At 43.5% G+C, this 72,089-nt stretch overlaps 3 protein-coding genes across 5 annotated transcripts in view; 2 read left to right on the forward strand and 1 right to left on the reverse strand.

Annotated features, from left to right (window-relative positions):
• Positions 1–7,483: 7,483 nt before the first annotated feature.
• Positions 7,484–24,028, reverse strand: hmgb3a (high mobility group box 3a). 2 transcript variants are annotated; one of them, XM_063186656.1, is made up of 6 exons: positions 23,935–24,028; positions 21,192–21,432; positions 18,914–19,050; positions 18,009–18,050; positions 12,451–12,625; positions 7,484–9,962 (listed from the first exon to the last, which is right to left on the reverse strand). In XM_063186656.1, the coding sequence occupies exons 2-6, from the start codon at positions 21,339–21,341 to the stop codon at positions 9,681–9,683; spliced, it is 786 nt and encodes a 261-aa protein (XP_063042726.1). In that variant the 5' UTR covers positions 21,342–21,432; positions 23,935–24,028; the 3' UTR covers positions 7,484–9,680. The 2 variants fall into 2 exon arrangements, with proteins under 2 accessions (XP_063042726.1, XP_063042727.1); XM_063186657.1 differs by lacking the exon at positions 18,009–18,050.
• Positions 24,029–24,212: 184 nt separating this feature from the next.
• Positions 24,213–48,903, forward strand: LOC134437908 (histone H4 transcription factor-like). Its single transcript, XM_063187478.1, has 10 exons — positions 24,213–24,667; positions 24,798–24,967; positions 26,229–26,467; positions 28,668–28,779; positions 34,912–35,067; positions 37,331–37,408; positions 37,615–37,735; positions 39,291–39,429; positions 42,931–43,046; positions 48,271–48,903. Exons 2-10 carry the CDS (start codon positions 24,802–24,804, stop codon positions 48,752–48,754), a joined length of 1,611 nt encoding a protein of 536 aa, XP_063043548.1. The 5' UTR covers positions 24,213–24,667; positions 24,798–24,801; the 3' UTR covers positions 48,755–48,903.
• Positions 48,904–55,291: 6,388 nt separating this feature from the next.
• cd99l2 (CD99 molecule-like 2) overlaps positions 55,292–72,089 on the forward strand; it is a 42,361-nt gene continuing 25,563 nt past the window's right edge. The window contains exons 1-4 of one of the 2 annotated variants that reach the window (XM_063186669.1): positions 55,292–55,799; positions 66,945–67,013; positions 71,317–71,367; positions 71,814–71,915. In XM_063186669.1, the coding sequence (XP_063042739.1) occupies positions 55,745–55,799; positions 66,945–67,013; positions 71,317–71,367; positions 71,814–71,915 (277 nt within the window). In that variant the 5' untranslated portion in view covers positions 55,292–55,744. The remainder of the gene's footprint in view (positions 55,800–66,944; positions 67,014–71,316; positions 71,368–71,813; positions 71,916–72,089) is intronic. The other variant, XM_063186670.1, reaches the window with a different exon arrangement.

Genomic DNA, 72,089 nt, shown 5'->3' on the forward strand with positions numbered 1-72,089 from the left:
GGGGGTGGCGTATACAGACTGAATTTATCATTGTTGATCATATATCGATTTTCACCATAGTCAAATTTTTACTTAACTGAAAAAAAACTGTGTCCTCAATGGTAGCTACGGCCATGCAGTTACCTGTGGTTACTCTGGTATTGAAATGTCCCAATCCATCATGATGCTGACAAACAACTGACAGGCTGTGTTTTTTATGTAACAACTAGAGCAAATTTTGTAGCAATACTTTCCAGCAGATGGTATGGTGAGTATAGTGGGGAAAACATAGCCATAATGGCACACAGCCTACGTGTGGATGCTTTGAATAAACTGCCCCCCCAAGTTGCTGTGATATCGCCTCACTCAGCAACTAGTGACGCTGTGGTAACAGCCAGATGAATTCGGTTGGAATTTGTTTACTCGGTGCAATGTGTCCATTGACCTGGACCCAATTACACTGTATGTGGAGAGGGGTAAACAAACCTATCAGATTACCTTGTCCCAGGCCCAGCAAAAGCGGCCAGTGGCCCTGCATAGGCCTAACCTGACTATAATCAACTGTATCGCATGCTATATCGTCACGTGGCCACGAATCGCCGATCTATAATCTATAACATTCGTCGTGGCGTCACGATAAAGCCCCGTTTTTCGTGGTTGGGCCACACTTCCGCTGCCAATTCATTTGAATTGGCTGTCCGACTCGTGGTTGATTTACGATTGATGGCCCAATTCCGACAGAAAACTGATTAGGGAAAGATTATTAGTGAAGGGATAGGCCCTACATTAGCATGTATGCCCCATCACACTGTGAAGTAAAACAAATGAAGTTGGACAGTGTGTTTTCCAACTACACTCCGCTTCTTCCTCATCACTAGTGTCCAAGAAATCACTGGTGCATTCAATGGTGGCTTGACAGGTCCATCAATCATAAATCAACCATGAGTCGGACAGCCCATTCACATGCATTGGCCGCGGAAGTGTGACCCAACCACGAAAAACGGGGCTTTATCGTGGCGGCACCACTACCATTATAGATTAATTTATTTGTGTGGAAACACGACGCATCTCGTGCGATAGGGCTCTTACAATATGGATGGTTAGGGAGGGTTAGTAATGATGTTATTAAGAGAAACTGTCACAGAAAAGGAGAGGGTCCTGTTCACATGCTTCTTCTTGGAGGAGTACCATCACAAATATGTGATTAGAATTTTGCACAAAATTTTGAGTTCTCAGTATGATGTCATAAGGACTTTTCCATACTTTTATCTAGATATGTACAGGATCCAAGATCCGGTTCCGGATCTGGCAGGATAATAGGGTTTTTCACAGGATCCGGATCCGGTTCCAGGATCCAGGATCCGGTAGCCGAGGCTTTTCAGTCAAAATAGTTTGAGCCAACGTGATAAAAAGGGCCCACGTTTGTGAGTAGGCTATGTGTTTCAACCCTTTCGTAGGATCCGGTATCTGGTTCCGGATCTGGCAGGATCTTAAGCAGTGGATCCGGTATCCGGCAGGATCCTAAAAATCAGGATCCGGTGCATCTCTACTTTTAACATAGACTTTTATGAGAGCTGTAAAATGTTCGAGTACAATTCTAGAAGAACTGCGGGAAAGTCCTTACTCCTCAAAGGGTTAACTGCAGTTGCATAAGTTATGCTTTCCAACGTGTCTGCTCTGGTTTTATTCATGTTCCGTGTTCCTTGCCCGTTTGACCGCACCAGGTTAAACAAAAGTGATTTGACACCACGGTCACCAAGTGCTCGTATCCAGCCATAGCCCAATTTGCGCGAAAGAGATTAATATCGGCCAGGCACGTACGCAGCATTCACAATGAAGGATGGAAATTACTCCTTTGTTGTGGACAAGACAAATTGTGGACATCTCAATTCGGAGGGAAAATGTTGCCTTCTGTACGCACACAAGTCAAACAACAAAGTGGACCGCTTTAGAAAAAAAACACATCTTCTTGTAGGAGCCCTATACTTGCCGTAATGTAGATGACTGTCATGAAGTGTTAATTATATATTTATGTAGGCCTACTACATTTAAAAAAAAGTAGGCCTATTGGTTATGCCAGACTAGGCATACATTTTCCCTCCTATGACCATGCGAGCAGACGCGCAATGAGAACATGGCGTTTCCTACATTAGTCCCCCCCCCCCTCACCTACAACTTTGTACATGCATAGTAAAGTGCTGGGACTGATTGCTAGGTTACTTTTTTATTGTATTTTTTATTGAAGTTTGTCGACGTCAGTGAAGTCAGCGCAACATGGATTGGTTCAAAGTGTTCAAAGTTGCGGGAAATCGCGGTGATTGATTGGTTAAAGTTGCGCTCTCGCGCAGAATTCGCGGGAATTCATTGAAGTTGAGAAAAACGCCGCAATCGGAACATCGCGATTTCCTGGAGGGACTGCATAACAGACTGAACAGTCAGTCAGGCAGTCAGGCAGGCAGCCCTGTGGTCTCTGAGGGACCCCAGTCAGTCACTCAGTCTTGTCAGGGCCACTGACAGCTTTGGCTGGGCCCAGTACAGACGTGTGTGTGTGTGTGTGTGTGTGTGTGTGTGTGTGTGTGTGTGTGTGTGTGTGTGTGTGTGTGTGTGTGTGTGTGTGTGTGTGTGTGTGTGTGTGTGTGTGTGTGTGTGTGTGTGTGTGTGTCCAGAGAAAAGTCATCTGAAAAGGCCTCTCACCCAATACATACAATACAAGTAATTCACAATTCTGGGCCCTCTCAATCCCTGGGCCTGAGACAACTGACCACTTTGCTCTTGTCGGTCGGCTTCCCTGAGTGCTGTCATGTGGTGTGCTGGATTCCTAGTCAGGGCCACTGACATTGTTGGCTTGGCCCAGAAAAAAAAGTCACCTGAAAGGGCCCCTCACCAAAATACATGCAATATAAGGAGGACCCAGTTATGGGCCCCCTCGATCCATGGGCCCAGTACAACTGGCCACTTTATCACCCCCTGTCATCTTCCCTGCTCATGGATATGATCCGCTCCCAGTGATTTTGTTTAGTTATTACGTTAGTCCCAGTAAGACGCCATTATATAGCCTGCTTTCAGTTCAGGCCCCCTCGTCAACAACACATTTAAAATTTGGGGTATTAAACTTTTAAAAAATCTGGTACAGTACAGCTGGTATAGTATATGGTAATGATATGATCACATTATAAATAACATGTTTTGTGACCGAGATTTGGGTGGTCATGTGAGTGATCATTTGGCATTATTCCTTGAACACAGACCCTCAAAAAGTAGGAGATATTCCCCTTGATTGGATACACCCCGAATTCAAGCCTAACCCTAACCCTAACCCTAACCCTGACTCTGACCTTGACCTTGACCCTGACCCTGACTCTGCCTCTTCCTTTCAAGCGACAGGTCACCATTGTTCTGAAACATTTCACTCCGATAGGATCCCGCATTCACATCCACACTCTATAATATAACTAGCCTATTAATCTCAACTCCTTAGTTAAAACACCCTCCTAAATCCTCTTTATCATTGAACCAATGAGATTAGAGAAGTCAGACGGACCAGGCATCCTACAGAAGAAGGGGAAGTGAGAATAAAGACGCCTGGCCAAAGAGGATCAAGATAATCTAATCTAATCTAGAGGCCCGTTCAGACTTCTCAGGTGTAATTCAATTAAGGGCTTCCACTTTGTCCAGACTTGCGAAGATCGCTTGGCGTGATTGTAGAAATCCATACCATGATACGTCGTGGACAGGGTCAGTACTAGACATGTTCAAATAGCGAGGTCAAATACTACGTGCTCTACTGCATACTGTACACTTAGAATGCTTTAAATACTTCAGTCAAACTCTTACATTTTTTCACTTCACTGCCTTGAGAATAAATGGGGGTGTGGTATACAGACTGAATTTATCATTGTTGATCAAATATCGATTTTCATCATAGATAAATAGACAACAATAAGGCCGCCAACAGGGTCAGTTGTCTAGGTCCCCGGGAAAAGTGGGGTCCCTAATTGGGTCCCCATTACAGTGTACAGTGTATTAGGTGGGGTCTTCTGGTGACTTTGTCCCGGGCCCAGCCAAAGCTGTCAGCGGCCCTGTTTGCCATGATTGTAGAAATAGATACCATGTACTAGTTAGATGCCAATATTGCCTAACAATATGCACATGTGCTTGTTTCCCTGCTGTCAATAACAATGGTATCTGCCAGGGAAACAGTGATCCATGAAAATTACACTGGAGAAGAATCAATACCTCCAATTTCTCTGAGAGAAATTATTGTAATAAGAGACCTTTGGGTGAAAATAATCCCATTGTGTTCTGATTGCTGTTGTAGCCTCTTACTGCAGCTGGGCCCGTCGATGGGCCTATATGCACTCTTAGCTCAAAACAACAAAAGGGCCGGATTAACACACAGGCTAGATATAGGCTAGCTGCAGCCTAGGGGTCCCCCAATTGACCAAAACTCAAACATTACAGAATTGTGATGACATAATTGACAAATGAAAGCACAATACTGAGTACAGTTTTAAATCTGGTCAATACTACAGCTGCCAGACATGTTATTCATAATTGCTACCTTGTAATTATGACAATGTTTATGTAATTTGGTCAAGAATTTTGCCTTCCAGCAGGGCCCGAAGGAACCTGTAGCCTAGGGGCCCCGGGCCATCTTAATCCGGCCCTGCTCAACTACAACATGGCTATGACAAAGCAGCGAGTCTCAAGTCATAAATTAAGTCTTGTCCATTACTATTTTGGTGACAATAAGGTTATAACAGAGGCTCTGCGCTAAGGGGTTAATAAGTCTCTGCTGGTTTCTCGTATTTTGATTAACAGCTTTTTTGCATGTAATGACTTGTTGAGAGAATATGAATACATGTACAGTACATGATGACCTATGGTTATTCAGAAACATAGAAGAAGTTACTTGATACTGAAGATTGTAAAAAAAAGAGCAGCCATGGCCAAATGCTTAGAGCACGGGCGTGAAGACCAGCAGGTTTGAATCCCACTAGAGCATGACACGGGAGTGGATTTTCACTCCCCTCCCATCCCGGTCCCAGAAAAAAAAATCCCATCCCGTCCCATCGCGGACAGGAGTAAAAGAAACAAATCCCATCCCGTCCACTCCTGAAAAGAATGTCTCCCAATCCTGCCCACTCCCACTCAAAATCAACCCCAATCCCGTTTTGTCAAAAAAAACGAGGCTTTTTTTGTTTATTTTTTAAAGAAAAAATAAGCGCCATTCTCGCTCACGTTCATTTTTATTCCCGCTCCTGCCCGCTCCCATTCATCTTTATTCCCGCTACTGCCCGCTCCCGTTCATCTTTAAAATTTTGACTCGCATCCCGTGGGAATCCCGCAGGACCCACGGGAATTCCTGAAAAATGTCATCCTCTTAATCCCACCCCTACCTCTCCCTACACATGGCTGAAGTGCCCTTCAGGCATCTTACCCCATATTGCTGTGAGGACTGTAACCAATACCCTGCAAAAACTTTATGTATATTACTTTGGATGAAAGTGTCAGCTATGTAAAATGTAAATGCAACATAATACAAAATGGCCTAATGTGTTATCTGGACTCCTAGATATGTTAGTAACCCTCAGGAATTTAACCTGGAATAAGCGCTAAAGCTTATACATCTAAACACCTGAACAAAACTTGTACTATGGCTTCCCTTAAGCAAACCAAACTCAACAGGGACCTTTCTTGGACTCTAAGAAAAAGAAATAGTTCATGAGATGACTTTTAGAATGACAATATTATGTTTTCTAATTCTCTTGAGAAGACGTGGCCCCTGTTGTAAAAATGGCCTAGTGTATTATCTGTAGTCCTAGATGGGTTAGCTACTATGGCTTCCACCAAGCAAACCCACAGGCAGGGCTTTGAACCATTATTTTTTCCCAAACGTTACGTTCCGAACAGAAACGGAATAATAACGTTTCCGGTTATGGATTCCACCAATAAATTGACGTTCCCGAACCGGTTAGAACAAAAAAATATTGTTCCCGGAACGGTTAATTTCGTTCCTGTCAGCTGATTAATCTCCATAGGCCTAACTGACGTTAATTAACCAAGAAAGACGGAAGTGCAAATGAGTCAGCCTACATTCCAAACTGTTTATTCAAGCGGATGAAAAGAATATCCTCCAGAATTTTGTCATTCAGGGACGACCTAAGCGGAGAAGCGGAGAATAAACCTCAATGGCTAAAATGCGCGCTCCACGCTGACTTGGGTCACAGGGAGCGCTATAATGGACATTGTGAGTTTGTGCATATTTGAAGCAGCCATGGATGCCCAATAACGTCTAGCATTCTCGCTGCGCTTTACACACGCTTCTCTGCAATGTCTTACAATGATGCATTGGAAACTGCCCTTTTGTATGACAGAGGTTTCTCTTATTTAAGATGAGGAGTGGAGACTTTGTAATCCACAGTTCTCTCTCCATTCAGTCAGAGAATGTCTGATGTCACACAGGACGTGAACCTCAGCCGTCATGGTAACGTGCGCAGGAAAATAGTTACTTTTTTTAAATTTGAGGAACGGTATTAACCGTTATTAACCGGTTACCATTATTTTTAAATAAGTGTTCCCGTTCCAGAACATAAAAATTAATAACGTTTCCGGTTTCGTTTCTGTTCACTGTAAAATACAAAAAGTTCCTGGTTTTCGTTTTCGTTCCTTGAACCGGTTCAAAGCTCTGACCACAGGGGCCTTTCGTGGACTGTCAGAAGAGGAATGAGTACATGAGGTGACTTTTGGAATGACAATATTATGTTTTCGAATTCCCTTAAGACAGGGGTGGGTAACCTACGTATGTGTCAAGGGCCATTAACGGCCCTTAAGGCCGATTTTAGCTGGCCCTGATGCAAGTTTAATGTTATTCAGTTTCACATGAAATATGAGATGTTTTGTAAAGGAACCATAGAAATAACATTTGCAATATAATTAAGTTTTTTTCCCCGGGGATCTAGTGAGGGTGGGGGCTGTTGTAAAGGTGGCCGCCTTCAATATTGGCCTAAAGTGCAGGAGGAAATCCTGGTTCATGTTCATAGTACGGCTCTTGGAGGACTTTATACAATTTTGAGTGGCTCTCATATGAAAATGGGGGCTCGTCCGGGATGAATGTGATTTTAATTAATCACGCCTCCCCCCCCACCGAATTCGGTTACCTACCCCTGCCTTAGGACATGGCCCCTGTTGTTAATTTGCTGTAGTCGTGCTGTATTACTAAAGGCCCTGTGAAATGTCATAGTAGTGCTGTACTATGAGGGCTAAATCTTTTCACAGACTATTACAGCGTTCCACTGGACAGTGTGCATTAAGAGGCTACATTGATATAATGATGCCAAATAATTTTATGTTTGGTGTCTTTATTGCGGGTCTCCATGACTCTTCATTAATAAAAGACAAAAACACATTTGCAATTTATCGATAAAAGTCTCGTCGCAGTTCCATCTGGCCTGTGAGGCAGACAAGAGGGCGCAGCATGGAAAAATAAAATTGCACAGCTATATAAAACTTTATGTGTCGCTTTAATAACAAACATAGCATCCTAAAACATATAAAAGAAAAAATCTTTGATACATAAGTACAGATTTATCATCAACAGTCGCACTCTCTCTGTGTTTGTCCATGAAACATGAGGAATACACAACAGTTAACATTAAAAATGCACTTTGCAAAAAACCCAAAATAAACAAAAAATCGTTTAATATATCAAAGAAAGAGAGAAATCACTACACCTTTCCCTTTTTCTTTCTTTTACATGGACACAACAAAAAAAACCCTGGTCACTTTAAGTGCTTATGGGCACCACTGAAGTGATATCTGGGGAGAGTTTAGAGATCCATATCTCCCCTATGCAACGATGCAACAAAAACAGAAACCGTGGGCTATATGTAGATGAAGACTTAACAGACTTGAGGTGGTGTGTGAAGAAGCATGAGCATCCACCATCCACACCAAACATGTACAGTTTTCAACATATCAAACAAAAAAAATACACAAGAAAATAACTAGCCTATATCAAGCATATACAGTTACACACTTAACCTTAGGCATCCGTTTGCCAAGGATAATAATAATAATAAAAACAAGAATATGTTTATTAAATGCTGCAATGCTACCATTTCGTTTAATGTAGGCTATCTCGTTATACACCAGCTGAAAATACAGAGAGATCGGCAATACATAGGACCGTGACGAAAAGTTGTGTAACACACTCTCACACACAAACACAGCACACGGCACACACAACACAACCATACACACACATCCACTCTCTCTATCTCTCTCTCTCACACACACATCCACACAGGGATAGGGGCCACTCGGTCCACTCGGTTCCATCAGTGGTTCTACACTTTACAGAGCGGAGGCAAGCTGGTGCCATGTTCTCTGATGTTCTCACGCATCATCATCATCATCATCATCATCATCACTCTGTGACGTGGCATTTCAGACTGTACCAGAGCACTATATTCCTTCATAGGTAGGGCCTCTCAAAGTCACACTGCTGCCTCTCTCACTCTCTCCCTCGCAGTAAGTGGGAGGGCCAAAGTGGTTAGTCGCCCTGGGCCCAAGGCCGGGTGGGTGGTCAAATCCACCTCGCTGAATCGTTTGAAAACACACTGTTGGGATTAGCACTGACTGACAAACAGTATACATAGGTTTCCCGTTTACAAACATTCACTCTGCGAGGAGGGCCAAGATACTAATCAGCCAACCACGTGAGCTCATTTTTTGAATGACAGCAGTTTCCAACAATCAGAGGTTGAAGGGTGTGCAGTCGGGGGTCTTTACAAACGGGAAACCCATGTATATTGCGGTCCACTACAGGTTGTTAGTTACCTCCCCTACAGGCTAACATTAGCTCTGCCCCTGCCCTGCTTACGCTGCCTTGCACGCACTCGCCTGCTTCTTACTCGCACGCATACACATAAACACACACATCCCACAAACACACACACACACACACACACACACACACTGAAACTGAGAACTCACATTCATTCCATTGGAAAGTTAAAGGCTCCTTGACTTGGTTGTCTACTGGTGGTAGGCCCTGCAACTGAGTGCAGCACATTTTGAAATGCAGAGCAAAACTCACAGTAAACACGTTACGTACGTATACCAGACGTTTTTTTCTGTTTTTTTGTTTGTTTTTCTTTCCTTTCTCTTTCTACCATGACCTCGGCCGGTATATTCGAAGAACATGGATAAGTGGTAAAACTGGCTAAAGTTAACCTTGTGGTAAACCTTCTGATAAGATAGCCTGCGGGTGTCATTTATATGTAAGTAAATGAGGACCCCAGGTAGGTGCGGGCTCTTTCATTAGATGCCTCTATCAGATGTCTTGCATTACCACCACCACCGCCTCAAGGTTAGCTTAGCCGGGTTTACACCTCAGCTAGTGTCTTGGAACACTCCTCTGTTTGACCTGGTGATGCTGAAGGAGGTTGGTTTGGGAGGAGTAGGAGGAGTAGTAGGAGGAGGAGAAGGAGGAGAAGGAGGAGGCCCTATCGAAGAGGACAACCCAGTGTTTTCCTTATCCCTACTGCACTTCAACAGTAAAAAAGAAATTCAATAATAGTCATATTGACGATAATAATAATGATGGTAATCATAATAGTTATAGGCTAAACACATGGTGGGTGTGTGTTTGTGTTTGTGTCGGGTGTTGGGGAGGAGGAGAGGGGGAGGTCATCAGTCTATTCGTCATCCTCCTCGTCATCATCATCGTCGTCGTCGTCATCGTCGTCGTCTTCTTCATCCTCGCCCTCCATCTTGGGGGGCTTGGTGCCGCCCATATCCATGCCCGTTCCCATGGCTCCGCCCATGTGGTGGCCTCCCATGGCACCGCCCATGTGGTGCCCGCCCATGCCGCCGCCTCCGTGCCCGCCTCCCATGCCGTTGCCCACGGCGACCATGCTGTGCATCCCGTGCATGCTGCCGCCGCCCACCTTGCCCCTGGACCTGTACTCCGCGATGTCCTGGGGGGTGAAGAAAGTCAAATGTTATTAACTGTTGTTTTTTTTTATTTGTTGTTCAAAGATTACTCTGTTTCTAGGTCTATTTTGTTTGTCTATCTAATGGGGTCCTCAAGTCCTTTTAGCTGCCTGTCCGGCACTTTGGTCAGCTATCTTGTTGTGTTTTAAAGTGCTCTATAAATAAACTTTGACTTGACTTGACTAGCAATACGTCTGCACAGTAAAAATGCAGTGTTAATTCAACACTAAGAGAGTCGGTGTAACACCTTCTAGAGTGTGAAGAGAGAGATATGGGAAAGAGCTGCCCTGGGTCTCAAACGAGTTGTTAGCGCAGGTGCTGTTCAAATAAAGGCAGAGAGACCATGGACACTCCTGGACACTTCATGGCCACTTTGTCTTGGCTTCTATGTGCCACTTACCTAAGACACATGTGAACACTGTGGACACTTCACACTTTATATATGTGTGTGTGTGTGTGTGTGTGTGTGTGTGTGTGTGTGTGTGTGTGTGTGTGTGTGTGTGTGTGTGTGTGAGAGAGTGATGCCTTGGCAAAATGTATGTAACAGTGAGCTATATATGATTATTTTATGTGTAAATATGTGTGTTATGTCTTGTGGGCAATGTCTTTATTTATGTGTGTATAATGCTACTTGACACCTTAATTTCCCCCTGGGATCAATAAATGATACTCTACTCTACTCTACTCTGCTCTGCTCTGCTCTGCTCTGCTCTACTCTACTCTACTCTACTCTACTCTACTCTCTACTCTAAAAGGAGGGTCCTGAAGGAATGCTGTAGTTTTTAGTCTTTTCTATTTTTTTTTTTTTTTTACAATTTTGGTCAGCGTGTGTTTGGTTCTCGCGAAATAAAATAAAACCAAAGTATGCAAACTGACTCAACTGTCCAGTTGAGATTGTTCCTTTCGTTTAGGGACAAAGGTGACTCTAGTGTGCATTGGGAAATAGATTAAAAGGCACACAAGACTACAAAAACCTTGTAGTGGCCTGTGGAACGTTCCCAGCTAGAAATATGCCGTCTCGTTGGCAAGCTACCAGTGTTGCCAGATTGGGCGGGTGCCCGCCCAATTGGGCTACTTGGGATGAGCGTCGGCGGGCAAACACGGGAAAAATTGGCCATTTGGTGGTTTTTTAAGCCGTTTTGGGTCCATCGAAGTGAATGTAATTTGTTGAATTTGGGCGGAATTTGTAGAATTTTGGCGGTTTTTGAGAACCTTTTGGGCGGGATTTGGTCAGACACATCTGGCAACACTGCAAGCTACAGCAGTTCTCTGCTCCAGGGTTACGATGGTTGGCAGCAGAGCTTAAGAACGCAGAAGAACACATGCTGGGCTTACAACGTAAGCAGAAGTCTGTGAAGTAGAACTACTCTTATTGATGTAATTATAACATTAGAACATGATCTCCCATAGTTTATACACGAGTTATTCCTCTGGTCTGTACCTAACGCGGTAGATAGCCTGTGAGAGTCCTTTATTATTCCAGTGGTATCTTACTGTGACTCCCATTACCGCCCGCTGTAGTTGAAGAGGTGACAAGTTTGCGTCCTAGAGGGGGACGGACTGTGCAGAAAGACCTCCGTCACACTAGTAATACTCCACACAAAATGACTCAGTTTTAATCTACAAAATCTTCCATGGCCTGGCCCCTCCTCCTCTACAGACATTTATCATAAAAAAACATAAACAGGGCTACCAGAGTCAGTTCCAGGGGTGATTGCTCTGTCCCATTTAGAAAGAGCGCTTTTAGTCAGGCTGAGCTTGTCACACCTGGAACACAATTCCCAGTAAAATTAGAGAACTGCCAACATTAAACTCTTTTAGTTAACAGTTAAAATTATAGCTACTGGATTATCAATCCTGTCAACATAATCTTAAATAGATAGTACTGGCAGCTGTTAAACTTATTTGGGTATTGTATTTTGTAATTGCATTTTGTATTATATATAATGTGTGTGTATTTTTTTACAACTGTGTGCAATAACTGTGTATTTTTAGTTTTGTTTTAACTTTGTTTTTTGAAGGAACATCAAACCTGTCAAGGGACAAAAGACAGAAATTAGCCTCTTGGCTACAATCTTGTATATTTAGCATTTTTGTTTAAATGCTGGCAATATATGCTGTCCCTTTCTTAAATAAATAAAATTGTAAACTTTCAGGATCAAAAAATGAGAATAAATTCTCTGACTAAGGCACTCCAAATTAAAATGTCTTTATTGATATGACAGGTCCTACATGGACATATTAATTTGACATGGACATAAATTTCAATATGTCCATGTAGGACCTGTCATATCAATAAAGACATTTTAATTTGGAGTGCCTTAGTCAGAGAATTTATTCTCATTTTTTGATCCTGGAAGTACTATACCTTGGACTAAAGAGCACCCAAACCCAAGAAGCCAACAAACTATCTGGATAAGAGCACGCCATACTCCACAAACTGAAACGTGTAAACTTGTAAACTCCGCTCACCTTCTGGTACTTGTCCTTCAGCTTGTTGGCCTTCTGTAGGTAGGGCTGCTTAGTGGCGTCTGGCAGCTGGTTCCACATCTCCCCGAGCTTCTTGGCCACGTCCCCGATGCCAAAGCTGGGGTACTGGGCCTTGATCTTGGGCCGGTGGTCAGAGCAGAAGATGAAGAAACCTGACCTGCAGGACAGGAGAGGAGAGGGATTAAAAGAAGTCCAGGAAGTCAGTTGAGGCGTATCGATAGGCTACTCATTGTCAGCCACTATTAACTCTGATTGGACACCAGAGGTGTCAATCTTAACATTACAGGGAATCGGCTCGGTGGGCAGGGACGTTGCAAGATATTTGGGGTGGGGGGCCCTAAACAAGGAGGGACTTGGAGCCCTCTTCCTTAATACTGGAGAGGGGGTCCTTCAAAAGAGATTTTGATATAATAACAATATAGTTGCACTATACTCTAGTTGGGGGGGGATTTTCTAGTTTGCTTGCCTGGTTGTGACAGGTTTGCGTGTGCCACTATTAACATTACACTTAATTGCAAGCTGCAAAGGGAAGGTCAACAGTCAGTCCACACATGTTGATATTTTCATCTATTATTGATTCTGATTGGATACCAGAGGTTTCAATCTTAAATTCATTTACGCATAAGCCCGACCTGCAACAGGGAGAACATAGTCCAGGAAGTCAGTCGATCCTTGTTGATTGGATACACTCTATCAGTCTTTATTAGCCCCGATCTCACTGCAGGGCTGTGCCGCACCGCGCTCCCGTGGTGCTAACAGTTTTCGGGAGCGTGTCTATGTTCCCACAGCCCATTGGTCCCACAGCCCATTGGTCCCACATCACTAAGACTTTTAACATTATTTTTTAGGCCCATTGGTCCCACAGCCCATTGGTCCCACAGCTTATACCTACTGGCCCATGTTGCCACATTTCTAATAATTTATTCAAAATTAGGCCCTATGTCCCATGCCAGGGAGAAAGGCATTATCTCTTAGTTTACTTAGAAATGTAGGAACATGGAGTTGTGGAAAATAGGGCCTATATTTGAATCATTTCTTTAAAATGTGGGAACATGGAGCAGCAAGAATAAGCTGTGGGACCAATGGGCTGTGGGAACATAGAGCTGACCCCCAGTTTTCTCACCTACAAGGGCTAGGTGCGAAAGTGGGCTGGTGGCCCAGGTTTTGGGGCTATGGGCCAGGATTCCTGACCCAAGCAAATTGATGGGCCAGGTAGGGCCAGAGGGTCAGAGGGCCAGAGGCGGGGTGTAGGTCAGGGCGTGATCTTATTTTTCAAAGCGAAATAATGCCGAAATACTGCGGAGACGCAGGTTCTGCTTTTTGGTCTGCAGAAACGAATCAATTATAAACTTCGATTGACGCAGATGGCGAAACTCGGATACAGCTAACGCCATGACAGATCAGGGAGAAGATCGTCTAAACCAGTGTTTCTCAACTGGTGGGACGCGACCCAAAAGTGGGTCGCGGAGGGGTCATGGGTGGGTCACGGAGCCTTGGTGTAAAAAAAAAATTAATTCAAAAAAAAAAAAAAGGCAACTTTTCCTGCAACAATTTACAACTTTTATTTTCATAGGCTAGTGAACTCTGTCATCTGTCGTCATAGATACAATCTGAATGTTTATGCGAGATAGATAGCGTGCAACCAATCATTCGAGTCTTGGTTACATTTTGAGAATTGCATTGAATTGACTTAAACGCAAAAAAATTGGGTCGCGACCGAATGAGAGTAGAAAATGGTGGGTCCCAAGACTGTTCCAGTTGAGAACCACTGTTTTAAACTGTGCGCTGACAACATATCACTTTATAAACTGTGTTAACTGTGTTTACATTCCTGTTGTTGAATGAACTCTGCATGGTGTGTTGTGTCTATTGAAGCTATCTGCTTACCTTTTTGCTATGGCCGTGCACATTGTTTTTAATAGCTGACATCGTTTTATTTGTTATCGTTTCATACTTTCTCCTATTGCTGCTGGTTTGCTTTTATGAATAGAATAGAGTGACGTAAGCAGCCCATTTTGACTATGTGGCCTAACCCTAAACCTATTCCTAAACCTAACCTCAATGACGTTATGCTGCCACAAGGGGGTGCCTTTGAGGACATAGTCAAAATGTGACGTGGAAGGAATGTACAAGACGTCAAAAATTGCAGTCTGGTCAAAGGTGCTCAGATATTGACTAATTGGGGTGAGACTGTGTAGGAAGTTCAGGGAGCCTCCCTTATTTTTCTCCCTGGTGCCCGCAGGTCGGATGAAATCGCCTATCCCTGATTCATTTAACAATGCCAGCGAGAGCGTGCCAGCAAGATGATAACTTGTGCATCATGGAATGATTCGATTCGATTACGCAGGTAGGCTATGAGAGAGAGAAGGAGAGGCTGTTCTTTACTTAACATTTAATTGCAAGCTGCAATGGGAAAGGAAACAGTTATATTCTGCATGCTGATGGTCTACTTGTTTTCAACCCTGATTGTATATGAGTTGTACATTATTTTTTACTTTACATTAGAACTAGCTGACACTTTCATCTAAATTGACATATGGTTATTCAGGTACATGGTATTGGTTCTAGTCCCTGGAGCGATGTGGAGGTCAGGTGCTTTGCTCAGAGGCCCAGGTAGCTATGGAAGAGGCCAAGGGGTTCCCAAGCTTCCCGGCTGGTTAGGGTGGGATTCGAACCCGCAACCCTCTGATTCAAAAAACAACTCCCTGATCATTAGGCCGTCTGAGGCATGGAAATGAATATCCTTCCGTTTGTTCAGTTGTGTATAACTGAACTCTTTTGGCTAACACGGGTGACAAGAGAACCTTGTCAAACATCTTGCTTCCAGGGGCAACAATGTGGCTCGGTGGGCTGGTGTACCGTGCCTTTACCCAATACTTCACCAGGCCCTGTAACCAACACCCTATACTTAAAATAACGTCGCTTTGGATAAAAAAGCATCAGCTAGATGTAATGTAATAACGTAGAAAGCTTTTGTACCTACTCTCGCTAAAGATCGGATCGACACCTCTTGCTCTATTCTCACGGCCAGGTAACATCTTTGGCGCAATACAATCACACTTAACAAGCTATTGACCATTAGGTCTCCTGGGAGCCATGATGCTAATGGACTCAAATCGTCATTGCACATGAAGACCACTAGAAGGGGTGGACACATGCAGACTGATCCCATAAAAAGGTGTGCTATTTTACACTGGTGAGTTCTGCATGTTGTGGTGGGCAGCCGTGGCCTAGCGGTTAGAGAGTTGGCGGTTAGAGAGTTGGTCTTTCAATCTAGGGGTTGCAGGTTCGAATCCCCCCTGACCTCTCCCTAAATCTCCATCCATGGCTGAAGTGCCCTTCAGCAAGGCACCTAACCCCACATTGCTCCAGGGACCAATACCCTGACAAATAATAGTTGTAAGTCGCTTTGAATAAATGTAAGTGTCAGCTAAGTGCAATGTAATGTAATGTGCTGATGCATTTTGTTTTGTTTTTTTGGTTTGTTTTGCCATGAGTTACGCAGCGGTATTAGAATAGTGACAAATCTTGGGCACACTAAATATTTTTTTCACCGCAGTTACCAAAAATATCTGTTGCTGTAAGAAAGTCTCCAGGCCAAAACCATCCCCAAACATTTATTTTGTACCTTTGGTTTCTCAATAACATCAAAACAATGCAAAGATGGCTACAATTGGCTTGTTATTCACATTATGCTTTTTGGACCCCTTGTGAAAATCATGTTTCAGTGTGGAAAAATTATGGTTAGGGTATCGTTTTATGAAGATGAAATGACCAAACGGGTCAAATTTGACCTGAGGGATATGTGAGGGTTAACGCATTGTGATGATGCCATGTTGGCAGATGGGACGCTATGGAATGTTTTGCACCTTCAGTTTCAGTTTGCCACCAACATCAAAACAATGTGAGGACAGCTAAAATGGACTTGTTATTTAGCAGATTCTTGTGATTCCATTACAATAACAATGCAGTGTTAATTTAACACATAGAGAATACTCTGTGATCATATTCACTCTATAAGATATTAACCCATTTTAGCCTAAGCCCTTTTTGGGGAAAAGGTGCCCTCTGCCTATTAAAACCTAAATATCTCAGTCGCCGAAGCACATAAAAGCATGAAATATGATGCATTTAAAAGCCAGGACCCTCATTTTGCATTAGAATGTGTTCATGCAGTTTTAACATACCCACATTTTTAATAAAACAGCTCAAATATCAAGAATCTGAATGCAGCGTATATGTCGCTCCAGGATAAAATGGGTTAAATTGACTCTATAGGTGTTGAATTAAACACTATACTAAATTGACTGTGACTTTGGTAGTTGGGGTCCTTCTTGTTTCCGCTGCTGCCCTGATTGAAGTGCAACTCAACAACTACAACTGAACTCTTTAGGACAGTCCAGCAGAAAGCAACGATTCTGTGTCATACAATTGTTCTAAAATGAGTGTATTATTTAACTCTTGCTGTGTTCCATTACTCGCCCTCTGTACTGTGTACCTTGTTTGAGTGCAGTGAAGTACCCTTTCCACCCTCCGCAATTCATGAGGCGAGTACATTCCGATTCCCGTTCTGTCTGATACACTTAACGGAAATGACAGTTGGTCGCGTGACATCCGAGTTTACCAACCGCCAATATGCAATTCAACACGGAAGGCACTGTTCCTTATGCTAACACTTTTTAAAGTTACCCCTGCCTCTAATACACATGGCGATTGTCTTTGGAATCAAAACTATGCTGTTATCACGGAGATTCAACCGTTTGACAGATCTGACACTCAACTACGTCACAAACATGGCGGCCGTTGAGTGCGAAAAGTGTACAGTAACACCACACTTCGAAAAATGGCCGTTTTGGGGGCGTTATCCGGGTAATTTACAGTACACTTTACCGTCGCGATTAGAAATGGAACACCCTGCGTACCCAAACACAGTGCGGAAAGGGCGGACAGTACGAGTATTGGAACACAGCATCATTCATTCAGAGCCTCTGTTATACCACTACTGTCACCAAAATGGGAATGACCATGTCGTAGCCCCAGAATGCACTACACTACTATGACATAACGAAGGGCCTTTAGTAACACACGACGACTTAGTCATTGCCATTCTGGTAACATCAATTTTACACTGTGTCTCAAAGGGGTATGCCACTATTTTGGGGCTTAATACAGTTAAAAAAGTTGGCTGGGGTTTGTAAAGGTGGTAAAGTGTCTTATTTTTCATGTTAAGCGTTGTCTTGCTTTAAGACAAGTTAAAAGAGGGAGTATGTAGCTAAGCTAGTGAAAGTCAATGGATCACTGTAGCATGTGGTATGCTACACGGATCTATTGACTTTCACTAGCTTAGCGACATGCTCCCTCTTTTAACTTGTCTTAAAGCAAGACAACGGCTTACATGAATTTACCACCTTTATGAACCCTGGCCAACGATTTTAACTGTAGTAAGCCCCAAAATAGTGGCATCCCCCTTTAATGGGTTAATCGTTAATGTCAACGTAATGCTGTTATGGTGTATGTTGGCAGGTGGGAGGTTAACGTACAGCGGTTTCCTGGGTTCGTTGGGGTCCCTCATCCGGCCCCTCCTGATCGGGTTGTAGCAGAGGTGTCAAAAGTAAAAGTAAAAGTAAACAAAAAGACACACAGTTTCCTTCCAAACACAAGTAACTTATCTGAGTAACCAGTAGACCTGTGAACTTTGTCTTACAATCAGCTAACACTGCACTGGTTTGGGTCAAATTTGTGGTGGGTCCTTGTTAGGTTTTTAATGTTTTTCAGTAACAACACTCTATCTAGCTCATTAGGTACAATGGAGTAAATGGTGTAACAGCTGTGTAATGCCATGAGCTACTGTTGTAATTACACCACAAATGTACTTTTACTTCCACTTTTGACACCTCTGGGTTGTAAGTGCAACTTAACAACTACAACTGAACTCTTAGGACAGTGCAGCAGAAGACAAGGATTCTGTTTCACACAAATGGTCTAAATGTAGTGTATTGTTTAGTACAGGGGTGTCAAACTCAACTTGACTGAAGGCCATTATCAAAATTTGGAATGAAGTTGTTGGCCAAACTCAATAGAATAATTCATAACATTGACTAAAATTGTGCATGCATGCACTTAATACTCATAGTTAAATTTCACACACACTCTTTCCCATCATATACATGTAGGAAGTTAAAATGTGCCTGCACATGTGTGCTCCGTATGAGTGTGAGCTGTTTCATTGGCCTGGGCCCACTGATATTCCTGCAACACACCATACTTCATGTTCAGGTGTTACGCTATGCATATGGGGGCCAACTACGATGTACATTTGAAATGATCTTGCAGGCCAAATAAAATAACTCCGTGGGCCACATTCGGCCCCCCCGGGCCTGAGTTTGACATCCCTGGTTTAACATGTTCTGGTGATGGCATGTTGCCAGGTGGGAGGTTAACGTACGGTGGCCTCTTGGGGGCGTTGGGGTCCTTCTTCTTGCCCCTCCTGCCCGGGTTGTAGTGCATCATCTCCTGGTCGTAGCGGACCTTGTCCTGACGCGCCAGGCCCTCAAACTTGCCCTTCTCCTGCTCCGACATCATCTGCAAAGGCAACGCAAAGGACAACAATGGATACATACGCCTTCAAATCATCCGCTTAAACCCCCCTCCCCATATTTGGGCTTGCATGCTCACCCACTGGGACCCCGGTTCCAGTCCGGCCGGGGTCATTTCCCGATCCTACCCCTGTCTCTCTGTTCCATTCACTTCCTGTCACCATCTTCGACTGTCCAATCAAATAAAGGCATAAAATCGCCTAAAATTATGTATACATGTTGGTAGTAGTGGCCCTTGGCCTAACTATGGGTCAGCGCTATGGCTCAGCGGTTCGAGCGCTCTCCTTTAGATCAGAGGGTTGCAGGGTCAAATCCTAACCTTATAAGCACCCTCATCCATGACTGAATTGCCCTTGAGCAAGGCACCAAACCCCACATTGCTCCAGCCAGGGCCTGCAACCAATATCCTGAACCTAAAAAACTGTAAGTCACCTTGGATACAAGTGTCAGGTATGTGTAATGTAATGTAATGTAATGTAATGTAATGTAACTCAGACTTCCACTGAATGCGTCCTGCTCCTGGTCCGTCATATCTCAGTTGCGACAGGGTCTGGTGTGAACCAGGCAAAGCACATTCTGGGGTGCATTTCTCAAGATAAGTTGTTATACTGTTAGCAACTTCGGTAGTTGCCAAAGGGAAAATGAATTGAAAACAGCAAAGTAGGCTAACTAATGTAGTAAGCATCTTTGGTTTTGAGAAATGCGCCCCTGGCTTGTAGCAAACCTTTTACCGCTGTGCTAGAGCATATGTTCTCACAGAAAAATGTCCAGACATCTTTATTTTAATAAGCTTACATTAAGCCCAGATGAAATTTAGTCTAGCCCTGCAAAATTGAATACCTAGATAAAAAAAACCCTGAAAAGTAAAGCTTTTAAAGGCCTTAGAACATGTATACTGTTATATTGTTTTATCAATATAGTACTATAAAAATTACAACACAATTAATACATCTCTGTACTAAAAGACAGAAAGACTGATGAATCCATTATAATCGTGAGAATGAAAAAAAATAATTATACTCCACGTAGTGTGTGTGACCATGCAGTAATGGGTAAGCGGTTAGGGCGACAGACTTGTAGCCTAAAGGTTGCCGGTTCGACCCCCGACCCGCCAGATTAGTGGGGAGAGTAATTAACCAGAACATGGGTTTACAGGGATTTACTCACAGATCTGCAGGTATAATCTAAAGATACCAAAATATTGTGGTGTCTCACCATTGCATGTTAATAAGATACAACCAGTTTAAATGCAAATCAGCATATGGGAATAAATAATTTTCAATATAATCAACTGCATCATGCTGACATAAGCCACCATACATTTTGAAAATAAACAAATAAAATTTCATACTCTACCATTAATGTAAACAAATCGAGCCACCAGAAAAGCAATGGGTGGACTGTATTTACAACTGACTAGTTGTAAATATTCTCAATTCACTAAGGGTAGCTACTTGGAAATATAAAAATAAACAGGGAAACCTACTTTTGCTTTGTTTGCTGATGTGATAGCCACACCAAACAGTCAGGCTGCTACAAAGTAGACTTTTAGTATAATATTGTCTATACTATAGTATACTATAGTATACTGTATATTGTTTGTATAATGTCCTTTAATGTAATTATAAAAGCTGTACATATTATTATTTCACTAGAAAGGGCCTACGGGGACTGTTGTGTTGCCCTCCACTGCCTTCATCTATACAGAGACAAAACAAAACAGCACGTGTTGGGGGCGATATGTGCCATACACAAGGGATTCAGGGGTTCTGGGATTCGGGAATCTGGGTTCGATTCTGGTCCGCGGTTGTTTCCCGATCCGGTCTGTCTCACTGTCCTATCTGAAAGGTGTAAGGTGTAATAGTGCCCGGAAAAACCCCCACAAAAAAAACATACATAGAAAAAAAAACAACTAACGAAACAACACGTTCTGAAGTTATACAGGTACTGTAAGCCAGGATGCTGGGAAATAATAGGGACTCGTGTACAGGGCAGATTTTATCTATCAGTCAAACGAAAATTTCACCAGCATTTGGCCGGTTGGCTGGTGTTCATTTAAGAGCCCTGAATGGCGCCACCCTTGTTAACGTGGATGATAATAAGGTATTGCAGGTTTGTGTGTCGCACCTTCCATCTGGCAGAGCACTTCTTGGAGAACTCGGTGAAGTTGACGGGCACCTCCGGGGTCTTCTTCTTGTGCTCCTCGTGGCAGGTCTGCACGAAGTAGGCGTACGCCGACATCTTGCCCTTGGGCTTCCTGGGGTCCCCTTTAGCCATGTTGAACAGGACGCGGGGGCGAGGGGTGGGGTATCGAGCGGAGGCCGTTGAGGGATTCACCTTGACCTTCTGTGTTTTTCCTATTAAGAGTCTGCAAGGGAGATGGAGGGAGGGAGAGATGGTGGGGGGCGGGGGGGTGCAGGGTTGGGTGGATGGGTTGAAATGCATTTAATTACTCAGAAGAGAAGGAAAAAGGCAGAGGCACTCTGAGAATTGACACAAGTCTAAAAAAAAAGCCTTTATTTTGACATGGAAAACCATTTTTAGAAGCATAGGCCTGCACATTGCAACCATGTAGCCTAGGCCTTCATGAAGGCATCGAGCAGATGAGCAGCTCAATAACATCATCTGTAGTCTCCTGACTGATTGAAGCCCTTTGTGTCTTCCATTAATTACTGGTCTTTTTTATTTAATTATATTGCATGGTTTTTCACATTGTTTTTTTTTTTTCAATGTCCACAAAACAACACAGGCCGTTTTTTTTTTTTTTTTAAATAAAGCGGTGCATTTTAAAACAGACATTTGTATTTAAATTGGTTTTTCGGAGAAGGTGATGCTATTCATTACCAAACCAAATCTGGTGCGGGGCAAAGGAGCCTCCCTATTAGACGTGGGGATGTGCTCGGATTATTAATGAGCTAGATCTGTCATTGCTTTTTAAAATTCAGCCTTAAATTCCTCTGGGGGTTGGATAATCAACTGCCACGGCCTAAATTGCTTTTTATCAATCACAGATGGAGAACTGAATGTAAAATTGCAATTAACAAAATAAAGATGAAAAACGTTCAAATTGATCAAATTAATGAAACAGAGCTTTTTGCACTATATATGTTTGATTCTATGCGTAAAAATTCATTTTATATGTTTATTAGCCTTTGCGCACTTAATGTGCCCAAATGCCTAATAAAATTAAAATTCCCCTAGACGATGCCATTTTCCTTCGTCGCCAACGCCCTGTTGTGCATTGATGTTGTTTTTTTCCTATTATTTTATGTATTTTTATGTCTGAACTTTAATTCACTCTATTCCACTCCAATAGCCTACATCCATGTAGTCTTACCAGCTGTAAAGCCTATGTGAGCGATGGTTTATTATGATGCTATTGCGCACTGAGTTCGCTGTAGGAAATCAGAAAGGTCATCAACGCGATTTATTCATCTTCCATTTTGTGAAAAGCGTCCTCATGAGAGAAACTGCTGTTTATTTTCCTCCATCTTGCATTCCTTGCTAGTACTTATCTCGAAAACGCATTACTTTCGCGAAATAAAGCTCCACGCGCTTTGCGTTCGCTCCCAGTACAAGCATAGTAGGGTATTGGTACTGGCAGTGTAGGCTTGAGTACGAAAGGTTTGCTGTTCTTTGCAATAGCCTACCTCCCATTCATTAAAATGGCTTCTGTGGGACGAGCGAGGGGAAGGCTTTTTAGCCTAACAAAGCCGAACACACCCCCTCCGTTTTCGAAGACGATTCCGTCAAAATATTAGCTCCAACAAAAGGAAAAACGCCATCGTTAGATAGAGCGAAGATCGTTCTACATAATCCTAGAATATTTTTCATAATGTCATGCGTAACTTCGGGGTATTTAACTATTTTCCAAAGTTGGGAGCTATCCCCATAGCTATGGCTTGGTGCAATGCCGTTTGTAACAAAGGCTATGCGCCAGCCATTTCTACTGCGAGTCAGTCTATCGAAACTGTCAAGTTCAGAAAAGGCACGAAACCGCCTAAATGCATTTTTTCTTTAAAACATACAGTTAGAGATAGTCATTTCAAGAGAAAACCGAACAAAACGCCAGCATTTTAGCGGCTGAGAATTAGTTTTTTCTTCAAATTGTCTCCCGTCCCTTCTGCGTGTACGAACAGCTCCTTGTCAATGGTTTAAAGCGCCAGCCATTTTAATGCATGAGCATTGGACGAGTGTATACAAAGTGTAAAAACGTATTTCTGCCAATGGCAGTGGTATGTTTTCACACGAAATAGACGGAGAGCGAGAAATGCGATGGAAACCGAATGTTTTCTGTCCTTGTAGCGTCTTATTTGGCGAGATGCCATCGAAATGGATTCCTATGAGAAGGACAGGCTTATTCGTAGACAGGACAGAGCCAGCCATATTCATAGTGGTTACACACAGCGATGCGCGTGAAGAATAGCCACAACCTGAAAATACAGTTTAATAACTTTTCACCGCTTTTATGCAAGAAAAAACAAAGAGTATTTCCCACAACGTATAAACAATCAATTTCTGCGGTCATTTCCACAGAAGAGTTAGCGAATTACGTGATTTATCTAATTTTAGACCGATGTCTTTGCAACCTCGCTTCTTTTCAAATAATCACTGAAAATATTCTGGAAAAACATTGGGCAATTATTTGATGATGCGTCTAAGCAAAATATGCTTATACATGCCTAAAATGATTTGCAGAAAAGCAGAGAGAATAAAATAAACACAAGAAAAACAACAAGAATCATATAAGTTAAGCATTCACCACGAAATGTTTTGCAACACATACTTTATATTAATAACTGTAATTCAATGCAATGATGAACATAAACATGCTATGCATAAACATCAGTGCTCGGACACTTGGCCATACCTGTGTTGTTGATCTGTCTGAAGTGGTGTAGTCTCGCCTTTCTCCTGTCTTCCCTTCTCTCGCCTCTCTAAATCCTATGAGCACAGCCTCGCGCTAGTTCAATACGAGACTGGTCTGATTGGCTAGCGGCCGCGCCGTTTCAAAACAGCCTCCATAAGTGCGCATTGGGCAGCCCTTTACGCACGTACTGCTTCTCGAACATGCGATAGGTCGACACGGGGGCCTTGTCATGCCCGCCCCGCTGAAAAACTCCCGGAAAAGTTTACTACTACTACAACTCGAAGCTCTCGAGGGCACGAGGGCTCCTACACTTTTCCATGCTCACACAGTCCGCTGTTAAAATTCGCGTTTAGATCTGCTTTTGGTGGCATTGTTATGTTCATTTATTTCTGCTGCTTTGGGTATTATCTGAGATCAGATTATTTGCTGGTTGTCGGGTTGTCGAGGAGGAGGAAAGGACAGAGCTGGGTGCAAGACGCGCACAGTAGTACGTGGCAAACCCATGCGTAATGCTAAACAAAATACTTCAAACTGGACTCAATTTTAGGTGAAAACTCTACCAGTACAGGGATGACCTGGTAAGGTATGTGGAATATAATGAAATCTAAGTCATAGTTCCATCAACCGACAGTGAGAGGCAGCAATGCGCTGAAAAGCTCTCCTATCAGCAGGAGAAGAGGAAAGGCGCGCGCTGCCTCGACACCTCAGTGTACCAGTCTTCTTCCGGCTGTCAGTGAGTATTTATTGTGTATGTGTGTGGCTGACAATTTATTTCACGTCTGTGCTAGGAAGGAATGCATTTGTTTGCGAGCCTGCCTGCGCCGCTGTGTGACTTGTCTCCTCCTGTGCGTTCTTTTGTTCAGTTCAATGGCAATGCCTGTTGCCAAACGCGCCCGCAGACAAGACGTGACCCTGGAACTCAGATGCGAGTGGGGTGCCTGTCAAGAGACCTTTTGTAACATGCGTGACTTTTGTATTCACGTCGAGGAGCACCATCAAGAGTTGACACGCTTTACCACTACCGGGGAATTTGGTAAGTACCCTACGCCTAACGGCATGCGTATATGTGGCTAAAAAGTGTAAGCAGTGGGTATGTTTACCCGAGTACATTCTCATTAATTCAGGTTATGTTATCCAAACAGTTCATTTGTGAAAGCCCTACTGGGAAACTCCAACTCCTATTGTCATTTTGACACAGCACTCCACAGCACACACGTGTTCACTGCACACTGCACACAACGAAATTGCATTTATGCCTCACCCGTGCAAGGGGGCAGCCCCCAATGGCGCCCCAAGGGTGCAGTGCGGCAGGATGATACCATGCTCAGGGTACCTCAGTCATGGAGGAGGAGGATGGGGGAGAGCACTGGTTAATTACTCCCCCCACCAACCTGGTAGGTTGGGAGTCGAACCGGCAACCTTTGGGCTACAGGGTACTTACCAAATTCCCCTGTAGCGGTAAAGCATAGCAAAATACAATTTATTGTCTTTTAATAGTATGTGCAACGATGTGTCTGTTTTTTCTGTATTTATATGTATGTAGTATGCTACTGGACACCTTAATTTCCATCAGGTTTGATAACTGATACTCTACTCTCTACTCTAGCTAAGTGTAATGTAAGTAATGTAATGAAATGAAGGCTCTGCAATGAGGAACCAAATATCAGGTTCAGAAATGAAGCTCAAGGGGTACAGTTTCTTATAACTAATCACTTTGAAGAACAGAGAGTTATCAATCAATCAATCAATCAATCAATCAATATTATTTATATAACACATTATACAAAACTGTCATTCAATGTGCGAGAAAGAAGAATTAAATAAGAGCACTATATTGTATTCAGTAGTAGTATGTGTTATTGTGTTCAGTAGTAGATGACTAACTATCACCAAAGGCTGATGAAAATAAAACCATAATGACTAAATTTGGTTATTAAAGGTTATTAAAGGTTATTAAACAAGGTTGTAGGGATAGAGTTCATTACTGACCATTTAATTTACTGAGGGCTGCTCATCACTGACAGGACAGGGTGTTTGAATGTATGTGTTAAAATGTGTATGTTTTTGTTTTCCTATTTATTTATTGTTTTTTTGTTTCCTTTAGGTTTTGTATTTCATTTTCTACTCTTTTTATTTATACTATCTATTCATTGACTGATGGAGACTGGGACCGCAAACTGAATTGCCCTTCATGGGACTAATAAAGTAATCTGAATCTGAATCTGAATCTGAATAAATGCCATTTCACCCTGTCTGGATTTTACCCTAGTGTTAATCTCTGGTCTCATGTTTAGAAGCCGAGGACCGGCTGTCGTGCCAGTGGCGTGACTGTGGCATCATGGCTGACAGCGGCGAGGAGCTGAAGCGGCATGCCTTGTTCCACTGCCACCACACCAAGCTGAAGCAGTGGGGGGAGGCGGCTCTGAAGACCCAGCCCGACCTCGGGGCCTGTATTGTGGGCAGCCACAACCGCAACATCCTGCCCCCTACTCCCGGCCACGGCCACCTCACCTGCCTTTGGGAGCACTGTGGGGTGAGAGTCTTACTTACTTACAAGTACATGCTTTTATTATTATAGAAAAGCTGCACTTGCCAAACTGCAAGGGACCACAATGGAAATAAGTCTTGGGACTTTTTTTGTGTAAATCCCTGTCTATTTATTCCTTTTAATGTATAGTTACTGTTTCTATACAATGGTTTTACATCTAATAGACTAAAAAAACAATTACATTGCTCTACATTGGAAGATGGTCCATATCACCACTGTTAATCAGATGCAGACTAAATGGTAGCAGGCCTATTCAGATGGCGGCCCTAGGGCCAGATGCGGCCCTTGGACAGGAAGGTTCTGGCCTGCCACGAGGTCAGAAAAAAATGAAAACGAATATGTGTGCTATCTGTGGCTGTGCATAATTTGCGATCACTGACACTTCGTGTTTGGGCTATCTCTCCTATTCATTGACAAAAACAGTCTCATAAATGAACCATCACAAGGCTTCTAAGAAATAGACAGGCAAGTATCCAGACTGTTCTGTCTGGAAAGCTATCCGCTTGTTTCGCACCCTAACCTTGGACTCCATGCTGCTTGCAGTGATGCAGGTTCTGAGTACGTTTTAATATGCGACCTTGCCTCCTCCACTTGCCTCCTCCACTTGCTTCTCGTCATGATGACATCACTGACAACAGCATTATGTTTCAATATCTTGCAAAAGCTCAATTGTAAAGTCTTTTTCTCATTTGCAATTGGGATGGTGAATGAAAAACAGTCCCTCAAAAGTTGTTGTGGCGAGGCTGACCGCTGGGAAACTTTATCGTTTTGTCCACGGAGGAGGGGCCAGGAGGTGGGACGAGGAGACAAGCACAAGTGGAGGAGGCAAGATAACATATTGGGATGCACCCTGTATATTCGGCCCCTTCACTGGGAATAATTTGAAAAACTGTCCCTCAGTGACTTTTAATTGAATACCCCTGCCTTACGCCCTTTCATGGCGATGGAATCACCAACGATCCCATTCACTATTTGCTGAAATCGCTTATCTCTACCATAAAAGCACTGCTGTGGCATTACAGATTATCTTAAGTAACAGATTAATGGACATGGTCATTACCATTTTGGTGACGATAAGCTTATAACAGACGCTCTGCATGACAGGCTTTAATAGGTTTGCTTTTGTGAGTAATGCAAGGTCTTTGTACAGTGAGCTCTGGGATAAAGTGGACTTTTAAGGGGGACTGTGAGGAAGATGTTTCGTCTCACTTGCAGGATTACCGACACGGGTGGAGATCAGGAGATGAAGGGTTAAAGATACTGAGTTCCAAACGATATTTCAAATGTTTGCTTAAATGTATTGTCCCAAAATAAACAGTGCACGAGGCAACCAAACGAAAATAATCAAACTGATAAATACTTGGACAGGACATCAAATATAAGTCAGTACCTCAAAGTTACAAAATGACACGTCTCACTGCAATTTGTCTCTGCTACGTCCGACTAACAGCAGGACTTGCAAAATACTACATATTTTCAGAGCACAGCTTTTCACCTGTTACAGCTGCTTCTGACGCTCTCTCTCGAGCACAAACCACGACTGGTTTAAATAGACCTCGCCCCTCACACCAGGGGAAGTATCCTAATCATTGACCTAAATTGGATGATTGGTCCGACCAACCTCCGACACCTTACAAAGGCTACACAGTTAACGCACATATTCACAATGGCCAGGTACCACAAAATAGCATGAAACAAAAATACATGACAACACAAAAGTAACAAAATAACACTGTTGCCCCCAGTACATGTCCCACATCCCAAACATTACACCGTTAGCACACATTGTGAAGATTGGATAATGGCAATGCATTTTGAGTCCACATGTTCAAACATTTTCCCTGCCACCCAGAGTCACATTCGTTGGAGTAGCTGTCGAACCGGTGCGTGCATCTGATTCAACAGTGATGACGAGCAGAGCGAAACAAAGTGTTCAAACGGAATGTAGCGCGAGTGGGTACCTCACTCTGCCACCGTGGTCAGAAATAAATTTCAATTGCAGGATCCAACTTGCGTCGCTTGTGTGTGTGCGTATGTGTGCTTCTTCAGCTCGCCAAAGAGCCACCTTGCGCTGAGCGCTCATGGAACAAAATAACCAATTGTCCACAGTGCATGTCAAGTGTTTTTCAAAACAGTGAGAAAGGAGAGCACCTTCTCACAGGGACCTTTTCCCCTTCCTGATTAGATGACCTTGGACAATCCAGAGCTGTACTATCGCCATGTGGACAATCACGCCCAGGCTGTCAACGTCTCGTCTACAGAGAAACAAGCCAAAGTGTTTCAGTGCGGATGGACTGGTAAGAGAAATTGCATTACATTAGATTACACTTGGCTGATGCCTTTTAGAACTTGCTCCCAGTGTAGGTGCAGAGTAATGGTTCCAGACCCACTCCCTGGAGAATTGTGCATGTGAAGGCCCACCAGGGAATCTCCTATTGTCAGCCCCGTTTATACTGCGGGCCATTGGCCCAGGAACTTTGGCCCAGGAACTGAAGCCTAGGAACTTAAAGGGTAACGTTTAGGTTAAATTTATAACTAAATATATACTGGATGTTGTCAGGAGAGGTGTTTTGAAACATATATGTGAAATTCACAGTCTATAACAAAGCCAAACTGCAATATTTTTTATGAAAATGTATCATTTTACAGCTACTTCTGAAGTATTGGGCTCCTCACTGGCAGAGCCTCTATGACGTAGATAGAGGGAGTCCAACTAAAGTTCTGGCTCAGCTCTCGCTTGTGGATGTAGGCTTACCAACCATTTTGGTTGTAGTAGAGAGGCTGGGAAAAGTGGACACTTATATTGTATGTGGGCTATTGAAAATGGTCTATTACTGTGTTTGTGCATTGTGTATTAAAAAAGACAGATCAGCGGGTCTATCGGTTTATCTAGAATATGAAACTGTTCTGGGTCTCCGCGCTGTCTGTGGCCATGCGTAATTTGCGATTATAAACAGGGGGGCGATATCTAGGCCTATCTCTCCTTTGCTTTCACATGAGAGATGCATTTCATAGGCAAATCTAAAACAGTCTCAAAGTAGACCATTACATAGGCTACTTAGAAATAGCGACTACTTTAATATTTTTCCCAAAAACGGCATTTGCCGTGGAGTAGGCTAACGACATGCCTGCCGCCTAAATGGACTTGCGCCCTCTGTCCATGGTGCTGAAACCGCGGCACTACTCGTATGTGAAGCGCGTTACAGTTTCACGGGGGGATTGGCTTACAGGCTACAAAAAGACCAAACTATACAATAGGCTATGGTTGAAGGCCCTACCCTTTGCCGACAATGATGAGAAATAATATGGTCACTCACTGTGAGTGGCATGGCGTCAAACGTTTCCTACTCGGTGCAAAACAATAACTCATAGCACCCGAGAAAAATGCCATGTTGTAAAAATGGCATATAGCCTATTTTCACTTTCAGTTCACTGCTCAGTAGGCCTATTACATGAAACTTCAATAAAGCTCATCCACATGCACGTCACAAAACAATAAACCAGGTTGCGGGACTTTCGATTATATTCCCTCCAAAAATGTCCGCATGTCACAAAAAACAGTTATTTGCATTGTCCGTAATTATACCAAACTAAAAAAGTACTCCCGTAGGCTAGAAGAAATCAAGTCTTCAGCTGCTATAATCCTCGTTACAACTGAAACAAAAATGCCAGCACAAATATTAACTATATAGCCTACCTATTTTTGCATTGCGAGCTGTCCACGTGTGTGGTGCTAGGGGCGAAATGTGAACTGGCAGCACTCGTCGTTGAGGTTAGGAGATGTCTTTAGTGGGAGTAGGCCTATTTGAATGTGTAAAACACGTTGGACATACTGGGCATTTTCAGTAGGCTATGCTTGGGGAAGTAGATCGATTATTATTTGCATGCGTCATTGTTTCACCGTCGACCTTGCATCAGCATGCCAACGTTAGGCTACATTTGCCAAACTAACGTTGATGTGGTCCTGACATTTTGATGAATAGCATAATATCTCTACAAAATCGGGAGTAAATTGAATTGAATTGAAGTCTCCCAACATGTCTTGCCAATCCATGAGGATACGGAAAATCTAGCACACCACACGCGGAGAAAGCGTGCCTTTGATAGAGAGGATACCTGCGTCTTTGTAAAGTGCTGCGCGCACGTTTGATTGCCGGTTTTACAAATTACGGGGATAAACATGCCAGGTCCAAATTACTAACAGGAAAAGAGGGACGATGACAAAGGGGATGAATCGCCAGGAAGACAGGGATGATCTTTCTCGCAGAGCAATGTTGTCTGCAAGAGCGAGTCTCGACTGGTTTTGTGTAGGCCTATGGTTACGACACGCAATCAGCTGGACCAGCTGGCTATCAGCAATCGCGGCAAGAATCAAACCTGTTTCAAATCCTGGTCATCTCTCGTGAGTGTAGGGTACTGCATATAGGTTAGTTAAAACATTGCTACGACCCAATTTGGCACACTGTCCACTCTCCATGCGCAAAAGACACAACGTCGGAAGGGATTCGGTTACTGACAGACAAGAGGTACGAAGCAGTCCTCAACTTCAGAAAAAAAGATGGAAATGTGGATATGCTATGTAGGCCTGGAGAAAGAGGTTCACTCTCTCCAGCAGTTAAAAACCACCGTCAGGTTATGCTTCGGAAGCATATCGTTTTTTTTTCCGACAAAAACGAAGCGCCATAAAGTCACAGTCAAGTTTCTAGGCTATAGGCCAGCACATCAGCGTTAATAAACTCCAAAAAAGTAATGTGACATACCCTAATAATGACAATCTTACTGTGCAAACGAAGTGTGGGGTATTGGGGCAATAAAAACAGTCGACGGTGGTGATAGTGCGCGATAGCTCTGTGATGGGGAGGGGGATTCTTTTGGCTACATCTAGCCTACCCAACTCAGGACTCTGGATCCAACCGAGAATCTCCACAATGAGGGAAACACATCGACAATATAAAATTAAATATGATATATGCACAAATAGAGTTTATATCAATCAGACATTCTATTAGGTTAACAATGTTATTTATGCCACATAGCCTAATAACGGTCTGACACACCCTCATGGCGCTGCTGCAGCGCATTGACATGGAGGAAACCTACAAAAAAAAACATTACTATTTTAAATAATAAAATGGTTCAGACGGTATCTGGTGGATACTGCCACTGTTTAAGGCCATTTAACTTGTTGAAATTTAGCCTATAGGTCTGGAAAGGTGTTACAATATTATAATCTGGCCTATTCTCTGCGGTGCTTAGTATGTCTGTAGAACGCGGCGACTCCCTCTATCTACGTCGGATTCTAAATGTTTGTTTAAAAGAAGCCGTCGTTATTTTTGCCAAAGTTTTCTGAAAATGTTGTTTATGCAATAATTCGGTATTTTGACATATATCACATCTAAATTTATGTATTGAGGTTCTTAAAATGAGATTTAGTGGTGTTTAACCTGCAAGTTACACTTTAAGCCCAGGGCTAGAGTTCCTGGTGCGTTTATACTGCAGGGCAACTGAAAATTCTAAATGGAATGGTAGCCATGGTAACCCATTCAAAAATGACTTGTAAGCACCAGGGCTAACTGGTGGCCCCGGCAGTTGAGGAGAGCCTGTTACAAGGACAACAGTTATTGGTTTGGCCCAGTTCTGGCCTAGCCCAGGCGGTATAAGCTGGTACAGGGGCTGGGCTTAAGTTCCCGGGCTTAAGTTCCTGGGCCAATGGCCCGCAGTATAAGCGGGGCTAGTGAGTGCATATACTGTAACAAAACATTTATGTCTCACCTGTGCATGAGGGCAGCCCCAAACGGTTCCCCAAGGGAGCAGTGTGGCAGAATGGTAGCATGCTCAGGGTATCGCAATCATGCAGGAAGATGAGGGAGAGCACTGGTGAATTACTCCCCCCAACCAACCTGGCGGGTCGGGAATTGAACCGGCAACCCTTGGTCTTATATTAGATAGACGCTGTGTGGATCCAACTATGGATGGAGGTGTAAAGCAGTGGTTCTTAACCTTTTTTCTTAACGCACCCCCTGACCTGTGTCCAAGACAAGCCGTGCACCCCCATCCCAAACTGATTTAAGTGATTAATTACAATGATTCTTGCTGGAGACATTAACCCATAACTTAATGATTTTACATGGGGACCAAAACATTCGTTTTGATTTGGCCTAATTATAATATTCGCAAGTAGAATTTTGGTCGCATCCTCAACAAAAAAATAATTTGCGCACCCCCTGAAATTTCTGGCGCACCCCCAGGGGGTTCCCGCACCCCAGGTTAAGAACCACTGGTGTAAAGGGTCTGGCCTGGAATCTGCAACCCTGTGATCCAAAGAGCAACCCCCTGGCTCCAACTGAAACTAGAACCTCCGGGGGCGCTGTGGCGCAGCGCGCTAGGCCCCCCACATTTGGGCTTGCAGGCCCACGGAGAGGGACCTAGGTTCGAGTCCGGCCGGGGTCATTTCCCGATCCCACCCCGCCTCTCTGTCCCACTCTCCTGTCACCATCTCAGACTGTCCTGTCAAATAAAGGCATAAAAGTCCCTAAAATATAAATATATATATATATATATATATATATATATATATATTAAATTATATATATATTAAATTATATATATATTAAATTATATATATTAAATATTATATAATTATTTATATATTTATATATATATATATATATATATATATATTAAAAACTAGAACCTCCCATCCTTTTCTATTGCTTGTGGCCTCTTGCCTTGGAGTAGCCCAGGGCTCGACGTTAACTTTTTTGCTCACCAGCCACTGTGGCTAATAGTTTTACAGAAGCACAAGCCATTTACGCGTTGAGCCAACTTCTAGTTGTGATATTGCACTATATAAATGCATATTGTATTGTATTTAGCCTTTCTGCTAGCAAGAGTTTTGTTGTCAGTATTTTTTCTTCAGAATATTGATGGATTTAAACACGAACAATTAATATAGCTTCTGTGATTTGTCACGCCAAAGAAGAGGTTTCCTGTCAAAGTAGCTAGTGAGACTGAAAATCTTAAAAGCCACAGCCAGGTTTTACCTGCATTTGACCGGTTGGCAGGTGCCAATGTCAAGCCCAGGTGTAACCCCACCTCTGTGGAGAAAACTGTACACTTTCCCCTGTCAGCCTAGGCAGAAAAACTTTTGGGCGGCCTTTATCTATTCAACATCCCAACCACAAATGCAAAAATCTTCTTTGAATTGTGCTTTTGCGAGATATTGGGTAAAACTTCTTCTTGCACCAGTAGCAACCACATTGGTGCTCCTGCTCCCCCAGTACCCACATGCATGGTTGACGTGCCTTTGCAGCAAGGAACTCAACCCCACCTTCTCCAAAGGAATCCTCACAACAGGCATCACTGTCTGGTATGGCAACATCACTCAGGCTGAAAGGAAGTCTTTGCAACGAATAATCAAGACTGCAGAGAGGATTATAGGCACAGCACTTCCCTCCATGGACTCTATATATGTACAGCGCAGTCATAGGAGAGCAGAGAGAATCATTAAAGACCCACTCCATCCAGCTAACTCTCTGCTCAAACACAAGAACTGCACATACAAACTGAGACACAGTAGAGCGGACAGCATTCCTACTAGAAAAGCAGGGTTTTTCAACAGTTTCTTCCCAGCAACAGTGAGACTGATGGCAAAAAAGAACATTTGAGCCACCTTTTTTTATTATTCTTTTGATCTCTTTGATTTTTATCACTTTTTAATGTATTTTGTCTTCCTATTTTTCTATTTAATTGTATTTATTGACTCAGAGGGCCTGCACAAGAGTTCCTATGTGCTTGGACTACTAGTTTATGCACAAATGGCAAATAAAGTACTTTGAACTTTGAACTTTGGAATTTAACTGATACTCTGTACCTGTACCTGTATTTGTACCTCTGTTCCAATTACACATTGGAGACGGAATTTCAATCTTCTGTGTTAACCCTGTTGGTGTTAGGTATAGGTATTTGACAATCTTTGACTTTGTCTTTTTGACTTTGTACCTAAAGTCACTTTGGTTAGAAGTGTCAACAATGTGTATTGTAATGTATCATTTTTATTCAATGTCATATTTGAAAATAATATGGTAACACTTTATTTTAGGGATATATCTGTTAGCACTAATACATACAATGTTAATGCCTGCATAAGTACCTTGTAAGGCATGTACTAAGCAAATGCTAATGCCTACTAGGTCCTTACTAAGGAGAAATTGGTAATAAATCCCTTATTGTGCATGAACAAGACATTTGCGAATACATGCCGAACAAATGTTTGATTTTGCTTTGTACATGCCTTACAAGTTACTTATACAGGCACATTGTATGTATTAGTGCTAATAGATGTATCCCTAAAATAAAGTGTTACCAATAATATATATGATTTTAGTGGTGTAAGGGAATTCCTAAATAACTATTTTCTTTTTTGTCAGATTGCAAATTTGTCACCAGGAATGGACTGTTCAAACTGTGTGAGCACCTCCGCAGCCACACTCGGGAGAAGATTGCAGCGTGTCCACGCTGTGGTGGCATGTTTGCCAACAACACCAAGCTGTTCGATCACATCCGAAGCCAGACCGCCACTGAGGGTATGAGGTTATTTACGGTATCTATTGTCAGAGGATTTCTTGGTTACAATGGCTTTTTCACAGTCTCTGGTAAGGTAATTTTTGAACCTCATTGTGCATGTAATATGGCATAAAGGTATTCTATTCTATTCTACTCCACTCCACTCCACTCCATTATAGTATTGGTTAGCAGTCTGATCATACGCGACTTTGTGACCCAGGAAGTCAAGAGGTCACAAGGAACAAGTTCAAACACTATTTCCCTCTATGTAGATGCCTCTACTGGGTACCACAGTTCAGTTACTTACCCCATCTCCATGATGGCGAACCACCGTATTTTTTTTGTCCAAGGCCAAAATCCAATCCAATCCGTCCCATCTTATAGTGAAAGAGATTGTGAACATTTTTACATTGTACAGATAGAAAGCGAAGATAACTCTCCCAGATCTTGACTATTTGACCTTGTACACTGACAGGGCCAGGGTGAAGGTGACATCTCATTTGTTTTTGTCTGTTCTATTCTACGTCTGACTCCTTGTTCTTATTACCTCCGGCAAGAAGTTTTTATTTTATTTTATTTTTATTTTTTTTTACCTCTAGCAAGGAGGTTATGTTTTTGGTCGCGTTGGTTTTTCCTTCTGTTTGTCTGTCTGTCTGTTTGTTTGTCAGCAGGATAACTCAAAAATGCATGAACGAATTTGGATGAAACAGTGTGGAGTTGTTGAAAAGGATCAGAGGAACAAGTGATTAAAAATTTGGTGGTGATCCGGATCACAAACCGGAGCCAAAATTAAGATTCTTAACAATTTCTAGCCTAGAAATCTAGACACCCCTAGTGACCGCAAATTAAATTGTGGGACAGGCTGAATTTTGACATTCCAGTTTCTAACTCCACAAAAAGAAGGCAGAAAGACTTACAATAAAAACAGGGTGTAACATAGTCAAATGTTCCATCAAACAGCTTCCGTGGTGGAGATCTGCACTCTCTGAAATATCAATTATTTTCCTACACATACATACTGTAGTTTTACCAAGAGGCAGGCTAGGTAATTGAGCAGGGCATTGCCAAAATACGCCCTCTTTAGTTTAGGGCCTTCTAACAGTCAGTCCCTCCATGCTAAATTCCAGCAAAAGCAATTAGAGAGGGCCCCATATCTGTATCTCCCTGAGGGCCCCCAGGTGAGTTGAACCACACACAGTATGAGCTTTGTTGTAGTGCTCGAGACCGGTCATGGTCTTGAGGCCGGTCGTAAGAGCATTTTTCCGTGGTCTTGGCCTTGTCATGGTCCCGGACGTGGCGTTCTTGAAGGGATTTGTGCACAAATTAAGCCACCCATGCTCACCACAAAACCTTATCATGACACGATGTTAAAAAAATGTCTAGTTTACGTTTATTTTAGGCCATAGAGTTTAGGGGTGGAACGGTTCACAAAATTCACGGTTCGGTTCATATCACGGTATCAAGGTCACGGTTTTCGGTTCTCTACGGTTCTTTTTTTCAGTTCATGATAAATGGTGCACTGGGAATATTAAACCATATTTATATAACTGCAATTATAAAGTGATGATGCGGAAGTTGAATCAGCTGTTGTCAACTGATGTGTGCTGTCCAAATGCCCTCTTTCAAGTGGCTAATAGAATCAGACTTAATAGTAAGTATCCTACATATGGTTTGTATTTGTATAATGTGAAAATGGTGTGATTTTAATTGTGTCATCCTCTGATTGCTCTTATATCTTAATGTGTTAATCAGAGAGACTGGATAAGATACTCCTAGAATCTCTGTTTTACATATTTTTCTGGGCAGTACATGAATTGCGGTTTGCCACGGACTGCATTTCACGGTTCGGTATGGTGTGTGAATTGTACGGTTTCGGTTTTCGGTTCGGTTTGTACCATCCCTAATAGAGTTGAACCTAATTATGGTACTTTTGTTCTTTAGTTCACACTAGTTCACAGTTTAAAATCTCTAGCGCTCTTGGGCTAGTCTTCATTTGGTTTCGCCCTGTCTTGGTCTTGGTCTTGGTCTTGGTCTTGGTCTCGATACCCTCCGCTCTTGGTATTGTCTTGGTCTGGGACTAAGTGGTCTCGACTACATCTCTAGTATGAAGTGGTCCCTGTTTTCTGACTGTATCACGCTTATGTATCATAAGTCATCAGCCAAGTGAAGGTGTGTCTCTGACTGTTCGGTACTCTATAGACACAAGTTTGAAGTCGGGTAGGGTGATTTTGTAAGGCTTCCTGTAACCTCTGGTTAATTCTTCCTCCTGATTTGTTTTTGCAGATCTGAGGTTCAAATGTGCACACTGCCAAAGGCGCTATGCCTCCGAAAAATTCCTGAGAAAGCACTTGGTAATCCATGGTGAGATTTTAAACAGTTTTTTTTAAAAATAGGAAGCTGTTTTTTTGTTGTCAGTTTTTGTCTTTTTGAAATGTTACGTATACAGTATATTTTTCTTCTTATAATTGTGTTCTGTTGGCGTGTAACTTGAAATGCTGAATCCTTAGTTCTAATTTGCTGAGTTGTTTGAATTTGTGAATTTATTGTTGTTTGCTGCTATTTTTCAGTGCGCGCACACAGATGTACAATGTGTGAAATGACCTGTCCGACCCCCTCTGCTCTCAGAAATCACATGAGATTTCGACACAGCACTGAAAGACCACACCGCTGTGGCATATGCCCATACAGGTAAGCTTGGCCAGAGTTGAAATACATTTAACAAGTTAAGCACAAAACTAGGTTTGAGTCTTATTTCCCAAAGGGATATTCGCTTTCAAACAAGTTCAGCATCACAGTAGTCAGATCTTTTATGACTCCCTTCTCATATTAAATAATTCAAATTAAGACTTACAATCTTTCCTGTGCTAGTAGGCTAGGTCTTGATGTTACGAAATTAGGCTATGTTACGAACACTTACAGGATCATCTTTCTCTAGGGATATTGTTATTGTGCTGTGTGTGTGAATGTGTGTATGTTGCACTTTCTCACACGAACCCCGAACAATTTGTATTTTGATGGCGCTTTGCGACAACTTTAGTTGTGATATTGCACTATATAAATACAGATTGTATTGTATATTCAGGTACATGCAGTACATGCATAGATGCCATTTACATATATACACAGTACATCCACATACAGTACGTGTACATCAGGGCTTGACATTGGCACCTGCCAACCAGCCAAATGCTGGTAAAACTTGGCAGTGGCTAGTAACAATTTTAGTCTCACTAGCCACTTGTGACGGGTAACTTAATTATTTGGTGGGACATATAGTAGTTGCATCAATTGTTTGTGTTTAAATGGAATAATATTCTAAAGAAGAACAATACTGACAACAAAGCTCTGGCTAGCAGAAAGGCTAAATGGCCAGTGACTCAGGGAAACCACTAGCCACAGTGGCCAGTGAGCAAAAAAGCTGACGTCAAGCCCTGGTATATAAGTACACATGCAGGGCGCTAAATTAACACCATCCAACAGGCCAAATGCTGGTGAAAATTCAGTTTGGCTGATGAAGAAGAAAACGTACTACCCACTTTGGCCCATTGGTAAGTGTGTGTTTGGTTAGTAAGATTAACATCTATTAGCCATTTTGGCTGGTGATGAAGAAACGTTAATGTAGAGCCCTGTACACATGTGCTCCTCGTCACTGCATGCACTCCATACTTACACCAACCCCTCTCATTTGCCCACCATTGTATACGTTATGCCACATGGGCAGTCATGGGTAAGGGCCGTTAGACTTGTAGCCCAAAATTTGCCAGGTTCGACTCCCGACTTGCCAGGGGAAGTTATTAACCAGTGCTCTCCCCCACCCTCCTCCATGACTGGGGTACCCTGAGCATGGTACCGTCCCACCGCACTGCTCCCTTGGGGTGCCATTGAGGGCTGCCCCCTTGCACGGGTGAGGCATAAATGCAATTTCGCTGTGTGCAGTGTGCAGGGTGCACTTGTGTGCTGCGGAGTGCTGTGTCTCAATGACAATGAGAGTTGGAGGAGTATTATATACGTTATCCCACATACAATACATAGCTTCACTCACCCAGCACCCACATTCCATTGAAAACAACCCACAGGGCAATAGTTTTCATAGCAGAAAAAAGGCAAAAAAAAGTCATATAAGACACAGCAACAATAAGTGTTAATTTCAAACGCTCACTACATTGGAAAAAACAAGTCACAAATCACCCCTGAAGTTGTCCTTTTGTGTGTTTCTGTTTTCTTCCTGCATGTTTTCTGCTAGCTGTGTGAATTTGAACGACCTCCAGAAGCACCTGGACACACACAACCAGGAGCCGATCTACGAGTGTCACCACGACAACTGTGATTTCGCCGCTCGTGCCATGGACGCCCTCACACGTCATTACAAAAAGGCACATTTGGTAAGTCAAGTCAATTGTCCAAAAAATGTCTATGTAACAGGGTTAGCACAGAATTTTTAAATTGCGTTTGACCAGTCTCCAATGTGTAAACTAAACATACAGTTCATATAAGACATTGACAAAAATCACCTACACACATACATATACACACACACAGTGCAGTAAAAACATACATGAATTTATTTACATACGTAAGACAGCACTGGCTTTCTTTATTTGCTTCCTTCTTTCTGTCTTTATTTCTGTCTCTCTTGCCTTAATTAGGACAATTCACATTAATAGAAATAAAATCAGGAAAATGTGGATATAAATGTGCTTGAGTCGGCATGGTTGCTAAATTTCATCCGTTGTCATAAGGCAGGTGTCATAAAAGAAACAGGCAGGCAGTACAACATGACAAACACATGCATACAGTAGCCTACACTCATGACACTTGTGACACACACACAGAGAGGCACAGGCACAGACACAGGCACAGGCACAGGCACAGGCACAGGCACAGGCACAGGCACAGGCACAGGCACAGGCACAGGCACAGTCACACAGTCACACAGTCACACAGTCACACAAGATTGTCTTAGGACGTAACACCATTTCCTTGGATTTAGTGGTGAGCTTCGCTGTCAAGATGCAGTTGAGTCGCTCTTACGAAGGACTTTGCTTACGACGATAGCAAAGACGCTTTCGAGAAATGGACCTCAGGTTCAGTAAACCACGCATGTGAAGTGGCCTCCTGTGTAGCTGCTGTATGGCCTGTCCTCTCCACCTCGCCACAGCAGCTCAGATCCCCAGGGGGATGTGGTTTTGCTTGAGGTTTCCTATTCAATTTAAATATACCAGTGTAAACAGAGAGGTTTTTTTTTCTAGCCACTGTAAGCATGGTTCTTGTTTCTAGAGGAGCGATTCCCATCCAGGGGTACGGTACGTGTACTGCAAGGGGTTTTACGAGCACACTGCAAGGGGTACGTGGATGCATTTTTGTAACGACAAGTAATGAGGCATAGTCACCAGGGCTGAATTAATGTACAGGTTAGATATGGCTGCAGCCTAGGGGCCCTCACCTGCCAGGGGGTCCCCAATTGGTGCAAAGTGAAAAATCGCAGAATAATGACGAGATGCAATATTGAGTGTAGTGGAAAGTGCGCACATCCAGCAAAAAAGCATCAGCAGGTGCCAAATCAAAAAACTGTCACATGTAGGAGCGGGAAAGGATCTGCACACTGCTTGCAAAAGACTTAATTTATTTGGAGCAACTTTTCGATCATAGATCTTCTTCAGGCATCTTGGGATGAGATGCAATATTGAACAATTCATCTGTCATGTTGAGTACAGTTGGTGGACATGTTATCCCTAATTCCTAGCACTATCTATGTAAATTTGTCACAAAATGTGCTTGTCACAAGATAAAAGGAGTGTAATGAAGACCATTTTCAGTCTAAACCCAAATTTGGTAAAATATACAGTTGCTTCACTTGGCCTTTGTCGGGCTGCACTATGCAAGAGAAAGACTTTTATCATAATAATAATTGTTAGTGTTGCACCGATACCGATACCAGTATCGGTGGATCGGCACTAAAATGGTGGTATCGGTATCGGCGAGTACCAACAAATAGGGCACAGATACCATTTACAGGTGCTTGTATGACACTTAAACAGCCTTGAAATTAGTTATTTCATAGAGGTATTTAAAGGGACAGTTTGGTCAATATCAACATGCAGTTGTAATGCTCACACTACCCTGGACTTGTCAGTGCCTGAGATTTTTTTTTCTTCTTCTTCAGCCGTTTCCGAGATCCTGGTCATTGTAATGGGGGCAGCTCTTTGTTTACATTTCAAAAAAACATTTTTATTTATTCCCAAAAACATCCAAAAGGTTATAAAACATCAGCAGACAACTAGCAAACAGCAGTACCTTTTGGGAAAATATTTGGAGTTGGCCTATCTTTCATTTTTAAAAAATGTAAACAAACGCTGCCCCCATTAGAATTGCTCATATCTCGGAAAGGGCTGAGCCGAAAAATGTGGCATCACCAGGTACTGACAAGTCAAGGGTAGCGTGAGCAATACAACTGCATGTTGAAATTGACCAAACTGTCCCTTTAAGTATAAGAAGTTTTGCTGGATTCACTTTGTATAAGCCTTTTTCCTGTTTCACAAAGGTAGGCAGCAGCCTGACAATGCCATGCAATGATTTTACATCCAAGTAGTATGCACTGCAGCCCTTCATATACATTTCAAATAGGGTGGTATCGGTATCGGTATCGGTATCGGTATCGGCCGATACTGCACAGCCAGGTATCGGGTATCGGTATCGGGGCCAAAAAATGATATCGGTGCCAAAAAATGGTATCGGTGCAACACTAATAATTGTCATTCTATACTACATAATCATCAATATTATTAGTTAGCATGAGTAGGGTAGGCTATTGCACAGATCTACACCATACAAATATGATGTACAACTGAAAGGTCTCCTCAGTGAAAACTCTGTTAGTTCACCATCTTTTGTGCTCTGGTCAATAAAAACTGAATTACTTCCACCACTTTAGCAGCATGTGATGTGGTGTGAAGCTGAACATTTGGTCAATACCCATGACCAAATCTACTACAGAACCTAATGGCTCCAAGTGCTGCAGAAAGCTGCACTTAAAGTGATACTGTCCCATTTTTGGAAATAAGCTTATTTTACACCTCCCCTTGAGTTAAATAATAGGATTTTACCGTTCTCGTTCTCGATCGTTTTCTAGTTATGGTAGTGCACATCTCACCTCCAAGCTAACAGTTAACATTGAGTCCTATGAGACCAGTTAGCCGCGAGCTGGTCTCATAGGGCTCAATGTTAACTGCTAGCATGGAGGTAAAGTTTGCACTGCCATACCCAGAGAACAGTTGAAAGTACAGGAGAACGGTAAAACCATATTATTTAACTCAAGGGGAGATGTAAAATAAGCTAATTTCCATAAACGGGACGGTATCACTTTAATGGAATGAACTATTACAGTTTTTCGGCCCTGACGTGGCCAAACCGGTAGGGTACTCGTCTGCCATGCGGCCGACCAGGGTATGATTCCCGGCCCAGGTCCTTTCTCCCCATTCACTTTCTGATCACCTCTCAAACTGTCCTATCATAAATAAAGTAAAAGACCAAAACAATATACTGTATATAAAAAAGAACTATTACAGTTTTTTCACCAGTCTGACACTGTATTTCCGCTCAACAGACCAACAACTCAACGAGGTGAATTCTCCATTAGAGATCCTTCCCCACCTCTCTGTCTCTGTCTCTCTCCCTCCCTCTCCATCTATCTCTCTCTCTCACAGACACACACACACACACACACACACACACACACACACACACACACACACACACACACACACACACACACACACACACACACACACACACACCACTTTCCTTCCTCTCTTCACAATGAAGACAAACCCCAACATGGTTTTTTTTCTTTTAAATAATTACCTGCTTGTTTATCACTTCAACAGAAGCAGCAGTCTCCATGGTACCAGTGCCATTTATGTGAGCAGTCCTTCACCAGGGGAAACAACCTCACTATACACCTGGAAAAGAAGCACCAGTTGAAATCGCACAGCAGACTCAAGTAAGCTTGAAAAATCATACGCTTCTCTTACCCTGAATTAGGGGTGTAAATCCTCCATGACGATACGATCTATATTGACATATTATTATTTAATGTGATGCGATTCGATTTTCAATACTTAAGAATGCCCCACGATACGATACAATACAATTCGATTCGACTTTTTTCCAATTACTTTTCCACTTCTATGTGATGAAGCTAGGGCATTGGGCAGGGGCCAGCGATTCAATTATTTTCGATACTTAAGAATGCGCCATGATACGATGCGATTCGATTCAATCGTCAGATTATATTGTGATATATCGATACATTTCGATTTTTATTTACACCCCTACCCTCAATCATACACTTCCATGACTCTCCGCAATCAGAAAATAGAATTTAAAGGGACACTGTGTGAGATTTATAGTTGTTTGTTTCCAGGATCCATGCTGCCCATTCACTAATGTTACCTTTTTCATGAATACTTACCACCACCATCAAATTCTAAGTATTCATTATGACTGGGAAAACTTCACTTTTCATACATGAAAAGGGGGTGAGCGGTTAGGGCGTCAGACTTGCATCCCAGAGGTTGCCGGTTCGACTCCCGACCCGCCAGGTTGGTGGGGGGAGTAAGTAACCATTGTTCTCCCCCATCCTCCTCCAAGGCTGAGGTACCCTGAGCATGGTACCGTCCCACCGCACTGCTCCCCATGGGGCGCCACTGAGGGCTGCCCCCTTGCACGGGTGAGGCATAAATGCTATTTCGTTGTGTGCAGTGTGCAGTGTTCACTTGTGTGCTGTGGAGTGCTGTGTCACAATGACAATGGGAGTTGGAGTTTCCCAATGGGCTTTCGCTTTCACTTCTCCATGGTCCGCCATTTTGAATTTCCAAAAATAGCAGCAAAAATGTTTTAGCTGCAAAAATGAATGTACTTGGACCATACTATAAAATATGTGTTTATTACTCAGAAAACTTCCATGTAAAGATCAAATGTGCCGATTGGCAGCCCAGTTTCAATGAGCAGCATAGTTGCAGTACCCTTTTTGACCATTTCCTGCACAGTGTCCCTTTAACTGCAAAGGTGGAAAGGTACAGAACATTTTGTAATTCAAGCCCAGCCCGAAGACATGTCTACAGGGCTATTCTCACTTTCCTGAAAACACTCATCATCTACACCAGTGTTTCTCTCATTACATTATTAATTGTCATATAGAACATGAACACACATCTGCATTCCACTGCAGTCCCTCTTTGTTTTATCTCACCAGTCACCTTTCCTTTGATTCTGCCAAAAGCAGCGATCGTAAAATCAGTCTGCGCGAGTAGCCAACTGCTGTTGCTTGGCGGGGGGGCTCGGAAGCATTCAGACCCTCCGAAGGGCGGAATGATGGGAAAAGTTTGAGAAACACTGATCTACACTGTAACAGCATTGATGTGAAATTACAGAAATATTTCATTGATATATTAAGCCTTGGTCATTAAAATGTTTAGTGTCTCCAAGGTTATAGTAGAATCTCCACAGTGCACTAAGAGGTGATGTGCGCACATTTCCGTTCCAATTTCCTTGTATGACCTGTGCATATGATGGAAGTGACAATAAAGCCACCTTGACTTGCAGACCTGCTTAGAAAGTGTGTGAACGGACTGCAAATGGGCTGCATTTATATAGCGCTTTTTCCACTCCCTTGAGCACTTGAAGTGTTTTTTCCACTCCTTCGAGCACTTGAAGCGCTTTACAATGTATGCCTCACATTCACCCATTCACATCAGAGATTCTTTAAGTATATAGAGATATGCCAATATAATAGGTTGCTATGGGCACCTAACATGACCAGGTTCCGGTCTGCCTAAAGGGGTGTGTCATAATACTCCTAGCATTGAATAGAACAGTCCTTAGGTCTGCTTAGGTCTGCCTAAAGGGGGATTCCCCCCCCCTCCCCCTTGCAATAATAGAACCCGGAAACAATGGGCCAATGGAACCTCTCTCTCTCTCTACTCTCTCTGTTCACATCCTGGTGGCAGTGTCTGCCATGCAGGGTAACATTCAGCCACCAGGAGCAGCTTGGGGTTAACGTATTGGCCCAAATGTAATGGCCTGAATATAAGACGACCCCCATTTTCAGTCTCATGTTTTGGGGGGAAATTTTGTTTCACATTGGAAACTTCTTTCCAAATGCAGTTTTTAACTTGTTGGATTTTTTTTTACATAGAACAAATTTCAAAATATAGTTTTCATGAAATTTTCATGATAAAAGACCACAGATGGCTACTCATACCCTTTCCCTTTCTTTGCTCACTTAACCTGTCAGGACGCGCCTGTTCTAAGTGCGACGCAACATAGTCTACACTCAGAGCAGCCGGTCCAGTACAGATAGGCTACCTATTGTGCAATGCACAGATTTTGTAAAATGCTTAGTTGACAGCAATATCTAACCTAACCAGCAGCCATGTCGCCAAATCGCCATTCAAAGTTTTCCGTTGACTGTAAAAACCAAACGTGGCCAAAAGCAGATTGACTCATTGCATTTGAAACCCATGCGCTGTATCAGCACCACGTTGACAATAGAAGTCCGATTGGCATTCATTTTGTGCCAAGGGTAAGACTCTTAGTGATTTTATATGAACAAGACAGTCTCTTGCCCTAACCATTATTCTATATTGTTGAATTAATGAGGGATATCGTCAAAAGCACCGCAAAGGCGCGGCTCTCTCGCGCACACAAATGACCATTGACTGGCTGATGATGACAGCATCCAAAACTTAGGCTACAGGTTGTTCGTCAAATCACCCTTCATTTCTTTAGTTTCAAATGGTGTTGTTGGGTGACCAAAGAGAACAACCAAAGCTTTCCTGATGAGACTGTAAAACCGAACACAAATAAAAGCAGAGCATCGACCCGCGATTGACTGTTGTGTTTTTCCCCTTGCACTGTCAGCCGCATCGCGTTGACATTGACAGTCATCACGAAACAACAAGTATCTGCCAATTTGATATGGACAAATCGATCTCTTAACCTATCCATTATTGAGTTTTGTGGCATTGTTGTGAAGCATAATGGCCGCATTCAGGTTAAGTTAAAAAAAAATAAAAAATATATATATGACTCTATTTAGTCTAGCGCACGGAAATAAGACGACCCCCCTTTTTAGTACTATTTTTATAACAAAAACCACGTCTTATATTTGAACCAATACGGTATCTTGCTCAAGGACACATCGATTAGGTCAGGCATAGCGGGCCTCGAACCCTCAACCTCCTGGTTGCCAAGCAGGTTTCTCCACCACCCTAGCCACCACTGCACCACCAAGTGTGAGTTCTGCCTACTGTACTCACTGGGTGTGTCTGTCGGCTTCATCTATTTGCACTGTCAAGGTGGTGAGGTGTGGGCGTAGTTTGGGGAAAATCGGCATCATTAACTTTCACGTTACTCTGATTTCTCATAGTTCTTTGAGACCACACCTTCAGGAGGACTTAGATCTATTTCAAAAGCTCTTCAGAGGCAATTATTCCCACCCACATTTATCCTAATGTGGTAGTGTTATAATTGTCTTCAGCAATGTGGTAACATGCATGCCATAGGCTTTAAGACCATATCCTGTGTTTTTGTTTGGCGTAAACAGAGAGGAAATGTAAGCACAGGTGTTGGACTGAACTGAACTGAACTGAAACAAAATGAGAAATGGATAGCATTGCATTACATTACATTGCACATAGATTAAGGACAACATCCCCAAAGTGCAATGCGGTTAAACTCTATGTTTGGGAGGGTTTATCGGTGTGTAGACCTTTTTTATCATTTATTTTCTTGTATATCCTTTAGGCATGTACATTGGTGACGTGCATGACCTATCTATCGGTTTTAAGATCATTTCTTGTGTTTGTAGAAATCAAAAAATGTGTTCATAGTAGGAGCGCTTGCTGGACTACATAATTTGAGGTGCTCTTTGGATGGGAAAATGCAGAGCTTGAAAAAAGAAAAATACCAAGGCACTTTAGTCTTATCAAAATTAAAAAGCCTCTATGACATGGCTTGGTTACAGAAACCCTTAAAAACTCTGACTCGTTTCGGCTTTCCGGCCTTCCTCAGGGAGTCACGCCATGTAATAAAAGCTTTTTCATTTTGATAGACGAGAGTGCCTTGGTTATTTTTCTTTTTTTAAGTTTCACATCCTGTCTTCTTGTCTTGTCGAGGGCTTGTATACTGTATATCTCTCCACCAACGTAAACACCAGTGGTGTAGTCTACATAGAACGCGGGTATACGGAGTATACCCACTTCTAAATTTCAGGGGTTTCAGTGAACCCACTTAAAATTGATTGATCCATTGTTTTGAATAGCACAAATGTATACAGTATACCCACTTCAAAAAAATCTCAAATATACAGTATTCCCACCATAAAAAAGTAGACTACACCACTGGTAAACACTCCATATCGCCATGATTCATGGACGAAAAACCTTCCATTGCATTACCGTTATGTTTGTGTTTGAGTCTCTGTGTGTCTTTGAGTGTCTGTTCATGTTTTTTTTTTGTTCTATGGTCTGTAAAGTGTCTTCTGAGTAGGGCTGCACGATTATGGAAAAAATCATAATCACGATTATTTTGGTCAAAATCATAATCACGATTATTTGATCACGATTATTGATTTTTGCAGATTTTTTTCGAAAATTATAACAAGATGAAATATAGCCAAGAATGAATTACATACGGGATGAGCAAAATAAAATGAATTGTAATAATTATGTAAAGGCAATAGCATGAAACTTAAGTGGACAGATTTCTGGCCAGAAACACCAGCCTGTCAATATGTTCTGGGTTCAAGGACGCTCTCAGAAGTAGGTCACTATTGCCACGATTAAATCACGATTAAAATCATGAGTTCGATTTCACTATGTTATCACGATTTTGATTATTTTTCGATTAATTGTGCAGCCCTACTTCTGAGTGTTTAGAAAAGCGCTAAACTGATGTATTATTTGGTCCAGGTAGACAAATGCTGAGCTTCAGAGCGTATAAGAAGGCCATAAGGGACGAAACGATTAGGCATTGTAGCCAAATAAAAAAGTTTAAAAAAATTGAAAAAAACCTTGAGTACCTCAGCATTTGTCTACCTGGACCAAGTTTGAGAGCCCCTATACTGATGAGCACCAAGGGGAAAGGGTGAAGACCCAGAAGCACTCCAATCACCTGCTTGTGTTTGATACTGATGTGTAATTAATTATTATTCTCCTATCCAGGTACATGTTGCATCCCGATGGCTTCATGCGACTGCTGATGAACCCCACTGACACTGCAGGGCTGACCAGGCAGTCATGTGAAGCTGAAGGACGTGACTCTGACCAACCAGCAGCACTTGGAAGTTTGTCCTCCTCAAATCTCCGAAAAAGGGGCCAAAAAAGGAAATTGGACGACGTTGAAGGAGGTAGCGGTAGCGCACATCAGTACCCCCAGGATGAAGATTCCCAACCGGGATTGTATGGGCATCAGTCTATTATAACGCACAATGCAAATGACGGCAGACGTGAGGAGTTGGGTACTGTGGTGGTCCAACCAGTGGACTACGCTATGAAGGAGTATGTGGAGGGGGTGAGCCATAGTCTGATGCTGGAGGACTCTGATGTGTACCAGCTCGCTTGCGAAGACGAGGACTCGTTGGGACGGTTGTGCATCGTGGTGCCCGTTCAGTGCGATGAATCTCTAGAATCTCTTTTGATGGGTTGAACTTGAACCAGTGAACTAACTGGGCTGCGTTTCCCAAGAACTCTTACGTAGTACTTCAGCCTGAGTAGTGCATAAGTATGAGGTGTCCACCAGGCAATATATATCAGACCTGCAGTAATGGTTATCATTAAGAGTTTGCACATACAGTAATGTTAGGCCTACATACAATACAATACAATACAATACAATACAATACAAAACAAAAATGCATGTGTGAGGTAAATTAGTGTATTTATTAGAGATGCACCGATGATCCTGATTTTTAGGATCCTGCCGGATACCGGATCCACTGCTTAAGATCCTGCCGGATCCGGAACCGGATACCGGATCCTACGAAAGGGTTGAAACACATAGTCTACTCGCACACGTGGACCCTTTTTTATTACGTTGGCTCAAACTATTTTTTAGACTCATTGGCTTACTGACAAACTGCCTGCAACGGCCGCTTCCAAAGGGCTCTCACTCCATGCAGTGATTGGGGTTGTGAAAGACTGACTGAAAAGCCTTGGCTACGTAAAAACTAGATATGCACCAGATCCTGATTTTTAGGTAACTGCCGGATACCGGATCCACTGCTTAAGATCCTGCCGGATCCGGATCCTGTGAAAATCCCTATTATCCTGCCTTTTCCTGATCCGGAACCGGATCCGGTGCATCTCTAGTATTTATAACGTCATAGTCATGTGAGGCCTATTTACGATTTATTGCCTAAGGGTCACTTCATACTTAAGTGCTACTTGGGCTTTTTTGTTTTGGGAAACACAGCCCAGATTGCTTTGTGCCTTGGGTTTGCTTGAAAGGGAAAGTCCCCATGTGTCCCCATGTCCAGGGTTTTGTTCTTGATAAATTTTCCAACGAATGTGTATGTACCAGGGCTTGGCGTGAACTCTTTTGCTCATTGGCCACTGTGGCTAGTTGTTTTCCCAAGTCACCAGCCATTTAGCCTTTCTACTAGCCAGGGCTTTGTTGTGAGTTTTTTTTCTTTTGAATATTCTTGCATTTAAATACAAACAATGGGTGAAACCATTGTGATTTGTCACGTCAAAAAATACCTGTCAAAGTGGCCAGTAAGACTGAAATTGTTACTAGCCACAGCCAAGTTTTACCAACATTTGGCCGGTAGGCAGATGTCAATGTCAAGCCCAGGGGTGAATTTCTCAAAACCAAAGTTGCTTACTACATTAGCTACTTTGTTGTTTTCAATGCATTCTCCCATTGGCAACTACCGAAGTTGCTAACAGGCTAACAACTTCTCTTTTGAGAAACTCACCCCTGGTATGTACTGTTCATGCATTATTTATTTAGCCTAGTTGTTTTTGTGATGTGTGGAGGGTTGCTGACAAGGGACTAAGCAGCACGTCCACAAGCACATTTGCAAAATGATTTATGCACAACATTCACAGATGGAAATCGAACCAAGCAAAACAAAGATGGAAGCCCAGATGGCGTTTTATAGTAGCTAATCTTGGAACATCTTTTGATGTAGACTAGAATACACTTTACAGGTACGGTATCCACGTGTGGAGGCTATGATGGAACCTGTTTGTGTAGAGAAAAAGCCAATTTCCTACTACTTGACTGAAATGTTTACAGGGCAGTATGCTCACTGCCTCCTGTGTGTGTGTGCGTGTGCGTGTGCGCGTGTGCGCGTGTGCGCGTGTGCGCGTGTGCGCGTGTGCGCGTGTGTGTGCGTGTGTGCGTGTGTGTGTGTGTGTGTGTGTGTGTGTGTGTGTGTGTGTGTGTGTGTGTGTGTGTGTGTGTGTGCTTTTGCACATTCATGTTTTTGTACTATACCTGTAGTTACATTGCACACTTACAGTAGATGCTGAAAGTATTCAATTAAAACACTATCAGAATCACTTGATTGGTGCAGTATATGTATGCTGTGGATAAAGACAGAAGTTGAATGTGTATTTCTTAAAATGACCATTTGTGGACCTTAACACGACACATTCTGAACAGTGGCAATGAGAAGTCTGCTACCCAGGCCAGGGACTATAGGCTGCGTCAGACTGTAGCCTACTTGCATGTTTTTTTCCTCCAGACATGTGCTATGTAAAGAGACGTAGGCCTAGTATGAAAAAGAGGTGTAGCAAGCAGTTATCATGCTTTCATGGTGATCTGCATTTTTGTGTTGGAGTCTGCATATTCTACAGCCTATGGCTGTGTACAACAAAATAATAAAAAAAAAAGTTAATGTGTGTTTTAATGTATGTACAAAAATGTAATAAAACAGGGTTTCAGTAATTGACATCATAAACAGGTCCTATTAGCACAGGTGACTCTAATGATTTGAGTTAAGAGAGCACACACAGCATAGTAGAGTAGAGTAGTAGAGTAACTTTATTGATCCCCAGGGGGAAATTCAGGTATCCAGTAGCTTACATAAATACACAAATACACAAAAGCCCACATGGACATTTCAAGACAAAAATAAACACAGGAATAGTCATCAGGGTGGGGAAAATAAAATAAAATAATAGAGATAATAAAAGTAGAAAAGGTAATTGTGCAAAAGGTAGGCCTGCAGGGGAAAGAGGAGATGGGAGGAAGAGACAATTTGTGCAAGAGGGTGTAATTTCTAGGAGACACTAGGGGGAGTGTTGTCAAAGCAAAACAATCAAAGAGTCACTGAAGCCTATTCTGTGTTTTACATACAGTACATTGCCAGGACAAAAAAACCCAACATCTGGATTTGCGGTGGCTGCAGTTGATCAGGGGCCTCATGTACAAAGACTTCTGTAGATTTCTTACTGAATCTTTGCGTGTGTGAATATCTGAAAAAATGCATTTGCGCCTCAAAATCTTAAAAATATATCACTCCTCCTCCACACATGAACAGGTGTTCATGCAGAATCATGTGGTATGTCCAATTTCACATGACATTTTGTAAACGTGCACTTTTTCACTAAGTCAGTATTAGTACATCTGAAAATGTTTGTGGAAAGTTACTTACGGAGCTTTTTTGTGCATAAGTAGGTTTTGTACATGAGGCCCCAGGTCTAGGTTCAGCAAAGGTTTGTAGGCTACTGAAAGAAAGAGCTCAGCTGACTACCTGAATATACTGAATGATCAGGGTTTTTTTCATTAATGGATTCTACGCTACTACAATGCTTGAGCTGTCCTAGCCCCAGGCCAGACTCTTGACATGATGTGTATGTGTGTGTAGTGTACTCCACAAAAAAAACCCCTAACTAACCCTTCTTTGCATATGCACATGTTGTTTTGTATATTTCCTTTGCACTTTGCATCTGATGTTGGCTATGATTATGTCCTGGATTGTAAGTCGCTTTGGTTATAAAGCTTTTGCCAAATGTAATGTAATGTAATATCTTACACTTTGAAAGACACTCACCAATACATGTAATTCTGGAGAGGTCTTCGTTTTATTTAAATAAAGGCATGCACTCACTCACACACACGCACGCACACACAAACACACACACACACCCGCACACGCACACACACGCACACAAATAATATGTTTTAGAAGATGTATTTTTATAAAATGATTTCATGGTCCACTTGCAATACCTTCCCGGCCCATAGATTGGAAGTCTCTGCTGCACAGCGCACCGGGCCGAACTGAGCCAGGGGAGTCTTGTTTTCTTGTTTCACTGTACAATTAAATTACAGGAAGGACATCTGTTCGCTTTAAGACAAGCCAAGGCCAGTTTATTTGCAAGGCAGTGCACTTCATAGGCTGCTACACAGAGGCAGATCAATGCGCTTCACGTACTGTATATAAAAGCATGAAAACACTGCTGGTGAAAAAACAGAATAAAATTCTAAGATAAAAATATGCTAAATGAATAAAGGAATGAAAATGAAATATTAAAAGTTGAATAACACAAATACATCAAAAACTGCAATAATTAAAGGAAAGTATCAGAATCTTAAAAAATCCAACCACACATTTAGCTACGAGGGATCTGTGGTATTTCCTTCCCTTTTCCTCCCCCTCTGAGAAAACCACAGCTTCCTGGAAGTGGGACATAAATAATTGACGCACCAGTCGAACTTCCTGACCCAGCCATCTACGTGCTGAGTCATGCCTACACTCTATGTCAGGGATGTCAAACTCAGGCCAGGGGCCAAATTTGGCGTGCTGTGCCATTTTATTTGATCATTTCAAATGTATATTACAGTTGGCCCACATACACCATTAATGTATATAAAATATGACTTGAAGGCAAACGTTTGTGCATCACAACAATTACGAGTGGGTTCAGACTAGTGTAACAGCACATACTAATGCATATGATAGTATAAATACAGTATGTATGATTAAGTGCATGCACTGTCTGCACAAGTTCAGTGCATTTCTGAATAAATATTGCAATAGTCTCGCCTGTTGTGAATTTGCGTCTGGCTCACCTGCTCTATGTATTAAGCCTGGTCAATAAGCAAAAAAACATCACAATATATTTTTCCATATAATTATATATCAATTCATATCACCTATTGCCTCCTGATGCTGTCAGTTAGCTGTGGCGCAGCACGCTAACTAAGCCCCCACATTTGGGCTTGAATACCCACGGGGACCCCGGCTCGAGTACGGCCGGGGTCATTTCCCAGCCCAGCCCCTTCTCTCTCCCAACCATTTCCTGTCTCCTCTCATACTGTCCTGAAATAATAATGGCCAAAAAGCCCCAAAAAATACATAAGAAAAAAGTCTCTACAAACTCACCGTAACACAGAATTGATCAATCTCTCCCATCTTGTTTCCTGTCATCTCCCACTGTCCTATCTGAAAAATAATACGGATGTGCATACTCTTACTCTTATGAGGACTCTGGTGAGACCAAGAAGCACTCACGGCATGAATGACCCGCCTTCAGGACCAAACGTGGCGGGGGGACAATCGGGTCAGTTATCATGGGCGCAGGGAGAGAGGGGGCCCAGAACTGGGTCGTTATTAGCCTACACTATCTGTGTTGGATCATGAGCAGAGACGATTCTAGGTCCAGGTGGGGCCCCAAGCGAAAATGCAAAATAATGAACACTTGCACCAAAATCACCACTACTGTAGTACAATATGGGCTGTTGTTCACGATCTAGGGGCTTGGGGGCCCCAAGCGGCTGCCTGCCTTGCCTGGTGGCAAGATGCGCCTCTGATCATGGGGGGCCCTTCCAGATGACTTTGTCCTGGGTCTGGCCTATAAGCTGTCAGCGGAACTGGGGTGTACAGCACAGGGCTGGACTGGCCATCTGGCATAGCGGACATTTCCCGGTGGGCCCTGCACCCTTGTGGGCCCCTATTTTCAGAAATGTAAAACATTTTTTTTTTTTTACATTTCTGAAAATAGGGGCCCACAAGGGTGCGGGGCCCACCAATGAGTCAGTTTTGCGCCGCTAATTATGAGGGGCCCCTTTAAGTCAAAAGTGCCCGGGCCCTATTTCTCCCCCAGTGCAGGCCCGGTACAGTACATATACAGTGCATGTCTATGGCACCACCTAGCACTTGGGTGTGACAGTCATCTAGTGTAGGGCGAGCCACACCCGTGTTGGCCCAGTTTTGGCTGTCAGGTTGTCAGGTTGTATTGTACTAGGGACATTGCCACATTTTTTGTGCTATAACGGTAGTTGCAGCTGGTTGGGTGTTTTTTTTCTGGGTGACGACTACTGTAAATGTACTGTTTTACTTTACTTTTATTTTCAGGAACATTGCACAGCAATGGACATATACATACAAGCATATATGTAAATGTGCCAGATTATAGCAAAAAGGCGAATTTCCATATGGTGTCAAAAAATCGGCAGACACTGCCATGTATAATGTAAATTAGTCCAATTTTAAAGGAAAGGTTGGACACAAGGGTATGGGCAAGAGCAGGTCATAAAAGGGGTGGGCGAGCGTGGCCCCAAGGAACAAATTCAGGTCGGCAAAACGCGAAAATCAGTCCTGAACAGCCAGTCAAATGGAAAACCTCTTTATGTCCTGTTCGCATAATTCTTCCCATTGTGTTTTTCGATAGGCTACCCTATGCTATGTAATGTAAAATAAATAACAAACAAGATAGAACCAAGTCCTGCAGAAAGGTGTTTTCAAAAATACCAATAATGGTGCAATAAGCAGGGTTTCATTAATTGGAGTTATAAATAGGCCTTATGAACTTATCTTATTACTAGGTTAATGACAACTATAGCCTATCAAGAATCAGATAAATTTCCTACAGAATCAACGGGTAAATCTGTCTTGAACATAGTACGTGTTCGAGGTTAAGCATTAATTATTTGATTAACTCATAAGGTATTACAAACCAGACTGCATGCATAATTAATGAGGGTCAATTTAACGTGCCACTGAGTATCCTCCCAAGGAATGACTAAGGACTCAGAATGACAATACACGGACGAGCAGTCGATAGTGCGCCTGTTGCTACTTTCGCCTTTAATGCCTAGGCCTATCGATTGCATTTTAGTTCACTGACTGACTGATGGAGTGATTGACATTCTGTGTGCCACGCGCTACGTGCAGGCGCAGTAACCGCGACAACTATTTGCTGATGGTGATGAAAGCGCACACGTGGACTAGAAAATATTAGCGGCATTTAGAACACTAAAGTTGTTTTAAACCAACACGTTTTCGTCTGGTGAATCAGGGGCGATAGAAAGTGAGCTAATCACGAGAAGATAACCGGCGTGTAATCCACGTTTTCTCGATTGTGTGAACAGGGGCAGAGGGCGCCGGTTGCGGAGGAACCGCCCAACATTTGGTGTAACGTGATTCTCCACGTTGCCCCTCTCTCGTCTGTTCTCGGCAGACTCCGCTCGCTCATTCGCACTGCAGACTTTATTGCAGCTAACTGTTTCAGACCGTCGCACTGCCTTGGGTGGACTCGGATCAAAGTGCAAGGCACTCTACGGCTCATCTAAAACAGTTCGGGTCCGGCGACAGATTTGTGTTTCACCTACCAGCAGTTATTCAGGGCAAAGTTTAAAGGGATCTTTTTCTCGACGTGGTGGACATTTACGCACGGACAGACTATGAGATTTTCGGCATGGGCTGTGCTCGCACTGTTGTCTCTGTTCGCAGTGAAAGGTAAGCGCTTCGCCCCTCTTTGTTGAGGTCGCTTTCCCCATGCCATGCCGAGTTCATCAGATTTTTTCCTTTGCCGCTGAACAATGCAAAGTGTCGTAGCCCACTTGAAACGCGGATGCTGAATAACGGTAGCTTACTTTGCAAATGAGAAGCGGGCCACGGTAAAAAATTACCATATCATTCATAGTCTGCGAGCTGCAGTTTAACAGCTGTGGTACATTGTGTCCAGAAAACGTTGCGGTGAATGTTGAGGCTAGCCTGGGTCTATTCCCAAATATATTTTTGGTATATTATAGGGCTAATTATGGTTTTGTTCTTTTGTGAAAAAGACAATTATTTTTTGGCATCTCACCTGCTGAGGTGGTGGGCTATGTCTGAGTAAAATTTCGCCATAGACTGCCACTACCGGCAAGTGGTCAACACTATGAATTGATCACACAAATGTGTGTCAGAAGCTTTTGTGTCTGGAATCACAGCTTTAAGAACACTTTAGTAGAGCATATTTGATGTGAAGTTCAATCTTCTTTTGCGTCTGCACGCGCAATCAGTCAAGTCTTTGTTGCTAAGACGTGGGCAAGGCAGGTGAAAGTTGGGTTTTGCAGGCAAAAAAAACCCCACTCGTGTTTGCTTTTGAGGGTATTTGGGGCTTTAAGGATTATTTCATATCAGTCACCAATGGAAAAGAGGTCATGTTCTCAGAAAGAGTATCAAACAGAGAACCAGCATGGTCTGAACAATTATGATGCCGGGTGGTGGTGATGTTGAAGGCAGTGGCAGAAATTCAATGGCTGAACCCCCACAGCCGGTCTCTGGAAGGACACCAAAGCATTTTGGGCATCAGTGCTTTCCCTTTGTAACAACGACTTGGTCAAGTGAAAAAAGGCTCACCCTCATACTGTACTGTACAGGTAATGCATGGATGGGTGGTGGTGGGGAGAGACCCCCCCCCCCACGCATGCGCATGGCCAGACAGGGAGGCAGGCAGGCAGGCAGGCAGACAGACAGAGGACAGATACCGGCAATGTGCGCCTTCCCCTCCCTCTCTCCCTCTCTTTTTCTCCAGTCCTCTCTCCCTCCTTCCTCCCTCTGTCTCTCTCATCCCCCAGACTGCGGTACAGCCCCCCCCACACACACACACACACTCAAACAGGCTCTTGGAAACCATGTCTGTATGTGAGAGACACGCTGGGATGCTGGAACGAAAGCCGGGTGGTGGTGGTGGTGGTGGTGGTGGGGTCTTGTCTAGTGCAGCCAGAGATGGAGACAGGAGGCAGACAGGCAGACGCGCTGCATGGTGCTGGAACATGGGGGCAGGGGGGTGGATGGGTAGGGGAATAGGGGGCAGGAGTATGGTTGGTAGAATATGGATAAACCCCTTCCTCCATCCACTCCTCCACCCATCCTCTTCTCCTTCTCTCCATCCTTTCCTCCCTCTCTCCATCCTCTCCTCCTCCTCCCCCCCTTTCTTCCGCGTCTGGGTTAAACCAAGCAGCGGGCTGTATGAACAGTGTCGCTCTTGCCAGGTTTTTTTTGGGTATTTGGTGGGTGGTTGAAAGAATATGGATAAATCCCCCCCTCCCTCCCTCCCTCCCTCCATCCTCTCCTCCTGCCCTCCATCCTCGCCTCCCTCTCTCCATCCTCTCCTCCTCCTCCTCCCCCCCTATCTTCCGTGTCTGTGTTTAAGCAAGTAGCGGGCTGTGTGTGTGTGCGTGCAGTCTTGCTCTTGCCAGGTTTTTTGGGTATTTGGTATTCAGTGCAGGTAATCGCTGCTTCAAACTGGAAAGCATTGTTCCTCCTCTTTGCCCAGACTCGCGACGCTTAGATTTCCCAACTGCCTTGCCTGCCTGCCTGCCTGCCTTCCGAGGTGTGTAGGGTTTTAGTAGAGCGGAGGCGAGATGCCGCGCCGTGGTCGCCCTTGCACAATACCGTTATCCCTCCCTCCCTTCCCAGCCTCCACCCGGCGTCAACTGAATCCCCATCTCAATCCCCACTGAATTCCCTAGGCTAGCCACCCCACACCTCCTCCACCCCACACCTCCTCCACCCCGCACCCTGCACCCACCCTGCCTCCTTCCCTTCCCTTCCCTTCCCTTCTCATCTCTTCTCTTCCCTTCTCTTCCCTTCCCTTCCCTTCCCTTCCCTTCCCTTCCCTTCCCTTCCCTTCCCTTCCCTTCCCTTCCCTTCCCTTCCCTTCCCTTCTCTTCTCTTCCCTTCTCTTCCCTTCCCTTCTCTTCTCTTCTCTTCTCTTCCCTTCCCTTCTCTTCTCTTCTCTTCTCTTCTCTTCTCTTCTCTTCTCTTCCCTTCCCTTCACTTGCTTGCCTCTGAATCCCCATCTCAATCCCCACTGAATTTCCTAGGCTAGCCACCCCACACCTCCTCCACCCCACACTGCCTCCTTCCCTTCTCTCCTCTCATCTCTTCTCCTCTCCTCTCCTCTCCTCTCCTCTGCTCTCCTCTCCTCTTCCCTCCCCTCCCCATCTCTCCTCTCCCCTTCTCTTCTCTTCTCTTCTCTTCTCTTCTATTCTCTTCTCTTATCTCCTCTTCCCTCCTCTTCTCTTCTCTTCTCTTCTCTTCTCTTCTCTTCTCTTCTCCTCTGCTCTCCTCCTCTCCTCTCCTCTCTTCTCTTCTCTTCTCCTCTCTTCTCTTCTCTTCTCCTCTCTTCTCCTCTCCTCTCCTCTCCTTTCCTCTCCTCTCCTCTCTTCTCCTCTCCTCTCCTCTTTTCTCTTCCCTTGCCTGACTATTTCCCACCTCCTGTCTCTGCCTCTGTCCCGAGAGGAGAGGTTCCCCTTGTTGGGATGAATAGAGCGCTGGGGGTTAGCGGTTAGCCACGCTCGGCTCAGCTGTGTGTCTGGCAGGCGACGACGCGACAGCATCAAACCCAATCCTACCCCCCCCCCCCATGTTCCTCCTGCTGAATGAACACCTCCTGTCGCCCCTTTCCCCTTCTCTCTCTCTCTCTCTCTCTCTCTCTCTCTCTCTCTCTCTCTCTCTCTCTCTCTCTCTCTCTCTCTCTCTCTCTCTCTCTCTCTCTCTCTCTCTTTCTTCCTGTGCCACACCCTCTATTATCGATGTAATTGGATGATACCCGGATGGTGTGTTTGAGTGAGTGTGTGTGCCAGTGCCGCTGTATGCCGCACCTGAACAATTGGACGAGGATTGATAATTTATTAGCCAATAGATCAGCTCTGCCCAGCAGCAACAAGGCACACAGTGGAAATAATGGGGTGTAGTCATTTCAGATTAAACATGAATACAGATAGATAGAGTAAGCTAAGCTTAACAGTGTCACCTCTACAGCTTTAGAGTTAGCTCTGAAAATGTTACATTGACTAAAGCGTAAGAAATGAACACTATTTTTCAGTGGGAACAAATGTCAAAACAGAGTTAATTTCAAGTTGTTAAACTGAGCAGATTTAACATCTTCTAGAGTAGTGTTTCTCAACGGGGGTGTTACAGCCCCCCAGGGGGCATTTGGGAGCCCTAGGGAGGCATTGAGAACAATACAACTGAGAGGAGGTAGGGCCTAGTTACCATTGGGGGGCTATTTTATTTTAGTCTATTTTATTTTTCAGTGTTAAGGGGGGCATTGGCAGGCTTATGATTATGTCAAGGGGGCTGTGGGAGGCTTATGATGAGGTCAAGGGGGTGTTTGTTCAAAAAAGGTTGAGAACCATTGTTGTAGAGTGTAGCGGAGAGTTGAATTAACACTGCATATTTTTTTTTACTTTGTTCTCGATGCTCCGCCACCTTCCCCCTAGCCCCCACACCCCCAATTTCTCCCCCCAAATGCATTCAGAAAGTTGGGTTTTGAGCCCCCCCTCGATCGTGCTGCCCCTCCGAAGCATGAAAGAAGGGGGGTATAATAATATCAGCGGTGCTCAAAAGCGAGCTCGTCTGTTTTTTTTTGTCTCACAGTGTTAATTAAACACTTACAGGCAAGGCCAGGCAAGTCAAGGCAAGGCAATTTTATTTGTATAGCGCATTTCATACATGAATGCAATTTAATGTGCTGTACAGTAAAGTAAGATAAAAATGATGTAAAATTAAATATTATGAAATGAATTACAGTACGTAGTGAGTCAGAAGGGGCAGGGGAAGGGCCAGTGAAGTTAAAGTCCATATGCTACCTATTAGCAATAATAATAATAATGATAATAGTAATAATAATACATCTAGATTATTCAAGCTTTTCAAGACACTCAAAGTCGCTTTACAGTATTCTTACAAACACAAAACACATAGACAGTAGACACATACAAAGACATAGGGGGAGGGGGGGGTGGTGGTACAACAGAAGCATTTTCTTTTTTTTTTTTCTTTCCCTTCGTAAGATGTCTAATCGTTCCTCATCTGAGCTTCTAAGCAGATGGCAAAGCAAGGTGGCTGTAAGAAGACATTTGTCCTGCTGGGTTGAGGGGAAATGGGGAAATGGGGTGGGGGGGATCTCTTTAAATATATGTTCCACCACATTAGGTCACCAAATAGCAGAACTGATGGCGTGGTGGTGAATAGAAGAGCACAGCAAATCCCTGAATCAGGGTGGACGACTAGACTTGCCGAGTCGACTAGCTGTGATTGAGCTGTGAGCAGTGGTGGTTCTTGTAGATAAGCTTCTCGCCACCCGTCATGTAGCCACACACAGTACCAGCAGCACACAGTAATGCAGTCTCAAGTCAATACATAGAGAGTTGATTTAACATCTTCTAGTGCTGTGATTCTCAAAGTGTGGTCCGGGGACCACTGGTGGTCCGCGACAGAGCTCAGGTGGTCCGCAAGGGGATTTCTACTTTTGCAGGACAAGCTTGCAGTAGGCTATATTTATACAAAATACATTATTACAAAGCCAAACATGTCTGAAGTCACATTTTCACCACAATAAGACAGGCTTGTAAATGTGAATAAAAAGTAAGTGATCTGCATCAAAATTAACAGTGTCGAATTAGCACCCGCCAACTGTCAATTCAGTTGACAGGTGGTCCCTGAACATTTTTGGGGGGACAAAGTGGTCCTCGGTCTGAAAAAGTTTGAGAATCACTGTTCTAGAGCAGGGGTAGGGAACCTGTTTTACACGGCCCCCGATATAATTTTAATGTTATGCGGCTTCACATGAAATATGATATATTTTGTAAAGAATAGAAATTACATTTGCAATACCATTACACGTAAGTTATATTATAGAGAAGGTGGGGTCTGTTTTAAAGGTGGCTGCCTTCAATGTAGGCATAAAGTGCAGGTTGAAATCCTGGCTTATGTTCATACTACGACCCTTGGAGGAATTGTATGGCCCTTGGAGGAATTTGAAGTGGCCCCTCGAATGAAAAAGGTTCCCCACCCCTGCTCTAGAGTGCCCTTGGTGCCAGAGTACTCTCTTGGTGTTGAAATAGCACTGCATTTCTTCACTGTGGCAGGAAGAAATCGAGTCTGCTCAGTGAGCAGTGGTTGTGGTAGATTATCTGCCAATAGTCATGTGACCTCAGATGGAAGTTGAGTCTGCTCCGCTCCGCTCTGCTCTGCTCTGTTCCGCTGAGGCTGCCAGTTTCTCTGGACTGTAAGCTGACATGTTGGTTTAGGATTTCCCACAGTACGTCACAGGTAGCCCATTAATGCACGTCGCTCCACTACACAGTAAATTCTACAGTGCTCATTTAACACTTAGAAAGTTCATTTGAGTCCAAAAGATGTCAAATCTACAAGTCTATAAGTGTTGAACTCTATAAGTGTTGAATTAACACCACAACATTTACTGTGTAGGGCTGCTTGATTATGGAAAAAAAACAATATCACGATTATTTCAGTCAATATTGATATCACAATATTTTTAAACGATTTTTTTTTTTTTAAAGAAAAAAAATTGTGCCAATCGATTCACAATTTTCCTCTCCTTCAGCGGTGTTAGTGGAGGGCCATAGAGAAACACACAGTGGTGTTCTGCATGAGTGTTGGTAGCAAGTCTGCTCTGCCCTCTCAATGGCTCAAATGAAGGGTGTATTGTGCGCAACATAGCCTACCTGTTGGCTGTATATACAAATGACAAAATAGTTGTTTCAACTCTATATTTTTAAATTGCATATTGTTTGACAGCAATATTGATATCACAATATTAATTCGATATATTGCACAGTCCTACGCTCCACCAGTGGCACGCTGTAATAGTCATTGAAGTAGTCATTGAAGTACTAGTCCTCCACTACACTACTATAGTACTACACTACTGTGGCAGGACACAGGGCCTTTAGTAATGCACTACGACTTGGTCATTACCATTCTGATAACAGCCAATTTATAACGGCGTGTCTTAGCAGGATCTTGACAGCATGCACTTCCCACCTTGGCTAAAAAGTCCCCTAAAAAGATAAACGATTTTGCTTTTACAAAGTTGCTTTACAAAAATGTACAACCTATTTATTTTTGAGGGTTTCATGTCGTAGGCCCATTTCATATTAAACTGAACAATGTAGCCTTTTTCCAATCTTGACAGTCACATGTTTCTGATAGTGGTTAACCCTCCCACCCACCTAACCTGATTCTCGGCAGGTGAATGGGTTCCGCCTTTTATGACATTACATTACACTTAGCTGAAGCTTGTATCCAAAGCGACTTACACTTACGTATTTAGGTTCAGGGTATTGGTTACAGGCCCTGGAGCAATGTGGGGTGAGGTGCCTTGCTTAAGGGCACTTCAGTCATGGATGGAGGTGCTGGTGGTAAGGGTGGGATTTGAGCCTGCGACCCTCTGATCTAAAGGCCAGCACTCTAACCACTGAGCCATGGCTACCCCACCACAAGCATTAATCTGCTCTGCGCTATATGCGTAGGTCTGCAAAGACGTGGTTTTATCACAAAAAAAAAATCCTTGCACTTGATTTGGGAAAGACTTGTCTTGCCTTTTTAATGAGGTGTTACTTAAACTACAGACAAATTTGAAAATACAGTTGAAATGACAATCAAATGTCAATGGGGGTGTCTATGTGAGCGCCCATTGTTGTGTGAAACAACTGTGGCATTTCACATATTTTTTCCCCTTCTTCACTACATTTAAACTTTGACTATGTCACATCTCGGAAAATCCGGCAATCCTGATTGGTTCAGCTGCAGCAGGGCGAATCCGAAAGTCCTCCAGATCCTCGTGTGAGATTCAGGCTGCCGTTCGCACCCACCCACCTTGAGAAAGAAATATTGAGCGGGAAACAGTGTAGTAGTTGATTGGGGCTGTGGTGAAAGCGGCACTCTGTGTGTGTGTGTGTGTGTGTGTGTGTGTGTGTGTGTGTGTGTGTGTGTGTGTGTGTGTGTGTGTGTGTGTGTGTGTGTTCTTGTGTGTGTGTGTGTGTGTGTGTGTGTGTGTGTGTGTATGTGTGTGTGTGTGTGTGTGTCTGTGTGTGTGTGTGTGTGTGTGTGTGTGTGTGTGTGTGTGTTCTTGTGTGTGTGTGTGTGAGAGTGTTCTTGTGTGTGTGTGTGTGTGTGTGTGTGTGTGTATGTGTGTGTGTGTGTGTGTGTGTGTGTGTGTGTGTGTGTGTGTGTGTGTGTGTGTGTGTGTGTGTTTGTGTGTGTGTGTGTATGTGTGTGTGTGTTCTTGTGTGTGTGTGTGTGTGTGTGTGTGTGTGTGTGTGTGTGTGTGTGTGTGTGTGTGTGTGTGTGTGTGAGAGAGTTTCTAATCCTGGCCTTTGGCAGGCAACTGCATACAGTCCTGCCAGACTAAAAGGTCTGGGATGTTGGATCCAAGTGGTGCAGAGATACAGTATAGACTAGAGGTGTGTCGTTCATGAACGATCCGTTCTTTTGAACGGCTCTCTGAAGTGAACGATGGGAACCGGATCACAGCTGGGGGAGCCACTCAACCGTTATTTCGTTCAATTTTCATTCATTTTAAGCACGTGACCTCGACCAGAGTAATTAAATTTGGGAAAAAACACAATTGTTTGCCTCAAAGAGAAGCAAAAACGGTCTTTAGAAGCAGGAGAATAATCAGTTGTTGTTTGGACAACATTACCTTGAGGAGGAGTCAAAATATTACATTTTTAACACTGAATAAATAATTTAAAAAAGAGCCAAAAGAGCCAGTTTTTTGAACGGCTCTTTGAAAGGAACGAGCCACTAAGATCCGGATCCCGAAAAAGAGCCATAAATCCCATCTCTAGTATAGACTAGTGCAGGTAGAGATTAGGGCAGAGAGCTGAAGAGAATTTGGAGGGAAATACGGACAGGCAATGGGGGGAGAGGTGGGGGTAGGGAAGCAGGGCAAAATGCAGGGCAGAGATGGGTGAGTGAATGAATGAAAGAGTGTGTTTTGTTACTGTGTGTGTGTGCGTGGGTATGTATGTGCATGTGCATGCGTGCGTGCATGCGCATGTGCTCGTGCGTGCTTGTATGTATGCTTGATTCTTTTTTGTAAGTGCATAAAATAAAAACTGCAAGAAATAATGATATGACTAAAGTTCAAAAAGTTGAAAGATGACATGAAAGATGAAGGTGTGTGTGTGTGTGTGTGTGTGTGTGTGTGTGTGTGTGTGTGTGTGTGTGTGTGTGTGTGTGTGTGTGTGTGTGTGTGTGTGTGTGCGCACATCCCTGATCATAAAAGGGTCATAAAATGTAAGAGAAGGGAGAAGACATACTTTGTTTCTTCCCCTTTGTGTGTGTGTGTGTGTGTGTATGTGTGTGCGTGCGTGTGTGCGTGCGCGCGTGTGCGTGCTCGTGTGCGTGCTCGCGTGAGTGCGTGTGTATGTGTGTGTAAAAGCCCATGCTGGGTAAATGGGAATAAGCCGTGTGTGTGTGTGTGTTATTGCTGTGAGTCTGACCCCTGTCCTCAGCCCCATAGACAAGATAGTGCAGTGTACTGCTGCTGGTCACAGGCTCAGCGCTATAAATAGCTACAGGAAGCGGCTGTGGACAAACAGTACCATGCGTAGAGAAACATAGAGAAACACGGGAGAAGACCAGGGCTGCATTTCTGGGAAGCGTAGTTGTTAGCCGTTAGCAACTTTGGTAGCTGCCAATGGGAAATTGCATTGCAACCAACAAAGTAGCTAACATAGTTAGCAACTACGCTTTCGGGAAATGCACCCCAGAGCTGCTACAGGAGGCAAGACGTCAGGGTGGGCTGCTGTGATGTGATGTGAAGTGAAGTGAAGGCACAAATTCGATTTGATATAACGTAATTTCAGCCTGTTTTTATTTCATGTCATCTCGTTGTTGACGTACTGGGTGGAGAACCACTTGTGTTATACAAATGAATTTGACTTACTTAGAAAGCCACATCCAGAGACATATCGATTTATCTTATCTAATATTTTAATATTTTTGAGGGGGTTTTCAACTTTATGTGGACAGTATAGTGAAGAGTGAGACAGGAAGCAAGAGGGGAGAGAAAGACGGGGAAGGATTGGCACATGACCTGCGCCGGGAATCGAACCCAGGTCGCCAGCATAGTAACCCAGTGCCCTATCATTGGGCCACAGCAGGGCCGGTTTATCTTATCTTTTGTCTCCCCCCTCCCCCCCCACTTCCTGCCCAAACCACAGGTAGCGTTTTTATCTGATGGTTATCGGCAGACCTCACAGCTCACTTTACTGATTAACATGGCGATAGAGGCTAAATTGTCCCGTAATTCAGATCAATAACTTCCCCGCTGGGAAGTGATAGGGGGTGATTAGACAGCAGAGCAGATAACCTTTGGCCTGGTAATGTCTCGGTTAATAAAACATAGTGCTTGTCGTTTGTGATATTTAGTTCGAGATAACTGCCTTTCTTTTTCTTGCAAGATATTCAGATCTATTATTTCTCGGCCCATGGTCTGGAATTTCTTTTCTGTGATCACGCATTGTGATTCAATAGATGGTTAATAAAACATAGTGCTTAATGCCGTTTCTGATATCTAGTTCGAGATAACTGCCTTTCTTTTTCTTGCAAGATATTCTGATCTTGTTTTTCTCTGCCCATGGAATCTCTTTTCTGTGATCATGCGTCACATTGTGATTCAATAGATGTGGGTTAAATGGGGAAAGAGTGTCTCCGTTGAGAGAAATGTGAATGGGAGGTATTCAGACATTCAGTAGCTTGCGTAGTGAAATCTCCTCTTTTGATAAAGCATTGAAACATAAAAGAAATGTGAATAAAAATCCCGGAATAGGGAAAAAATATCTTCATGAGGGCTTTTTGTGAATACAAAAGCGTCTCTGTGCCGTGCGTACACACAGGAAAGAATGTGGCTAGAAGCACTGCCTCGCGAGTGTCACTATCTTGGCCCCCTCTGACATCTTGCCGGAGTGGAATTCGATACATCTCGAAAACCTCAGGAATTTGGTCTTTGGTCAGTTTGACAGACCCTTTGTGTGCTCTCTCACATTCGTAACCGGCAGCAAGACCCCACCAACCCCCACCCAACACACACGCACATGCAATCTTACTCATACACACGTAAGCGCACGTGCGCACACGCACGCGCGCGCACACACACACACAGACACGCACGCACACACAAACAGACACGCACACACAGACACGCACACACAGACACACACACACACGACACACACACACACACAGATACAACGACACACACACACACACACACACACACACACACACACACACACACACACACACACACGTGCACAGTCTGCGCACACACCCTCTCTTGTTGGCCTACTTGGCACGGCAGTGTGAGATTTTTGGGTGAAGATTATAATTGCTATGGATATCCACAGTAGCTGAGCTGATTAGACTGAGACAGTATTATCCAGCCTTCTAAGGCTTTTCTTTTTGATTGTTTATTTGTTTTTGTTTTTTAAATCTCACATTTTTTTCCCGACTGCTTTTGCATATTTCTTGTCTTTTGTCAATGCAGTGCAATGTGAAAACGGCTTTCTTTTTTAAATGGCACATATGTATATACGAATACGAATACGAATATTTTATTGTCCACAATGGGGAAATTTGTCTTCAGTTTCACCACATACAAACAATTAAGCATTAATCTCACAATACATAAATCAAGCATATCTGACTGACTAGCCCTAGTGCCCTACTATTTGTCTCTTCCTCTGTATTGCAATACGATGCTTGTGTGTTTGCAATCGCACTGTAGTCATTTTTTATCTTTGTCCTAACTGCTTTTGTGTGTGTTTTTTTTCCCTCTCTGCTGTATTGCAGTGCGATGCGAGGATGGCTTCGACCTGGCTGATGCCATCGGGGATGACGACGAAGAAGCGACTGTACCATGTACGTATGAGCCATGACCCTATCTATGCACTGTAGACCACAGTAGATTGTAGAAAAGCACTGCTAGACTATTGAATGAACGCTATACGGCCCTACCGTGGCTGATATGGTAGGGCACTCGTCTACTATGCGGTCAACCCGGGTTCGATTCCTGGCCGGGGTCCTTTGCCAGCCCTTCCCCGACTCTTTCGCGAGAAAAAACAATAAATGCTTGTAAAGCCACAAAAAAATACTTAAAAAAAAAAAATGAACGCTACATGGTTAGGGTGGGGGCCCCTATGGGGGTTTTGGAGGTAGCAGTTCCATGTAGTATAAGCCTTCCGTAGCGTTTTAGTAATAGTATTCACTTGCATGGTTTATTATGATGTGTTTGTTTTTCTTGTTATTCAATTTGCTTTTCTTGTGATTTGCGCATTAAAATGTGGCAATATTAAGGGACAAAAAATATCTGGCAGTTGGGATATAGGTGGTGTAGGTTGCGTATATTCATAGGTTCAAAAGAGGGTCTCAGCATAGAGAAAAGGTTTAGGAACCCCCATGGTAGTCAAGTCAAGTCGGCTTTATTGTCAATTGCTTTACATGCACTAGTCTTGTGAATGTCTATGTCCTGGCATGGTATAGAGAAAACATAATTTCATTTTCCTTGTATGACTTGTGCATATGACGAAAGTGACAATAAAAGCTGACATGACCTGACTTCACTTGACTTGACATAGACAGTATAGACACAGACAGTACACATACAGTTCACCATATGCTACACTATATATGTGAGTAGGTGAATGGTGCATTAGCCTGTCTGGCTGTGTAGCCTCACCAAGTGCATCTGTCCAATGATACAAACGCTTTTAAAAAGGGGCAGAAAAGGGGCAGGATTGAAAAAAAAAAGATTGACATACAGTAAATGTACTTTTCCTGAAAGCACTTATCTTGATTATTGGCTGTTGGATTATTGGATACATGTTTCAGTGTGGGACCCCTCTCGACCCTCTCACTTTTTTTTGGCTGTCGTGGCTCCTCAGAGTCTATTGCCAAGCGTGCCACAGGGTGTAATGGTAGAAAGGTTGTTATGAATGGGGTTTTTTTGGGAGGGGGTGGGATTTATTGGATGGGTCATTTTGAGTGTGACGGCCTGGGGTTGTAGCATGAGCCTGAGGCTCTGCCGTGGCCTAAGGGGACGGCACTCGTCTGCCATGCAGCTGACCCGGGTTTGATTCCCGGCCCGGGTCATTTGCCAACCCCTTCTCGTCTCTCTCCCCGTTCACTTCCAGTCCACATCTCATACCCTCCTCCTGTCATCAATAAAAAGTTGAAAAAGACCACAAAAAAAAGAACAACAAGAGTTTGAGAGGAGACAGGAAACGGGTTGGAGAGCGATACAGGGTAGAGTCGGGAAATGACCCAGGCTGGGCTCGAACCTGGGTCCTCATGGGCAAATAGCTCATATGTGTTTGGAAGTTGGGGTGCGCATATCCACAAAGCAGTTATCCAGGTGCCAGACGAAAAGTGGTAAACAGTGTAGTGAAGTGGTCCGTGCACTAGGTACAAGCTCCAGAAATACTCATTTTATTTCATTTTTACAAACGTTTATATAATAAAGTTAAAGTTAATATAAAGTTTATATTTTTGGAGCTAATACCCACTTCATCACACCAAATAGCCCAAATGGCCTTGGTCTCCAAACAAAGGCCAGCGGCCCAAATCTGGCCCGGGCATGGCAAACATTTGGCCCACCATGAGGTCAGAACAAATGAAAAAATAAATATGTGTGATTTTCTATCACTAACACTTCATTGGGTCATATCCCTCCAAAGCATTCACAGAGAGTTAGATCTCATACTAACAGTCGCATAACAGACATTATCAAGAAGGGAAAAAGGAAAAGCGAAAATCTGTATCTAACTTGTTTCTCATTGGGTTGGGGTGTTGGTTTGGCCTCACTTGCGCTACACAATTTGGCCCTTGGAGAAAAATAATTGGAGACCACTGCCATATGGTGTGGGTGCATTAGCAGCACCCTATGTCACAACACAGCACAGCACAGCACAGCGCAGCGCAGCGCAGCACAGCACAGCACAGCACAGCACAGCACAGCACAGCACAGCACAGCACAGCACAGCACAGCGCAGCGCAGCGCAGCACAGCACAGCTAACCTGGTTCTCATCCGATGGTTGTTACCAACCATCTGGTCAATCGCTTAGCTCTGGAAAGGTGTGTGTGTGTTCAAAACAGCTCGAACCTGATTGGAGAATTCACATTGCTTTTTTTCAATCAGGTACTATTTCAACCACTGACTTGTACATACCCCGCCTTGGATTCTGATTGGCCAGGCCGTGAAATATCTGATTCCTTCAGGCTTGTCTAAGATTTCCAGACCCAAGTGCGAGCTCACGAAGTTTAACAAAGACGCAAGAAGCACGAAGGGCCTGCGTTAGAGCCAGGCTACAGCACTACGCCCTTATTTTGGAGGCTAGCCTGTTTGAAAGAACTGATTGCCGGCCCTGTCTTGGCTCAAACAGCAGGGTCACTGGGCTGCTGTGCCGGCGGCGACGCGGGTTCGATTCCGGGCCCGGCTCCTTTCTTCGCCGATTTCTTCCCCATCTCTCTCCCCCCACACTTGTTTCATGTCACTCTTCCACTGTCAACAAAGACCAAAAGGCCCTGCCGTGGTCAACCGGTAGGGCACTCGCCTGCCATCCGGCTGACCCGGGTTCGATTCCCGGCCCGGGTCCTTTGCCGACCCCTCCCCGTCTCTCTCCCAATTCGCTTACTGTCCACCTCTCACACTGTCCTATCAAATAAAGACAAAAAAATTATTCTTAAAAAAAATACCAAAAAATATTTTTTTTAAAGAACTGATTACCAGTGAAGTGAAGCTGGCAGCCAGCCAGCCAACTATCCACGAGAGCTGTTGTTGCTGATAATAACAAGAACTCTCTCCTGAGAATATACTGTGAGATAATCCCCAGTAGGTTTGTCGCCAGCCTGCTACTTAGTGCTCAGGCTGCCTCTATCCTTGTGCCAATTAACCCTACCCAGATGACTGTCACACCTAAGGAGAAATGCCAGAATGACTCTCACAAACGAAACAACCCTGGTGCGATAATGAACTGTTCTGCCTGAGCCTATTCTTGTGCCAATTAACCTTACTGAGATGACTGTCACACGACAGAGAACTACTAGAATGACGTGTCTTGTGAGTAAAAGCTACCACCCTCTGTAATACTGTAACAAATCTGGAACGAAGCCTACTATTCACAAATGAAACCTAGCACTCACTGCTGTGTGCCACGAAGTGGATAGGTGGCAGGCAGGGTGGGATTAAGATGGTAAATTTGCATTACAGTACATTACATTACATTGCATTTGACAGACGCTTTATAACCAAAGCGACTTTCGAAAGAGGACATAATCAAGCCAACATCACAAGCAAATACAAAGTGCACAGGAGATATTCAGAACAACAAGTGCAGTTGCAAAGAGGGGTTATTTTTTATTTTTTTTAAAAGAGTAAATAACGAGTACACACACACACAAACAAACACACACAAACTAAACTAAACTAAACATCATGTCAGGAGTCTTCCCTGGGGCAAGGCCAGTTCAAGCATTATTCTAGTATAGTAGATTCTCTCGAAAGAGGAAGGTCTTTAGTTGTTTCTTGAAGGCTGCAAGAGATGTGCTTAGTCTTGCTGCCTCTGGGAGACCGTTCCACCGCTTGGGTACCACAAATTTAGCGACAAATGTACGTAGTGTCATAGTTTCCAGGTAGGAATTAATGATAAAATGTCTACCAACATACTCAACACGTCACATTTTCACAATTGTCACAATTTTGATTTTTTTTTTTGCCACTTTTGGCCAATCAGGGGCCCCCTGGCAGGTGGGGGCCCCTAGGTTTCAGCCATATTTAAACTGTGCGTTAATCCGGCCCTAGTGACAGGAAATAATTAAGGTCCGCAGCATTGTTCTATTCTCCCAACAGTTTTGATTAGCACAACGTTTTGGACGATCAGTCCTTCATCAAAGAGCAAAGTTGCTTTTCTGGCACGTTCAGGAAGGACTGAGCGTCCGAGACATCATGCCATTAAAACTTTTGGGATCATAGAACAGTGTTGCCGGAAATGTATTATTTCCTTTCAGTTATTTTCTGTTGTTGGTCCAACACCACCTGTGTGTGTGACTGATGTGCGCACATTCTCTGTCTTTGAACGGTCTGGATAAGCAGCAGGCAGGTAAAGTAATTTGACTAATGTCATCTGGATGAATGAGAATCTCCTTTCTTTTCTTGATCCTCTACAGCCACAACTAAGCCCGTCAGTGCGCCTGCGGGGGGAGCTGGTGGAGACCCAGGTAAGGAACCCTGACGCATACATTTCCCATGATGCTCTTTGTGTGAAAAAAACATGTCTGCTCCATGTTTAACATAGGGTTGCGTTCATGGTGGTTCGTGTCGTGATGGTGCGTTCATTGCTGTTTTTGCTGTGCAGCGTGCATGCACACTTTTCCATATGCATTGAAATCGCAAAGTGTGCATGCGCGCTGCATGGCAAAAGCAGCAATGTGCCGTCACGAACGTGGCCTCTGCTACATGCTAATGACACTGATAACAGGTTTTTTTTCAGTGTCTTGTCTGATCATTGTCGAAATAAGCTAACATCTGCAGCCGTTGTTAACAGTTTTTAATGATATCCCTAATACTTAACAAAAGGCAAAGGAAAATGACGTAGGTGAAGTCAGTGATTGAGGGAATAAGACAATGGACTGTAGCTAGAAACGTACATTGTTAACCCTTACAGGACTGGACCTCAGTGATGCCTTCGACTCAGAGGATCCCACCGTCAAACCACCCCCACCTCCTGCCCCCACCAAAGCACCCATCAAGCCCAATCCCAAACCCGGTAGGCACCCGGAGAGCATGCTGTTGTTGTTGTTGTTATTGTTGTTGTTGTTGTTGTTGTTGACCCAGGGATGGACAGACAGTATTCACAGTAGTGTTACCACCTGTCCCCAGTTTTACCTGATAGTCCCGGTTTTTAACCCCTTTGCACAGAGCCTGTGTTACAACCTTACTG

Source organism: Engraulis encrasicolus, chromosome 21 (assembly GCF_034702125.1).
Source record: "Engraulis encrasicolus isolate BLACKSEA-1 chromosome 21, IST_EnEncr_1.0, whole genome shotgun sequence".
In the NCBI taxonomy this organism is placed as follows: Eukaryota; Metazoa; Chordata; class Actinopteri; order Clupeiformes; family Engraulidae; genus Engraulis; species Engraulis encrasicolus.

Coding starts and splice junctions, on each gene's coding strand:
- hmgb3a (XM_063186656.1), bottom strand. CDS start 21,341: ATGGCTAAAGGGGACCCCAGGAAGCCCAAGGGCAAGATGTCGGCGTAC. Junction 18,051..18,913: donor AACGCCCCCAAGAGGCCACC/GTACGTTAACCT, acceptor CAACCCGATCAG/GAGGGGCCGGATGAGGGACC. Junction 12,626..18,008: donor AACGAACCCAGGAAACCGCT/GTACGTTAACCT, acceptor CCTGTCCTGCAG/GTCAGGTTTCTTCATCTTCT.
- LOC134437908 (XM_063187478.1), top strand. CDS start 24,802: ATGGCAATGCCTGTTGCCAAACGCGCCCGCAGACAAGACGTGACCCTG. Junction 28,780..34,911: donor GTTTCAGTGCGGATGGACTG/GTAAGAGAAATT, acceptor CTTTTTTGTCAG/ATTGCAAATTTGTCACCAGG. Junction 39,430..42,930: donor ATTACAAAAAGGCACATTTG/GTAAGTCAAGTC, acceptor TCACTTCAACAG/AAGCAGCAGTCTCCATGGTA.